General features: G+C 37.7%; 1 pseudogene; it reads left to right on the forward strand.

Annotated features, from left to right (window-relative positions):
* The first annotated feature begins 9,645 nt into the window (after nucleotides 1-9,645).
* Nucleotides 9,646-34,956, forward strand: LOC140531355 (prostaglandin-E(2) 9-reductase-like; annotated as a pseudogene).
* The last annotated feature ends 37,133 nt before the right edge of the window (nucleotides 34,957-72,089 follow it).

Raw genomic sequence — 72,089 nt, forward strand, 5'->3', positions numbered from 1 at the left:
CCATTTTGGGAGTTTTTTTGGTGGAGATACTAGAGTGGTTTGCATTTCTTTCTGTTGCTCATTTTATAGATGAGGAACTGAGGCAAAGAGGATTAAGTGACTTGCCCAGGGTCACACAGCTAGTAAGTGCCTGAGGATGGATTTGAACTCAGGAATATGAATCTTCCTGATTCTAACCCCAGGATTTGTCCATGAACCACTTAGCTGCCATAGGGGACATACATATATAAGAGATATTTTGAAGGTAGAAACAATAAGATCTGACAACAGATTGGAAATGTGGAGAGAATGGTGAATCAAGTGATTGTGGAGTCAAGGATGACACTGAAGGTGAGAGCTGGAGAGACCAAGAGGATGGTAGTGTCCTTGAAAGTAATGGGAAAGTTTGGATGGGAAGAGGGATTGGGAGAAATAAAAATAAGATATTAATAATAAGATAATAACAAGATTAATGATAAGATAATAACATACTTCTCAATGATCACATAGTGGCTATTTTCACTATGCTTCATTTTCATGTAGTCCCTTTTTCTTATCCTTAGTCCAGTGCCACTGGTACGGTTTCAGACTCAAAGTAAGGTTGTGACTTGCTCTGTACTCCCAAGACTAGCACTCGTGCCTGTATTAAGCTCCTAAATTTGTTGTCTGTCCCTTCTCTCCTCTCAAACAGAGCCTCCCTTACACCAGGTGCTCAATCACTCCTCTGATGCTGCTGTTCATTTCCAACTGGAGAATTCTGTCCAATAGACTAATCAGGTTATCTGGATCATCATGTCTTATGTGCTCAGTTACCTGGGAGTTCATCATTCATTGCCTCTCATTTTCAGAATATGTACCAAGACTGATTTTTTTCAGCCTAAAATGTATTGCACATGTCTCCAGGGATCTGATACCTAAGCATCATGTGTCCTGTGACAACATCAAAATACCTCCCAAAAATCTGTTTCTGAATGTTGACAGTCCTCTAATAATGGACTCTCCTCCTCCAATAAAGAAGCTGTACAACCCAGTGCAACAGCCTTGAGTTTGCCTATGACTACGGCTACTCTAGCCCATTCAGAACTGTCCAGAATTTCCTTTTTATCCTTAAGCAACTTGCATTTATCATAGGGTTTAAAGTCTTTGCATAATCAACATACGAACCAGATAGGCAGTGTGTTACATTGAGGTGACCAGCAACCACACCAAGTTCTCTCTTTCCTCTGTCATTCAACAAGCATTTACTAAAAGCTTACAGTTTGCCAGATACTATACTCAGTGCCAGGCATACAAATACAAGCAAAAATGTAACCTGTTCCCTCAAGGAGCTAACAATCTCCTGGGGGAAGAAAACACATGAAAGAGGAGTGGAAAGGGAGAACGGAAGTAGGTACTTGCATATGGGCAAGGTGGCTAAGCCCAGAGAATGAAACCTGGTCTTTCTTCAAGATGGAAGTTTTGGGAAGAACTCATCAGTGAGAGAAGGGGATCATTTTTCCTTTCTATCTCATTCCAAATTTCAAGGTAATCAAGAAGTACATGCAGATATTTCCTCATAAATTACAATATAAGATCTCTTCCATCATTTAATCAATACTATGTAGTGTTTTCCACTGGCCCAGCACTATGCAAAGCAATATGACTGAAAACTTAAATACTCAAAGAAACTTGGACAAGACTAATGTAAGTTGAGGAAAGCTGTCTAGAAATGTTCATGAAAATTAGAAATATGACTTTCCAATGATGGCTATCAAACACATTATTTCTCTAATATCCTTGGAGTAAAACAGCTTGGAGAAGTTCTTGTGTGCTATTTGCCTTATGAGCATTTCATAGAAAGAAGGTTATTGACTTGAATTATTTAATTAAACATGAAAATATATATGGTCAATTCTTATATATCTGTGGTCAGTGATGTATTTTGTAAATTATGCAAATATTTAATCCTGGATTAATTTCCACTAATGATCCTATGTTTTTCTCCAAACCTGTGCTCTCTTCCATAAATTAATGCATGTAGAGGAAATACAAACTAATTAAAATATCAGCAGAACAAACTTAGGAAGGAAAATTCCCAGCCTCCCCAATTCATATAATGTGGTCTAGGACCAAGGAAAAATGAAATGAGTTATTCATTGTATGGATACTGCTATGAATAATTGGATGCAGTTGTGGCTAAAGATTTATCACTGACAACAAGGAAGAGTAATTAGTCAATAAGAATTTATTATGCACCTATTTTCCAGGAACTGAGGTAGGTTCTGGGGATACAGAGACAAGAAGTGAAATAATCCCTGATCTCCAGGAGTTTATAATCAATTACTTAACAAATTCATGCCATTTTGTCTTACATTGTAAAGGGTAATTATTTGTTAGTTTAAATGAGCCCCCTTGACTAATTTACTGGCATAAACATTATCAGTTTGTTCATTCAATCTTCTTTCAAATGAAAGATTGAATTATAAAATTAGAATTTACTTGAGAAAATTTAAACCTACTTTAGTTTGCTTAAGGATCTCTGATGCCTTCAATGAAATGAGATGACTTAATAAAACTGACCCTATTTAGCATATGTACCAGATTTTCTTTACTGACAGATATCAGTTGGTATTGCATTTATATGTCAGATACTACCAATTTTATTTGTGTAATAACCCTTGAGGTATCTCTAATTCTCAGGACTGGTTCCCTAGAGTATCAGTAATCAAAGCTCAAGGTACTCTTGAGTACCTTGAATGAAGCATGACTCTATAGATTTAAGTACTAAAGAAATTAGGTCATTTATAACTTAAATTGAGTCTAATGTAAAGTAGAGCCTCACTGTGACTGCTGCCCACTCCTCTTTTCTAGGTCTGGAAGGGAGGTTCAAGTTTCCCTACAATTCTCCAGCATTCTCTTTTCTTAGTCTGATTTAAGATAAGAGGTTTAACAGGGTGATATGGGCTGTTAGCAATCCACATAATGAGATACTCTTGACTCTGGGCCAGGGAGTGGGGAAGGCAGAGGGGTTTATTTAATTGTCCAAAGCTAGGGAGTTCTTTCCTATGGTCTTAAAATGATTAATTTCCAAACTCCTTAATGATTAATCTTCAAACCTCCATAATCTGCTAAGATGTTGTTTAGAGTATCTAAAACTTTGCTTATCTAACTTTATTTCTCCAATTCCAAGTTGGCCAGTGTTGGGATAGAAAAAAAAAAAGTTGTATCAACTTTTCTGCTTTTTCTTAGAATCTAATCTCCCACAGAAAGCCTAAGGAGGAAGTTAGTAAAGTTATAAATCCTTCCCAGTGTTTCCCGTTTACAGTACAAACATGACACATGCATTTTATAATTGCAGACACACAGACACAGACAAAATGACAACACAAATATGCACAAATCTAATTTTCCTTGGAGATTCAATGAGTATGATCTAGGTATACTATCTTTCCCAAGTAAGACCAGAAAGGTATTGGTTGGAGGTCTTGGATGAGGCACTAGCCTGGGTTACCAGCTTTCCTAACAGGGAAGATGGGAGTGTTGCAAGGAGAGGTACAGGGGACAACTAATCCCCTTGAAATGTAACTCTGGAGTAGGGTCATACCATCTCTAACAGCAGCACAGGGAAGCAGGTTCTGGGTGAGACATGGGAAAGGGTGCAAGAGGCAACTTGCACTTCTCTGGGAACAGTGGCAGAGATGCATCCAATGTCTATATGGTCCATAACCCATAACTGGGGCAAGACCCTGGCTAGGGGCAGTGTTTCCTGAAGGGTCCCAGGTGCCTTGGATCAAGGCAGGAAAGATAGGGCTACTAGCCAGGGTGAAACTGAGCATAGCAGAGATGGCAGAATATCCAACCAAAAAGGTGACAAGGGGCCTCATGGATGAGGAAGAAGGTGTCTTGGACATGGTCCTGTCTGAGAAGGACAGGAAGAGGGGAGGTCCAGAAAACTCAGAGGGGTTTGTTAGAGAACTCTAACATGAATAGTCCATCATTACTCAGAGAAAGGGGACAGCAGGGAATTTGTAAGGATCCAAGAGTGACAGGGTGGCCCTTCTATCCACCAAGGCAAAGAAACGTGTGACTCTGTAGCACCATGGACACCTCTCCTAGTTGAGTGAGGGAAAAAGAGAGGCAGATGGAAGCTGGGCTCTGTAAACTTTCCTGGGAGCAACTCTAAGTTTGTGGGAGAGGGTTTTGGTGCTCCTGGTAGCCCTTATTCTTCATAATCATGAGGTGGATCCTACATTCAGATTCAAAGGGGTGGGACCCAATGGGATTAAGTTCATGGATCTGGTAGTAGGTAGGGTAGAGTTGCCTCCATTAAGGAGAATCCTCAAAGGGAGAGGAGAGGGAGGAAGTGATGAATAGGGTGGATGGGCAGTGGTAGGAGGGGAAAGGCAGGCTGGGTAGGATAAAGGGAGCAGTAGAGGATATCAAAGGGGATACAGAGGGGGTTCTGGGGCTGAGGTGTTTCACAAGCTTTAAGGGAAGAAGCTTCCATCTTATGTTTGCTCCACCATTTCAGCAAACCAGGGGTAGAAACACTCCCACCCTAATCTAGATTAGGACTTCTTAAACTTTTTTCTCTCTCAACTACTTCAGTGCTTCTTAAACTGTGATTCACACAGTTTATGAAACACCAGTCTAGATGTCTTTGTATATATGCATATATATACATATTGCATATATCTATATATTCATATTGACTTTCTCTAATAAAATCTAAGTTTCTTGTGGGTATGAACTGTTTTATTTTTTTTCCTTTGAACTTAACCCCTAATAATGGGTGGACATTCAATAAACATTTATTTGACTTAATGAATCACTACATTGAACAAGTTAAATTAGAGATGTACCTCTTCATAAAATCAGATTTGTTTTATATGCCAGTTTTGAAAAACCCTTTTATATGAGTATAGGTCAGACTTTTATCCCTTTGGGGATTAATATTGTGCAACTTAAGAAAGACTGAGGCAGAGCTCTGATACAACATCAGTTTATTAAAGGTTTCATGGTCCCCTTTAATGAAGTGGACCTCAGATGTTCCTCACAATCTAAGATGTCCCATCTATTCAAGGCCCTCTTTTTATAGGGTTAGATATCTAGACATTCAAGAATAGCTATAACAAATACAAAATAATTCCATTGATTGACATGTGATACAAAGGCAAACAACATACCAACAGGGTCACAGGTTGGGCAAGGCAAAGAATATCTCAGCTGACTAGGAGGTCATAATATGGTCCAAAAATGATGTATTAGCGGTGGGGGGGGGTCACATATTGGGTGAAGGATGGGGCATATCCACTGATTAGGTGGTGATAAGATGTCATAACATAGTCACCTGCTCATGTTGGACAATAGAGAAAGGTTTGGAGGCACAAAAATAACTTAGGGAATTTTCCATGTAGTTAGGTCACTTCTGTCATACTGAGCTTGGTCACCATGACAAGGAAAAGCAAAGGGGGAGACCCTCTACTTGACTTCCTACGATTAAGCAACTGAATTTACAATCTCCGGCTCACAATTCTGGAGCCAAATACAAAAAAAAATACTTCCGTGTAATTATATCAAATTGATTGATACTGCTTGGAATAGAGTAGGGGGGTTCTCAATTAATTAGCTTTCTCATCCGTTTGACCTTGACCAGTATCATTGTACTGGGTTTTGAGTATTAATTTTATCTTTCTTCCCTGTTTGATTATTAACTTCCTTTAATCCCTTTGGATGATAGACCTTACCTTTAACCAGGACAACCTATATTCTGATCATTATTAACATGATTGTATAAAGGTGGTATTTTTGTTATCCCTTTCTGTAGCTCTAAAATTCATTCCATGAGAATGACTTTGTGAAACAGGCTTCCCAAAATAGCCTGGAAGATTTAAGTGCTGGACTACCTGGACCTTTTGTCTTTATATTTGTAACACCTAGAATACTGGCTTGCACATGGTAGGCACTAAATATATATTTGTTGAATTGAACTAAATTGAGTGGGAAAACCTAAGGCTTATTCCCAGTTTGGTCACCAATTAACTATGTGCCCTCATAGAGATCTTTTAATCTCTCTGTGTATCAGTTTCCCCATGTGAGGAAGGGAAAGGTTTAGATTAGATGATCACAAAATCTCTTCCACCTCTAACATTCCATAATTTTTGTCCTGTAAGATGCACATTTCTATCAAAAACCTGTCTAAAGTTTAGATTCTTTTTAAAGCTTATGTGGTTAGAAACTAATGATAGGCAGTAGAAAGAAATATATCCCCACTGGGATTAGCTATTGCTGCTACAACCCATTTCTCTGTTTTCTTATTTACTTTCCCTGCTTTGTTTTCTTTGTAGTATCACATTTGGAGCTTTGAAATATATCTTGAGGTTGTTGGGGCAGAATCTCAGATAGCTGCTATCAGAGATAATAGCCTAATGTGAATCAGAAAGTCCTTCTCTGTTCCCAAATGCTGAACACACAGCTATTAGCAAGGGACCAAGAATAACCACAGCACCACACTTACCTAGGGAGAAGGTCAAAGTAAACACAATCATGGTCCCCATGTCTGCCTACCACACAAGGCAGCCCATGTCAGGGAATCTAAATAACACAGCTATATGCTTTCTACTTCACAAACATTTATTGGGTCTGTATGATTTACTTTTTCCAACAATCAAAAATCTTCTTGGCTGCAACCAAGGTAATAACTATTTACAGTGTGCTCTTTTCTTCCTTGTTCAAATATGTTGAATCATTTTTGCAATGTAGATTTACTGCTAATAATGGTGATGTTGTGGAAAACCTCTTTGCATAATTTCTAATGGAGTTTTGGATACAGAGAACATGAAATCAGCCAAACTAAAATGGGATCTTAATACCAAGTATGTAGCATATTGCAATAAAACAAAGGAATATTTTGATTGACTTTTAAAATCTTCAAGTAAAGAAAAATGATGTTTTGAGAAATTTGTTACTGTCAATGAAAAGTATTTACTTGTATATTATGAAACTTCTTATTTAATTACAAAAACTAAAAAGCCCTATGTGATAGAAGAAGATCTCCTGTTACCTGCTGCTATCAAAATGTCATAAATAGTTGATGGGGAAAAGTATGGAGATGAAATTTGTAAAGTTCCATTATTGAATGACACTGTTTCAAAAAGAATTTCTGAAATTAGTAATGACTAATTCCAGAAGCTTATTACTGGGCTTCAAACAACCCTGTTGTGGTACAGGGGAGCTAGGAACCCTGAATTGCTAGGGTAGAGAGGGTCACCCTTGAAAGAATTCAACCACTCAAGCCTTTTCTCAGTCCAAGTAGTGAGTTTATTATGACACCAGTTGGGTTGGCAAGAATCCTAGTGAGTCTGCTGGATTTGTGATACCAGTAGCAGGCGGGTAGATTCTAAGAATCTGTGCAATATAATAGGGGTAAGATTAGTACATTTATACAGAAAAAGACTGTGAGAAGATGTAGATGGGATCTGGAAGTGGCAAATAGCCTGAGGTGGGCCAGGTGCAGACCATGGCAGGAGTTAAGTGGTAGGACCACAATGAAAGGACAGTTGATAGAATTATTTGACTGGGATGGGTCAGATGCCTCAGGAAAATGCCAGGGACTGGGTTCCTGAAATTTGTGGGGTCCTTTTAGGGGTCCAGTTCCCATTCCCCCACAACTCCCCCCTCAAACAAATGGGACCCAAAATCATTTAAGGTAAGGGGCAAAGGTCTCTGCTTCTGACACTGCTTCCTGCTGGCAAGGGGGATAGAGCTATCCTTACCTCAAGAGGGTACCAGAGAAGAGTTTGACTGGAAGCACACACAGGCTGCATCCAAGGGATGATGGGGGGACATGAGTTGGTATCCACTGTTTGCTACCAGCTGTAGGTGAATGGCCTGTAATCTGGAAGACACAAATTTGACAAGCAAGTCTGACATGCATGTTCAATATGTAAGACCCAAAAGTAGGGAGAAGTACAAGTGATGTCAGAATAAGGGGAAACAAAGAAAGAAAGCAAGAGTCTAACTAGAATTATTTATATTTGACACCCTGGATTATCTGATCTTGTTAGCTCCCCAAATTTCCACTGGAATTGCAATTCCTTTAGGAGGATCAGACACTATTGAGAAGTAACAACACTTTTGTTGGTAGAAGTTTTCTGTCCTTGGATTCAATAATTACACAAATGAATTTGTCAGAGACTGACTTTTACTCCAATTATAATAAAAGACTTGGGAGAATACTTGAGTAATGATTAGACCAAATAGGTTATCTCCCTAAAAAAAAAAGTGATTACACTGAAATTCTCTTCCTCAAACCAAACTGAAGATGTTTCTGATTTAATTTCAGTGATGTGGGATATGGAATGGGATGTGGAATGACTATACATTCAAGTCAAAACAGCAAGACCTCACACACTTGCATTGTGGTTACATATTTTATTGACCATTTGCTCTGATTATACATATGAAAGTAAACTAAGTCAGCAAATTCAGAAGCTAGAGGATTTCTGAGACCCACATTGAAAGGGGTGGGGGGCACATAATGGAGTCAGGGGCCACTCAAGTGAATGGATCTCTCCTAAGGAGAAACTAACAGGCTTTAACCAGTAAACTACCCTATAGTCTCTGACCCAGGATTGTGATTGTACTAGGATCAGAATCCTGAGGAGGAGAGCAGATGGGGTAAAGACTGGGGAGCTCCCACTAGTGCTAAGAAACTGCAAGGCTCGGTGAGGAGGAGGATGGTTGTGGAAGTTCAAGCTGAAACCTGAGCAATCTCTGGAAGAATGGTTCCCAGGGGCATGATCCTGAGGAGCCATGCTAAAAGGCTCTCAGTGCAGGGCTTCCATAGCCCAAGGCCTCTCTGAGGAAAAACATTTACAGAGCCAACTATATTAGAGCTTCCAGAAGGTGAATAGTTTTTGTTCCTTTTTAGGTGGCTGAGATGGGGAGCTATTTAGACCTGGTCTTGTAAAGATGAATTCCCTGTTCTGGATGGATGAGAGTAAAGATCCTAAAGGAAGTGGATTTGAAAGCTTGAATTCATGCCCCAATCCCCTTCCCTCCCCCCAGCTTGCCACACACATCTCATGCCCAGTCTATCTTAGGAAAAATTGGATTCTGCTTTCTCCAAAGGTTCAGACTTAAGCTATGGCTCTCCCAAACTGCATAAGACTAGAGATGTGGGCTGATCAATTGGTGAAATATGAGCAGGAGGTTGGGACAGTTGTGGCTTGAGCAAATATGCCCAAATCAGCTCACTTAAGTAGCTTTTCTTTTCCTTCCCCCTGCCATCACTTCACTCCCTCTCTGTGAGGTCTCCCTCCCCAACTGATTCTTCCCTGTTCTAGCCTTCTCTCTCCAGGGTTCCCCCTCTGACCCCATCACTCTTTAAGAATAATTACAAAAAAAGAGAATAGCAATCAAATTTAGGTCAAATCGAGACTTTCTTTACTTATTTTAACATTTCAATGCGGCTAAGTTTCTAGGGAAGCTGTAGAGAGGTGATTCACGTCTTGCTGTTCCCTCCACCTCACCCTGTGCAATTTTAAATCTATGCCACTCCCTCTGAGTTCCATAGGGCAATAAAATATAAATAAGAACCACCAGGGCTTTATGCAATTAGTCTTTGCCAGCTTGTGGGAGTTTTATGCCTGCTGAGAACTGACTTGACCTGTGAGGTGAAAAGAAATGGCTCTTTCCAGATGTCCTACAGTAACAATGAATGACGGGAATACCATCCCGACTCTGGGACTTGGTACTTATGGAAATATAGGTGTGAGTAAAGAGTGGAGGGGGTTTGTGGGTGAGGGTGAGGAGAACACTGGAAGGGCAGATGGAATGAGTTATCCTAATTCTCTTCTCATCCCATTCCACCCAGTATGGTGCTAGAGACTCTTTGGGGTAGAAGTACACAATTACATGTCAAATGCAGGATAGTGAACTTCTGTATAAACCTGACTTTGTGGTAAATGTATCATGTCTCAAATTTAACCACCACCAGCTGACCACAGAGACTCTGGCAGTTGTAGTTCTTTCCAGGGTGGGAAAAGAAACTTAAGGTGAGATCAGCCCTCAGATGGGAGAGAGGAAGGGTTTTCATTAAGCCCAGAGTTTGAAAAAGCTTTTGAGAGTGTATGAGGAGAGGAGAGGAGTATCTGTGACAGACAGTGTCCACTGCATCTGCTTTTCCCATAGTTGAGACCATGAGAGATCATATTTAAATGGATGAACAGAGAGATGTGGGGCTGTGTTATTATGCACACTCTATTCAGGAGGCAGTAGAGAAAAACAGAGGTCCTGCCCTCTGCCTTACTTCTGTTTAGTCGTGTTTTTAAAAAAGTTTATTGAATATTTGCCAGATTTAATAGGATTTTAATTATATTTCTAAATTATTATATAAAATGTAATCCTTTCATAAATTTTCATTTAATTTAAATTTAATTATATCATTTTGAATATTATTTTCATCTGTGGTTGACTTGGTTCTTAACATTGCCCGGTATTCCTTTGATTTAGGCTTGAGGGTGAAATGGGAACCACACTGGAGAGAAGGAGCTTATCTAGGGAAAGTCAAGGAGCTTTTTTTTTTTTTGCTCTGAAGGCATATGCACATAATCACAAGCATTTCATATTTACACATCAAGCTGCAAAATTACTATGAACATACTCCGTATTTGAAATAAATCTACCACTGTAGAGGGCCTCATAAGAATATCCAGTTGTATTCTATACACTTTATTGAACCTTTGCACCTCAGAGTATTAGAAGATGGGTGGATGGATTCCCATGACTTCCCTGGGGGTGAGGAGAAGGGAGTCTGTTTTATTTCAAATTGAGATGCAGGAAATGCCAAACCAGCATGAAGGTGCCTGGATATTGATGTAGTCTGAGAATTGGAGCAAAAAAGAGTGAATAGCAAGCAAAACTGTATTTGAGGAATATTTGTGCTGCCATATGAATATTTCAGGTAGTGAAAGGGAAAGAGACAAGAAAGGGAATAGTAGGGAAAGGGAGGATACATTTTGCTCAACATCTGAACACAGAAGGGGGCCAGATAAGAGAAAGAGCTTTCTTCCAGCCCCTTCCCTCCCTGCTTCCACATAGTGGTCTTCAGAAAGCAGGCAGTTTATTTTTTCCTTCATTCAGAATGGTAGGGCTCTTAGAGTTTGGGGTTTGTAGGGAAATAGCCCAGCTGAGACCAACAGCCACAGCTCTAAACCCATTCTCTCCCTAGTTGTCACTGTCTAACTATCAGACATGTATTGTCTGCCTCTTCCATTTTCTGAGGTGAAATGGGGACTTTTGGAAATAGGGTTGTGAGGATGAAAAAGGGAATTTCTGTGGTTGTATAGTACAGTTATCTACCTAGAAATTTGTGATTTTTGAGGTTACATAGGGTGAATGTCTGGGCATCTTGATTAACTGGGGAAGAGCACAAGCCCAAGCAGCACTACCCTGACAAGAAAACAGAACTTGGTATTTGGGGACCTTCAAGCTTGGGAGTAAAAAATGGAATCACTTTAATACTTTCTGGTCTGTTAGTTAAGACACTGCCCCTAATTTTTAAATTTCTAACCTAAAGGAGAAAGAAGACACAAATGCAGAAAACAATAAATATTATTATATGGTATTTGCATTAAAGAGTTATACCATGAAGAATTATGAGAAGTTTGAAATAGAGGCTAATAACCAAGTGGGAAGAAGGAAAGATAGAATCAGGGAAAGCTTTCTGGACAAAATGATATTTAAATTGACCTTTTTGTTATGGTTGGGAATGCTGGCAGTTCTGCATTGCTCTTGTGTATAATCCTTCTCCTTGGGTAGTTGTATGGCTCAGTGGATTGAGCTTGGAGTCAGGAAGATTTGAGTGAAAATCTGGCTTTAAACACTAAGGATATATCCTGGATCCTTTAAATTGTTTTCCTCAACTATAAAATGGGGTTAATAATAGCACCTACCTTCAAACATCCTTAGAACAGGAAGTGCACAAAGTAGCGGTATATTAAAGTTCAAAATATGAGAAAGGACTCATCATTGAAAAGTCCTTTTTATCTATGATTTTTACATGAGCCTGGTGACAGACTTTGATTCTCCTATCCTAGGACCTGGAGATATCAACAAATGGTTGACAACCAGGTGATGAATACTTTTTCTTCATAGAACTTCATGAAGCATTTTTTGCTAAGTAGTTCACGGATTGTTATCTGCATTATGCCCTGCCATAACTCCAAGCCAGAGGTTCTCAGTGTTTTAACAAAAACAAAGAATTTTATTTTGCCAGGGTAATTTAATAATCTATCCATAGTAACCTTTTAGATTTATTCAATAAATGTATACAATAATAATAATTTTCCCTCCTAAACCTCTAAAATATAACTTGCATTTTATACTTATACTTTTAAAATATGACACTTTAATCTACTGACAATTATGAAAACAAAAAATAAAACTCTACACACAAACTCGTTATTAATATTTTGTATTTTATATGGGCCATCTGTAAGAAATAATCTAGGAAGATTCATTTTCTTCTTATTATTTATAAAACTTCATGTTACATTTTTTATTTTGTAAATCTTGTTGAATATAAATAACATTATAATAAAATAACTTACGACTTGAAAGATGCTTAATAAGATAATCAGATATAAACAATAAAAGATAAATCTTTTAGTAGCTCTGTCAAATCTTTTCATCCTTTTTCAAATCTCTTAGGATTCTTTCTCACCCACCCTCTCAGTTGAGAGCTTTGCCTCCTGTTTGGCTGAAAAAATTGAGGCCGATTCCCAAGAGCTGCCTCTGAGAGACCTTCTGCCATTATTTCTTCCTTTACCCCTCTCTCACAAGGAGAGGTTGCTTTTTTCCTTCCCAAACCAAAGCCCTCTGTGATTCCATTCCATCTTTCTCTCACTTATCTTCAGTCTCTCCTTGTCTACTCACTGTTTTCTTACTGCCTGTAAACATACTTCAAAAAAAAGTCTCACTTGTTCTTTCCATCCCTGTGAATTATTCTCCTCTCTATCCATAATGGATGTCTATACTTTTCTTCTCAATCTCTTTTTAGTCTTCTACAACTTGACTTTCTGCTCCATCTTTGAACTGAAATCCTTCTCTCCTAAATCACCATTGATCTCTTAATTGCCAAATCTAATTGTCTTTTCTCAGCTCTCATTCTTCTTGACATCTCCAGTCTTTGACACTGTCACTCCCTGTTTTCTCAGTGATACCTTCTGCTCTCTCAGTTTCCATGACACTGCTGTCTCCAGGCTTTCTTCCTACCTGTCTGACCTCTCCTCAGTCTCATTTACCAATCTTCATCTAGGTCATGACACCCACCAACTATGCATGTCCCCCAGATCTGTATCCTGGGTCCTCTTCTCTTCTCCCTCTATACTATTTCACTTGGTGATCCTATCAGTTACCATGGTTTCAATGATTATCTCTATGCTGATGATTCTCAGATCTACTTATCCAGCCTAATCTCTCAGCTGACCTTCAGTTAGACCTAACTGCACATCAGTCACTTCCAAATGGATATTCTATAGATATCTTAAACTTAACTTCTTCAAAACTGAACTAATTTTCTTTTTCCCTAAAAATTCTCCCCTTCTAACCTTTTCTATTATTGTTGAGTGCACTACCATCCTTTCTGTCACCCAGACTTATAACCCAGGTGTCATCCTTGACTCCTCACTACGTCCTGCTCACCATTTCCAATCTGTGGCCAAGGCCTGTTGATTTTACCTTCATAATATTTTTCATATGACCTCATCTCTTCTCTGACACTGTCACCACCCTGCTGAAGGCCTTCATCACTTCCTATCTGAACTGTTGTTTGTACTATTTTCTGCTGAATAATCTCCTGACCTCAATTGTCTTTTTACTCTAGTCTATCTTTTACTCAGCAGTCAAATAAATTTTCCTGAAGCATCAATCTGACCACATCACACCACTATTTAGTCCACTCTGGTGGCTCCATATTACCTCCAGGATCAAATATAAAATTCTGTGAATGGCATTAAAGCCACTTATAACTATCCCCTCCTATATAAAGTATACATCCTATACTTTATTCCCTCTTGATGTTCCATGGAGGAAACCAGTGTGCTCTTTCCACTGGAACATAAGTCCTGAAAGTAGTCCTGGTGGCATTCTAGATTGCCATGTAGAAAAGCTCAACTTGTTTCATCTTCTTCAGATTCTTGGTCCATGCTACACCTGTATCATTTCACCATTGGAGAAAGATCTCTGGCTGGAACATATTAATGGGACCTTCCCTATTCCTTTTATTTTCCAATGCTCCTATTTCTTTGGGAGTCTGATCACTTCTTACTGTCTTCTTAACCCCTCTTGTCTTTCAGTCTAATTATTCCAGTGATGCTGCTCTGTCTAAAGTTATCAATGATCTCTTACTTGCTAAAGCCATTTTCCTTTATTTTTGACACTGTAGTTCCCTTCCTTGATACTCTTTGCTCTCTAGGTTTTGAAGACATCACTCTCTCCTGGTTGCCTTAGCTCTACTTGTCTCTATATCTCACCCCCCATATCTTTTCCCAAGACCTGTTGATTTTACCTTCACAACATCTCTCATATATGCCTCCTTCTCTCCTCTGACTCTACCATTACTCTAGTGAAGGCTCTCGCTTCTCACCTAAACAATCGCAATGTCCTGCTGATGGATCTGTGGGCCACAAGTCTTTATTCATTGCAATTTGTCCTTCATTCAACCACTAAAGTGAGTTTCCTAAAGCTCTGGTCCAACCATATCACTCCCCTGCTCTATAAACCCTAACTGCTACTTTGTATACAAAATAAGTTTGGTATTTAAAGCCCTTCGTGATCTACGCCTCTTGTATCTTTCCAGCCTTCCAACACCTTACACTGCTCACCTACATGTAACTTTTGATTCCAAGATCTAGGCTAGTTTCAGGGAAAAAACCCTCCTTCTCTGAGTCCTGAACATATTTTCTGATTATCCCACATGATTGCAATTCTCTCCCTCTTTGCCTCCATCTACTAACCTGTAAGCTAAAATTCCAACTTTTGATGGAAGCCTTCCCTAACCCCTTTTAATTCCAGTGCCTTTCCCTCTCTTCAATTATATCTGTATATTTCTTGCTTGGCATATATTTGTTTGCATATTGTCACCTTCTTTAGGTTCTAGGCTCTTTGAGGGCAGGGACTATCTTTTGCCTCTTTTAGTATAGGTACATGGCAGGTCCTTAACAAATGTTTATTGACTGAAAATGCTCAGGAGTCTTGTTCTGAAGTGTGCGTATGAGGTGAGGTGGTGGTGTAAGGTTTAATTTGAGATCTGGCTCTGCTAGGCCCCCTGCCCCATTAATTCACATTCCTTTTCATTATTTCTCCTTTTATTTTTGACTGATTTCCCTCCATATGAATTTTGTTACATTTTTTCTACTTTTATAAAGCAATTAATTCTTTGGTAGTTTGAAAAGTATGACTGAATAAGTAAAACAATTTTGGTAGTATTTTCATTTTTATTATATTGCTTCATCCTACCCACCAGCAATGAATGTTTTTCGAATTATTTAGGGTAGGCTTTATTCCCTTAAACAGTTTTTTGATATTTTATTAAGATCATTCTTTTGAAAGTAGAGTCCAAAATATCTTATTTACATTTTGACAGTAATTTTAAGTGTATTTTTCCCCCATCACTACCTGCTGGATTTATTAGTATTATATAGCAAAACCAATGATTTCTCTGGATATATTTTATATCCTGTAAGTTTGATGAATTTACCATTTCAATTAATTGTAGTTCTTTAGGGTTAAGTACATGTATAATATTATCTGTAAAAATTTTAATTTTGTTTCTTGTTATATTTATTCCCTTAGCTTCTTTTTCTTGTCTTAATGCTGTTATAGGCAGCATTTCTATCACTATATCAAATGCAATTGGTCACAATGGATATTTGTATTTACAGAAAAGAATTCTAGTTTATCTCCTTTACAAATAATGCTACCTCTTGATATTAGATATAAAATATTTATAGTTTTATAATATGTAACAGACCAACACTCACTTTGTCATTCTTTGGGCCCTGACCAGCTTAGACTGAATATAAAAAGCAATTTTTTCTTTCTTGGACAGATACCCTGAGGGTCTTTCTCTTTTAGACTGATTTTTTTTAAAATAGGTAAAAAGGTCATTCTCTGCCTCATTTCTTACCTAGCCTGAAATCACTGAGTGAGCATTGCCTCAGTCGAGCTCAAATGTTAAAGACCTTAGCTTAAAAAGGTTATGGTCTCCCACTCATTCTGGGCTATCCCTAGTCATCCTGATCTATATCTTGCCACTGGACTCAAATGGCTCTGGAGGAGACCGTGAGGCTGGTGAGTTTGCACAGCCCTCCATCACTGAATTCTAATTCACTTGCATGTCATGGCATCATCTCCCTGATGTCATGGTCCTCTTACAGAATGAAGGACCAAGAACAACAACAAAAATTTATCATTTTATTAATAGGTCTGTTTGTTCCTGTGTTTCCTACTGTATTGTTGCTGTTTAACAAAAAAGTATATTCTATTTTATCAAAAAAAATTTTTCTCTTTTTTGGATCATCCCACAGTGGGAGAATGCCTTTCTCCCCTGCCCCACCTTAACTCCCTAGTTAACTCCCCCACACTTCCAACCATGAGCTTCAGTGACATTACTATTTGAGGCACATGGCAAGCTTGGTGGGCCCAGTGGGAGTTACACAGAATGAGTTCTCCCCTTAATGGGGGGGGGGGTGTTTAAAGGAGAATATTTAGGGAGGAGGCTCTGCAGTGATTGATATGAAAAACATGGACAACACCTCAGAATCTGACTTTGAAGATGGGGACACTTCACCAGCGTTTCCATGAAAATGTGGATGCCGATGCAGTTGCTGCTGAGCAGGAGGATGGAGAATTCTTGAGAATGAAGGGTTCAAGGGGCAGCTGAGTTGACTGGCGGTTGATCAAATGTGGCACCTGGGGAAGAGACAGGCCTCCAAGGCCTTCAGACTCTATGCTAATATTGGCATCTTTGTACCTTACTTTGATGTGGAGCCTACCCAAGCTTGAAACCAGCTCCTGGAGTCCATGATCATTGTCTAGATGTTCAACTTTCCCCAGAAAATTGCTGGAGGACTTGATTGTCCTTTTCACCCACAATCTTTTTTTTCTTTATTTTTCTATTCTCCCTTAAAAATGTAGTAATAATGCCTATAGTCTGTGGGAAAAGCTGCTGAACCTGGTACATTATTCCCTGTAACCCAAAATTTTATTTCCTGAAAATTATTTTGAGATATATAACTTTCACCCTAATGATACATGTGATATTTGTTGCTGTTCAGTTGTGTCTGACTCTGTGACCCCATTTCACAACAGCCCCTTCACTGTCTCTCAGTCTGTCCAAGTTCATGTTCATTGTTTCCACTATACTATCTATCCATCTAATCCTTTGCTGTCCCCCTTCCCTTTTGTCTTTAATCATTCTCAACATCAGGGCTTTCCCATTGCATCTCATCTTTTCATTATGTGGTGAAAGTATTTAAGATTTCATTAAGATATTTGACCTTCCCGTGAAAAGTGGGAATTAATTTCTTGAACTATCTCATTAGATGTCTCTCTTTTCTGTCTAAGGGACTCTCAAAAGTCTTCTCTAGCACCAGAATTTCAAAGCATCAATTCTGTGATGCTCAGCTTTCCTTATGGTACAACTCTCACAGCTATTCATAACTACAGTATACATAAAATACACATATTACACTTCAAAGCACCACTTACAACCTGCTTTAAATCAGGCAAACTCAAGCAATGGTCAAAAAAAATTCATAATAACAACATACAATATTATATATACATTATATATACATGTCAAAAAATACAAAACAGTGTTATATATAATTCAAAAATAAGTTACACTGAGCTGGGTAAGTGGCCAGCTTTTTAATTGAATGGTTCTAATTCTTTTATGACTAATTGATCTTGTATAACTGTACTTAAAGCGGTTGTTGGCAAAATCTCACTATTTCTTCTCCAATATTTCTGAACTCTATGCTTTTGTCCTCTTATCCTTATCAATCTGATAGCTGAGGTTACAGGGATAGTCTTCCTAACAGTAATTCTAAACTGTCTGTCTTGACCTTTTAGGTCATTCAAGAATTTTAGTTTAAATGAATGGTCGTGGATAGTAGATATCAAGATAATTTTTTAATGAATCCATGATTGGTAGTAATTTTCTTAAGTTTATCTTTTTTTCATTCCACCCCACTCCCAATGCACTAAAAGCCTTCTCCCAAACTTTTCATAGTTGAAAGCTTTCCTCCTTCTCCTTTAAATGGGCTTTGTAATGTGAATTAGTATTGCTCAGTTTTGTGCTATCCTGTACTCTGTCTGGTACTGTGCTGTCTTAAAGTAGCCTATAACTCAATATACTTAAAACAAAACATTTAATTATACATGACTGTGGGAGGAGGAAAGGCATGAAATGTAGCATCGGATCCTAAAACCAAAACCTAAAGACTAAATCTAAGCCAAAGAGTTCAGCTAACTTGGGCAGATGTCTATCTGGCAAAATGTCTAATTCTCTCTGTTACCTAATAGCCCCATACTTCCTAGAATGACTGAATGGAAAAATAAACAAACATCAGGATCTAAAGAAAACAAATGACAAAATGCAGCTGTGCATGGAAGAACTTAAGTAGTACTTGACTAAGAAGGAAAAACAGTATTTTTTGTCCTTTGGGACCAAAGTGTCCACTGGGCTAAGGTGTCTTTATCCAGGTTGAAATTCTCTCCCTTTGAATCCGCAGACTCCCAAAAGTGAAAGTGAGATGGCCACAAAGGTGGCTATTGAAGTGGGCTTCCACCATATTGATGGGGCTTTTGTATATGAAAATGAAAAAGAAGTTGGACAGGCAATCCAAGCAAAGATTGCAGATGGGATAGTGACCAGAAAGGACACATTCTACACAGGCAAGGTATACAAAAAACTAATTGAATTTTGTGGGGTGTTTTTCATGTTAAAAATATGTGACAAACTAAGGACAATATCTTATGTGGAGCAAGAAAGAATCCTCTCAACCAAGGAAACAATAAAAATGAATTTTTCTGCATAAAGGAAAAGAGGAAGGCTAGCTAGTGTTGATAAGAAACAATGGAATTAAACTCCCTGTCATTTAATTTCAAAAGTAGAGTAGTCTTTCAGTTAATAAGCAAGATGCACCTTTGCATAGGGACACTCATTAAAGAACACATGCTGTCTTTGTTCTACAGGAGTTTGCATTCCTATAAGGCAGTATAAAATAGCTAGATATTTAATTTTCCCAAATAAATAATTAAGAAATCAAGTCAGGGACAATGGGTGAAATGAGCACCTCCACAAAAAACTATCAAGGAGGTATGGGGACCATATTTTCTGAATGAACAGTTATGAGAGTGTTCTCTTATTATGACATGTCAAATGTAAGATTTTTGGTATTAAGTGAATTCATATTCTGAACTGATAATTTCATAATTGTGTTAGCAGTTTGTATTTGGTCCTAAAGACTCTAAATTATTCCTACTTTTAATCAGGATGCAAGGTCCTTGACCAAACTTGGAAAAGAAAATGAAATGATCAGTTAGTGGATTTATTTTTTTAGACTTAGATCAAAAGTAGAGTTAATATGTAGGAAAATAATATTCTTACTGTGGAATTTAGTCTTTGACAAACCTGTATTTTTTTCTAAGTTGGAAATAAATTTTCTGACAGGAAGTTCAATTCCAGATTTATTGCAAAGGATACAAATCATATATATGCAGACTTATTGTTCATTCTTTAAAAACACCTTATCATTGGGAAAACAAAGAATACCTTTAAGTCAAAAATGAGAAGAAGTACACTGTAACTTCCTTTCAAGGAAGGTTACATGGGTTTAACTGCTGAACAGCAGTAATGTACACTCAAATTTGTTAGAAATTCAGCAACATACTACTTGATTTTAAAATCTCCTAGGCTTAATTTATAGGCTTTCTCATAGTCTTGTTTTGATATCCATATTTAACTGGATTTAGACAAGAAAGGGATTAAAACACACTTTATCATTTTTTTCTAGTTAATTTTTATTCTTTTCCTTTGATCTCCAATCTCCAATTCTGAAATTTGCAGATGTTAGTCAGTACATTAATTTGTTGGGGGCAAGGGTTTGAATTAGAATAATCTAAACCTTTTGTACAATTAATTAAATTGTATTAAAGATTTCTAAAGTAAAATAGAAAGAAAAGTAACTAGCAAGGAATTAAAGTAATAGCAATGCTGATTTCCATTTCCTAAAATCTCCTCCCAAACTCTAGGAACAGAAAGTTGCAAGTCTAGCCTGTTGTCTATTGTGTGCTACTAAAACACCTTTATGTTCAATCTTAGGAAACAATGTAGGAAAAAATAGGCAGTTACCCAACAGATAAGGTGAAGATGAAAATGAAGGAGCTGCCCTGAAAAGCCTACTTCCCTATCATCTCTTTTGATATTTGATTCTGTAGCTGCTGCTTCCTTGCATAGGTGGAAGAAAATCTCAATTCATTTCCAAAACACAGTTTCATGAATATTCAAAATTCTGGCATTAACTGAAGTTGGAGGAAACCTCATTGTTCACTGGGTCCTCTACTTTTGGCTCAGAAAAAGCACCTCATTCCATGATTACTTCTCCTAACCTTTCTAGGGCCAGGCTTCTCAATACTTTTAAAACCTCCTGATTCAGAGATGTCTCCATACTGTGTGTACATTCACTCAGAACCTCCTTCAACAGGAAGTTCAAGACCCTTGCCAAGCTCTAATGGGTAAATTTCTCTAATTCCAAAAGAAGTCCATTTTGCAGTTTGCAAAACATGTGGCATCTCTTGTGAATGTAAGAAGTCTTGGAGGTAGATAGAATTTACTTATTATCCCTCATTTTAGAAAGAAGCAGGCACAGAGAGATTAAGTGACAAGGATGAACTTCGACTCTATTCACTATTTTTTTTCTGTAAATTGGCCATTCTGGGAATGTTTTCTGCTATGCTAGCATTGCCCCAATTTGTCCCACCTCTTAAAATTTCTTTGATGAAGAATACTCAATGTTACTGTAAATATTCCTTCAATCCCTCTAGCTTTGGAATACATGTCACCACCCAGAATTGGTCAGGCCTGCCTTGGAAAATTCCCTGAAGGATCTTCAGCTTGATTACCTTGACCTTTATATTATGCATTTTCCTGTCTCTTTTGAAGTAAGTACTAGAACCCCCTCTAGATACAAAGACTCTTTGACCACATTTCTCTCTTTTTTGCCTTAGCAGTTTTCACCCTTATTTCTCTAAGGAATGAAGGAATGTTTTATTCTTATTTCTGTGTTATATAGAGGAATACAGATTAAAGTTTGGATGGGGGAAAAAAACTGTTGTTGATAGGATTGGGTGTCATTTACCTAATGTTTAAATTAAGTGCCTACAAGTAAATATGTCCAAGGATATGCTGATTTAATGTTAAGAGATGAACCTGGACATGGTGGTGAATGCCTGTAGTCCCTGTGTTGGGGAATTCTCTTGACTTCGTAGGAGAAGAATATACTCAACAAGGTCCAATGACTGTGAGTCAAAGATGGGAGAAAAACCTTAGAGATTTATGAGAGTGCTAAGGAATCTGCTCTTGCTGATAGCAAACTCCTATTTTTGATTTAGAATAGTTTTGGTTTTTATAACCTTCAGATTACTTAGAGTACAAAGCCAATCAGCAGCACAGTGTAGCAACCTAGGATAGAAAAAACAGCATTTCACAGGATAGACTAGGGATTGGTAAAAGGAGAAAAAGGGAGTATTTGGAACACAAACAATAGGATTTACCATCAGAATAAAAAAAAAAAAAAGATGTTCAAGAGCAGATGATAAGGGGAAGAGAGCACAATTTTCCAATTAGTCTTTGATAATTGTGAAAGCTGTCCTTTTAGAAAAAAATTCAATATCTCTTATTCAAGGACAGGAGGAAGCTACAACAGTGGGTTACGTCCATTATCAAGCTCATACTCTCATTGCATGGGGGTGAGGGACTTTTTAATGTTGGACCACCAAGAAGTTTGGGGGATTTCTACATTTTTTAGTCCATCAAGATATCTCATAATATTTGTGTTGCCTATTTTTTTCTCCACACCTGCTTCTGGGGAGGCTAAGGCTGGTGGATTACTTGAGTTAGAAAGTTCTGAGCTATAGAAGTGCTACTGCCTATCCATTGTTTCTGCCAAGGTCAGCACAGGTCTGGTGAGTCCCCCAGGTTGCCTTATGAGGAGCAAACCTGCCTAGATTAGAAACAGAGTAAGAAAGTCTAATTCATCTATGATGTAGTCTTTTACATATAGGCTACACACATATTTGGAGCTTATGTTTGCATAAGATATGAGGTATTGATCTAAATCTAATTTGTTCCATACTGCCATCCAAATTTTCTACCAGTTTTTGTTATAGTGAGTACCTATTCCAGTAATTGGGGTCTTCTTTTTGTTGAATAGCAGTGTATTAAATATATTTTCGTTACTATGTTGTATATTTAATCTGTTACACTGTTAAATCTATTTTTTAGTTCAATTTACAACTCTTTAAAATTCTTATTTTGGGTGTTTGATTTATTCATCTGTGGATTCAGTTTCTTGAATGGGGCTTTGTTCCTGTGCTACCCAAGGGCCCTTGCTCAGCCTTTGGGTGAAGTGGTGTGCTGTGTTTAGTCTTGGTCTGGGTTCCTTGGATTCTTGCACTGGTCTCCATCTCCTAGAGTTTGGCTGCCAATGTTCTTTGATGTCCAGAGTGGGATTTTCAGGGCCATCTTTGACATATCAGAACAGAGTGTCCAGATACCCTTGACTTTGACTTTGGCTGTTCTGACCTCAGAAGTTCAGTAGCAGGTCAGTAGTTTTTCCACTGGACCCTCCCAGATTTTCAAGGTCTGTATGCTGGGGATTTCTCAGGTCAGTCCTCCATTCTTGCAGAATCTAGACACAGAGCTTTCATTGTAAAGTACAAATGCCACATCTCTCTGGGTAGCTTTGCTTGGGAGGAGGGAAAGGGTGTACTTTTCTTGTCTGTGAGCTCCTGGATGACTTTTGTGCAGTTCTGAAGTAGAAGAGTTCACTTACTATAGTTTCTTATAAATTTCTTGATCATTATTCAATGTGACATGAAGTTCATTTCTGCTTAAGTAGGTATGTGGGAGCTGGGCGGTCTGCCTTGACTTCTGGCGGCTGTCATCTTTAATAGTCTTTGAAATGCAAGGTGCAGTAGCAGGTAGGTGTCACCATGGATAGAGCACCAGTCCTCGAGTAAGGAAGACATGAGTTCAAATAAGGTCTCACATATTTACTAGATGTAAGATCCTGGGCAAGCCATTTAACTCCAATTGCCTCCAAAAAAAATACAAGGGACAAAAGTCAACAAGTCCAAGTATCCTTAAGAATCTAAGTGATGGTCTAGTTCTTCTTACATGCTAGAAATAGGAACCCAGCGTTGTCTGTTGGTCATTGAGCAGGAAAGATAAAATGTGAATATGGGTGCTTAAAAGAAATACCATATAGGAAGAGAGGATTGAGGGATGAAGGGATATATGGACCATTCTATTATCTTTACTGAAAAAAGAGAAGAATAAGAAAAAAGATGAAATAGACAGGGCATTTGATTGCACTAAAGAGGGACAACAGGGGAGTGAGAGAGGGAAGAGGAATGATTGTGTTAGGAGAGGGTAGGATTAAATCAAGTGAAAAATATACAACTAACAAAGATTGATTAACCAGCAAATAAATAAGAAATGAATCAAAGATTTAGCTGTTTGATTCCAGGCCATTGGGAACAAAACAGGAATTACTAAAGCTATCCAGTAATGAACTGTTTCCTTTTGGGAAACCAAGAGCCTAAGTCAGTATATCAGAGGTGCTTATTAAATGCTTTTTGGGTGAGTGACTGATTGCATGTACATGACTACAATTATATAAAATGTTCTAGACTATTCAAATTAAAAGAAACGTTTTCTTTTTAAACATCAGTAGACTACCAAGTTATAAAGTGGCACATTTTATCAATCAGAACAATGTAGTTAAGTTTGGTGGTTTTGCTTAATTGTTTCAGGAAATATGCTTCTACATGGAATTTAATTCAATATTTGTTGAGAATCATTTTGTGTTCCAAATTGTCAATAAAAGTTTAAATATATAATAAAAAGAGAGAGTTTGATTAGATGATTTGTAAGATTTTTTTCCAGGTCTACATCTCTGGTCCTGTAGACTTTTGTTACAATTATCTATATTCTTCATTCCTACTAGTAGAAGGTAAGCTCCTACAAGGAAAGAAGTACATTGCCATTACATGTTTTATCTGTGGCATCTGGCACAGTGCCTTATGCATCGTAAACAGTAGGTTGAATAGAATAGCATCATTCACTTGCTTGAGTATCTCAAATAGACAAGTTTCCCTTCTTTAATTGCAGCCTGGAAAAGAGAACATGCCAATGGATGAAAATAACAAAATTATTGGTGACTTTGTAGATGTGCGTAATACTTAGGAGGCAAGTGATTGTGGAAGCAGAGGACAAAAAACAGACTATAGCTTTGAGGTAAAGTTAGCCCTGCCTAAAAGCTATTGTGACTGGAGAAGAAGATTCTCAGGTAGCTGGCAGTGAATTTCATCAAATGAAAAGATGCAAGGCAGTCTTTTAAATTGGAATATGTGCAGGGATAAGAACCTAGACCTCTAATTTCTGCTCTGACACTTATTTGTTGATGTTGTATGAGTCATCTCTATTATCATTTGAAGAAAAACAGCATCTGGACTAAAAGAGAGTGAAGTCAAGTAACCCTAACGATTTGGTTTTTTATTCTATACTAATATAAAAATCATATAAATGAGGATTGAATTGGTATTGACTGACTAATCAGAAAATTCAGGGTATTATGTGTTTTAAGATACTGTTGAAGCAGCCTCTTTTGGTGGCAGTGGGATCTTGGGTGCTCTGTGGTGGGTTATCGAATGGAGAGTCCTGGAGAAGAGTTATGTTCCCAGAATTTCACTAAACTCCAAGAAATTTAGACATCTTGTCAGATTCAGATCAAGGGGAAAGAATCCAGGAAAAAATTGAATGGAGATGGCAGGAGAGAGAGTAATTGATGTGATAGAAAATAACAAAATGGAAAGATAAGGAAAAGTAGGTAGAAGCTGAGGACTGGGGGGGGGGGGGTGTTGGTTTTCTGGTAGTTGTTGCCATTTCTGTTTCTTGGTAGTATAGATTTTGTCACCCATTTGAAAGAATGAAAGCCTAATTTGATATTTCTAAGTATCTTGGCTTTGGCTCCTATGATTTTAAATTTCATTTACTGAAATAAGCACTTAACTTCCACTTAACTCTTCATGCTTTGATTGAAAAGGTATATGGGAGCGAGTGTCATGTAGATGAGATTGAGTCACTATGTTTCTTTTAAAAGTAGTAATATACCTGATGAAGAGCCATTCTCTGAACCAGCATAGTTAAAAAGGTCGGGAGATCTGAATTCAAGTCATGGTTTGTTTGCTTCCTACCTCGCATTTGGTAATAACTTCTCTAGAGGCTAATTTCCTTGACCAAAAGAGAAAAAAATGAGGAGGTTGGACTAAATTGTATCTAAAGCCTCTTCCAGGTTTTCATTCTGTGACATTCCCTCTCCTTGAGTTCTTTTTTCAAATCAGAGGAGAGGAAGTAAAAAGACCAAGGATAGCTGATGAATGGGGGATTCTACTTCACATGTTCTCTAAGATTCCATAGTGGTTCACAATCCCTCTCTACTCAGGCCATGGAGAAATGTAAGGATGCAAGCCTTGTGAAGTCCATTGGAGTGTCCAACTTCAACTGCAGGCAATTGGAGATGATCCTGAATAAAACTGGGCTTAAATATAAGCCTGTCTGCAACCAGGTAAAATAATTCCTTTTCTAGTGCAACTTCTTTCCTATCCTTTCTCTTCTTGACAAATGAATGGAGCAACCATAGCTCCCTGGAATTCTTATCTTCATCATGGTCCTACATCTCATTTATTGCTCTTGAAATTTCTTCCTTCTCACATTTTCCTGGTTTTTAATAAATAAAATTTATTTATTTGATCCTTAAAACAATAAAACTTTTCACAGAAGTTCAGTATTTCATCCTATATAATGCAGAAAGTGATTTGAGTCTATTTTTGTTACACAATTTATTTTCTATTCAAAACTGCTCAAATAATTAATACCTGAAAGCTATATTTCCTCAAACATATTTAAGCAATTTTTATTAAACCAAAGTACTTTTACTACATTTTTCAGGCAGCAAAGTATTAATCAATGGATGTATCTGAATCTTATTTATTTATTGATTTCAAGCTTTCCCTTAACTCAAAAATACTTTTTCTGTCCCTTTCAGCACTAATGGTTCTATATGAAAAGAGACTGAAATAGACATATGTTCTGCTAACATTCTGTGGTTCCAGGTGTAACTAGATAATTCTCAAGTCCTTTAACTATTAAAATGCTTACTATTGTCCTTCTGTCATCATAAATCTTATTTTTATAAGCTACAGTTTTAGTTTTTATTGTACTGCAGGTGGAATGCCATCCTTACCTGAACCAGAGCAAATTGTTGGAGTTCTGCAAGTCAAAGGACATTGTGTTGGTAGCATACAGTGCTTTAGGATCCCATAGAGAGCCTGGAATGTAAGAAATGGGGTCTGGAATGGATTCCTCAATCACTAATAAAGTTGACTACCAAATTTTGTATACTCATAAATTATGCAACATTGAGTAGTGGAAACAGCATTGAATGTGGGGCTATAATTAACTGTATTTGACATCCAGCTCTACCATTTTACTAGCTGCATGATATAGAAGAATTCATTTAACCTCATTTCATTATATGTAAAGAAAATATTACAACATTTACTTTGCCCAGTTCATGGTATTGTTATGAGGTTCAAAGGAGGTATTGTATGGAAATACGTTGAAAAATGTAAAAGGGTACCAAAAATTATTTTATACAGGTAGAAAAAATAACATCAAAATTCAGCTGGAAGAACAAAAGATTCTGAATATCAAGAGAATTAATGAAAAGAAATGCTAGGGAAGGAAGCTTAGTCATGTCAGATCTTAAATTGTACTATAAAGCAGCACTCATCAAAACTATTTGGTACACACAATAGAGAGGTAGATCAGTGGAGTAGTTTAGATACATAGGATCCAGTAGTCTATGATTATATCAGTCTACTGCTTGATAAACCCAAAGACCCCACCTTCTCGGATAAGAACTCACTTTTTTACAAAAACTCCTAGGAAATCTGGAAAATAGTGAGGTAGAATTTGTGCATACAGCAACACCTGACATCATATACCAGAATAAAGTCCAACTGGTTACATGATCTAGGTATAAAAGCTCTTACTATAAAGAAATTGAGGGAAGAAGGAATATCATATCTGCCAGATTTATGGAGAAACTAGGAATTTATGACCAAAGAAGAGAAAGAGCACATTATGAAGTACAATATGGATAAGTTTGATTACATTAAATTGAAAAGGATTTGCACAAATAAAGCCAATGCAACCAAGATTAGGAGGGAAGCAGAAAACTGGGAAAGAATTTTTACAATTAGTGTCTGTGATAAAGTCCTCATTTTAAAAATTAATAGAGATCAGAGTCACATTTATAAGAATACATGTCATTCACCATTTGATAAATGGTCAAAGGATATGAACAGGCAGTTTTCACAGAAAGCAATTAAAATTATCAATAGTTGAATGAAAAAAATCTCTAAATCAGTTTTGATTAGAGAGATGCAAATCCAAACAACTCTGAGGTATCACATCGCACCTGTCAGCTTGGTTAACATGACAAAACAGGAAAATGATATGTATTGGAGAAGAAGTGGGAGAGTTGGAACACTAATACATTGTTGGTGGCACTGTGAGATAATCCAACCATTCTGCAGAGCAGTTCAGAACTATGCCCAAATATATAAATGTGCAAGTCCTTTGGGCCAGCAATACTGCTTCCAAATAGACCATAAAAATGGAAAGAGGACTCACATGAACAAAAATATGTATAGCAGCTCTTTTTCTGATGGTGAAGAACTGGACTTCAAGGGGATGCCCATCAACTGGAGAATGCCTGAACAAGTTGTGGAATGCTATTGTGCTGTAAGAAATGATGAACAAGCAGACTTCAGAAAAACCTTGAAAGTTTTATATGAACCATTGCTAAGTGAAGTGAGCACTACCAGGAGGACATTATACACAGTAATAGCCACAGTGTATGAGGACTGATTTTGATAGACTTAGCCCTTCTCAGCAATGCCTAAAACATTTCTAATGTACTCATGATGCAAAATGCCATCCATGTCTGACTCTATAGAGTCAAAACCCAGAATGAAGCACAATATTTTCTCTTTTGTTATGACTTGTTTCATTTTTCTCATGGTTTTTCCCATTCGTTATAATTCTTCTATGCAAACATGACTAAGGTGAAAATGTATTTCATAGAAATGTATGTTTAGAGTCCATATAAGATCGCATGGCATCTTGAGGGGGGAAAAGAGAGGGAAGGGGAGAAAATTTAAAACTTATGGAAGTGAATGTTGAAAACTGAAAATAAATAAATTATTAAATTTGGGGAAAAAAAGGAAGGAGTAGGGAGATGGAATACTGTGAGTAAAATGAAATATGATGGTCAATGTCAACAAAAGAAAGAAAATTGTAAAATGCTAGAGCAATGTAAAGTAAGTTTACTGTGTAAATGGCCATCTCCCTGACCACAGATCTCGAAATGTTTGTTTTTTCTTGCAGAGTAGATGAAAAGTCTCCCTTTCTCCTAGAAGACCCAGTCCTGGGATCCATTGCCAAGAAGCACAATCGAACACCAGCCCAGGTTGCTCTCCAATACCAGATTCAGCGAGGGGTGGTCGTCTTGGCAAAAAGCTTCAATGCAAAACGACTCAAAGAGAACTTTGAGGCAAAGAGGCATGGGCAGATGTTGGTTTAAGCAGCTGTACAAACTTGGTTCTTGGTGAATGAAATATTGGAGGAAATGATGAAAAATAGAGAAGTCTGAAAGTTGGACATTAGGGAGGTGATGCCTGAAGAGTCTAGTGGACTTCAGTGATTCAGTTGGGTGGATACAAATGTGACCATGCACATTCTCTACTATTCTCAAAAGATCTCCAAGAAACTACTTGTTCACTTCTATTTTCTGAGGAGACAATGTGTGTGACATTTATGTAATACACATTTTGGAATAACTGCTTTGTATTTATTCAAATTATATCATGCACATATATAATATAAAAGAGAATACATACAAAATAGTAAAATATATAGTAGTTTGGAAGCAAGAGCATTAGCAGTTAAAGGAATCAGGAAGGAGTCAAAGAGTAATTGGTACTTTAGTTATGCCAAAGAAAGAAAGGGATTTTGTGAGGTAGAGGTGAAGAGAGAGTGTATTTCAGGCATAGAAGATGGCCAGTACAAAGGGAAGAAGACAAGAGATGCAATGCTTTGTGTGAGGAACCAAGAGAAAGATAGTTGGGGCCAGATTGTAGAGGAGTTCATATTTTAACCTCAAGGCGATAAAAAATGTTATTTAATAAACGAATAACACAGTGAGATCTGTATCTAAAGTTAATGACTTTGTCGGCAATGAGGAGAATGGACTAAATTGGGGAGTGATTTAAAGGAAAGTGATCAATAATGCAATTAAGAAGTGATGATGACAGCTGTCTGAGCAGAGAGAGGGAATGAGATATAACAGATGTTGAGGTGGAAACAGCAATATTTGGAAACTAATTGTAATTTGGGGCTGAGGGAAAGTGAGGAATTGAGAATAACACAGAGATTATGAACCTGAGATACTGAAAACTAGTGGTTCCTTATACAGAACTTTGGGTGGTTTGAAATCATTGTTGTTTCAGGGTAAATGATAATGATTTCTGCTTTGGACATATTAAATTTAAGATTTCTCATATCTTTAGTTTGCAGTACCTCCTTGGGATATCTGATCAAAGTAATCTCTATATATCATTCCCATCCCTCCTATCATTCTCCCCACCCTTCTGGCTGCCTGAGAGGGTGTAACACCAATGCAATACCCATAGCAGCTGCTATTAGTATGTATACCTATTACCAGGGTTGGTTAGTAAGATATAATAAACTCTTTTTCTCAAAGGCAAAACCAAAATATTTATTTAGAACATTATTATTAGAATACCAGGAGGTAAGATTTAGCAAGGTACACATCATCAATCCAGAGAGTGCCAACATCTTAAGCATTTTTTTCTGTTAGACCTCCCCACAGAGAAGTTCCTCTGGGCAGAATTCCTCCCTCATCCCGCTCATGCAGGCTTCTCTCTCACCGACTTTCTATTTCAGTTAAAATTCCATTCAAAAAACTCCTCCCACAATGGATTCATTGTGATTCAGGCTCACAAGAAGTTGGAACTCAAAGTTTTAGGAACAACTGTCGAGTACTGTTCTTGCCACTAGGAAATAAGAAATACAGGTAAAGGGGTATAGAAAGTTATTTGGCCCTACAGGACAAAAGAGAAGATGGAGACGAGGGTAGAGAGGGATAATAGAAGAGAGAGCAGATTGGTGATAGGGGCAGTTAGAATGCTTGGTGTTTTGGGGTGGGGGGAGGGGACAAAAGGGGAGAAAATTTGGAACCCAAAATTTTGTGAAAATGAATGTTAAAAGTTAAAGGAAGGAAGGAAGGAAGGAAGGAAAGAAGGAAGGAAGGAAGGAAGGAAGGAAGGAAGGAAGGAAGGAAGGAAGGAAGGAAGGAAGGAAGGAAGGAAGGAAAGAAGGAAGGAAGGAAGGAAGGAAGGAAGGAAGGAAGGAAGGAAGGAAGGAAGGAAGGAAAGAAGGAAAGAAGGAAAGAAAGGAAAAAAAAGAATTACAAGTATCATCTTCCCATGTAAGGATGAAACCAGTTTAACCTCATTGAATCCCTTACATTTTTTCTTCTTTCTTGTTTGCCTTTTTATGCTCCTCTTGAGTTTTGCATTTGAGAATCACGTTTTCTGTTAAGCTCTCATCTTTTTATTAAAACTGCTTGGAAGTCTTTTCTTTCATTAAATGTCAATTTTTCCCTTTGAGGGTTATATATATATTCAGTTTTGCTAGATAGATGATTCTTGGTTGTGATGCTAGCTCCTTTGCCCTCTGGAATATCATATTCAAAGCCCTCCAGTTCTTTGATGTAGAAGCTACTAAATCCTTTATAATTCTGACTATGGCTGTACAATATTTCAGTTTTTTCTTTCTGGCTGACTGAAGTATTATTTCCTTGACCTGGAAGTTCTGTAATGTGGCTATAATATTCCTAGGCATTTCCTTTGGAGATCTCTGAGGAGGTAACTGGTGGTTTCTTTCAATTTCTGTTTTAATTTCTGGTTCTAGGATATCAGGACAGTATTACTCAATAATTTCTTGAAATATAATGTCCATACTCTGTTTTGAAATTTCAGTTTCAGTTGTTTTCAATTCTCTGTCTTGGATCTATTTTCCAGTTCAGGTGTTTTTCCAATGATACATTTCACATTTTCTTCTGTTTTTTCATTATTTTGTTTGATAGACTCCTGATGTTTCATGGAGTCATTAGCTTCCACTTTCCCAATGCTAATTTTTAAGCAATCACCTTCTTCAGTTAGCTTTTATACCTCCTTTTCCATTTGATCAATTCTTTTTATAGAGTTATTTTCTTCAGTGAATTGATGTACAACTTTCTCTAGTTTTGGTGCTTCCTCTAACAAGTTGTTGACTTTTTTTCATGATTCTTTTGCATCACTCTCCATTATTTTCCAGTGTTTTCTTCTGCCCTTCCTAGTTAACATGTAAAATCCTTTTAAAGTTCTTCAGGAGTTCTTTTGATTTGGTAGGAGTTCTTTTTGGGCTTGAGACCAATTTCAGATTTTTTTCTTTGAGTCTTTGCATGTAGATATTTTAATATTGCTGTCTTTTTCTGAGTTTGTATTTTCATCTTCCCTGTCACCATAGTATGTTTCTGTGGTCAGCTTTTTTTTGTTTGTTTGTTACTCATTTCCCAGTATATTTGGTGACTCTTCAGAGATTATTTTGTGACTATTTTGTTGGACTGTTCCTAAGGTGGAGGGGGCACTATCCCAAGCTTCTTGTGCTAGGAGAGAGGGACCTTATCACTGGTCTGATTTTCTGGAGGTGTGAGGTCTCTGAACTGCTGCTCAGGGACTGTTTGTCCTGGCCTGTGCCTGGGCTCTGGGTCTTACTACTGGTTTGTCTGGCCTTTGCTCTCCCTTTACCTGTGAGACAGACCTTTCCTGCTGATTTTCTGCGTTATCTTAGGCTGGAGAATTTTTTTCACCCTACCCTTTTGTTGGTTCTGATGCTTTAGAATTCATTTGGGGTATTATTTTATTATTGTTTAGAGGTGAATTTGGGAGAGTGCCAGCCTTACTCTACCATCTACTGTTTAAATTAGTAATGAGGCTAACTTAGATAAAATGATAGTTCCTAATTGTTGTTGATTCTTTGTTAAATTATTTGTCTTTAGGGTGTACAAAGAGGAACAGGGCTTTGAGGTTGTTACATGATGAAGAAGGAACTGGGTAGAGGGCATAGGGCCTTTCAGCTTGAATTTTAATAGAGAGAGCTCTTTGGGGAGCATGGTAGCTATATGAGAGGGAATCATGATGATTTTCAAAGTATTTTATAAATTTCTTAAGTTGGGTAACTACCCTCATGAATAAAGATAGCATGTTCCACCCTCCTAACACTCTTAAAACCAGAACAAAGGAGTTAAAGTATTAGCATTAGGGAAAAGAGAATTAATATGTACAAGGATACTTCAGGGATATTTACTTCTTACATTGTGGAAGTGTTGAGTAAGGCAGTGGTTTCCAATTTTTTTGTTCCGCAAATTCTTTCCAACAGCAACATACAACATATTGTGAGCCACCAGGGTAATTTAATGTTCTGTTCATAATATTGTTTTAGATGTATTTGTTAAATACTTAAAATAACAATGATAAGTTTTACTCAAAAAACTCCAAATTGCAATTTTCATTATGTAATAATAAAACATAAATTTTACTCTACCCATCATTATGAAAATTCTAAATACAAAATAAACTCGGTGTAATTATGAATTGTATGTGGGATATTGACTATGATTTTTAAAAAGTGTTCCACTAAAACCTCACATCCTACAACTATCTACAAGACTTCTTATTAAATTTCTTTTACCAACTTTCTTGAATATGAATAGCACGTGAAATGTGTTACAACTTGGAATGTGTTTTAACTAACAGAATTCACCTTTATAATATTGGACTCAACAAAAGTTAAACAGTCTTAAAGCTATTTCCACATCAAGTTTATTTCTGTATTTTAACTTAAAATAAGTGTTAAGAGAAAATGCTTCTTCCAATAATACTGTGGCAAAAAATGGTAAAAGAATTTTACAACATATATCTCTTGTAAGATTGAAGTTCATTTAAAATTTTTAGCCACCTAACAATTTGATAAAATTAAATATCTAGCTATTATAGAAAAGACTTACTTTTCTACTGGCTAATAACAAGCACTTTATTAAATATTAAATAAATGTACTTAAGGTACAGTATTTTGCTTCATTTTTAACAACGTTTACATTTACAATAATTTTTGTTAGGAGAGGGTCTCTCTAGATACAACTTCATTTTTATCTACCACTGGCATACTGGCTACAGCCTCAAAGAAATTCTGCTGCAACACTGACCAGTTTTGACAACCACTTTACTTGAAAATCCACCGACTTGAAGTATAGTATCACAAGTGGAAGATATATTTAAGAGATGAAATATCCTCGATATTGCAATGACAGGCAGTATAAGGTTTCTTTCTGCTGAATGCTTATGAGAGTCCATGACAGTTTCAAGACAGCTTGTAAGGTGTCATGTTTTTCAAACAGCTTGACATTTATTTGAACTGCAAGAGTGCAAATATCCATAGTATCATGATCATGTGATTATACTAGTGATGAGATAGAATTATATGGTAACAGAAGAGAATGAAGGAGGTCTCTTATGTGTATAGAATGCAAATGAGAGTATACCCATGCATCTGGTCACATACTGGGAATCTGTTTGCATTCACACTTTTCACTCCTGTGGCCATTGCTATTTGGGAACAATTTGATGAGAGACGTGTAGGATGAGAAATTTGACTGTTGAACTAAGTCAGAAGTGGTGAGTTTGCTGTAACAGCCACACAGACACAGAAATCACTGTGTGCATTTGAATTTTGAATTTTTTCAGATGTAAACCTATATGACTTCAAACATTCACATGCTTGTTGTCACAAGGGAAGGCATATTTTCAAGAAATTTGTGGCTACATTAAGCAGGATAAAAAGATTTTCTTAACGTGAACCTGTTGGACCAAAATCCTGAATCCTCAAGGGGTTCATGAAATGGAAACTTCTAGATTAAGTTGGAAAGGCTACAACTCTAAAAGGAGAAGTTAGGGAAGGGTGATTCCACCGATAGGAAGATGGAGGTTATCAAGTGGGATTCACTAATTTTTAGTTACCTAATCTCCTTCAATACCAGAACAAGAGTCTTAGTGGAGAGTGTGACTGATTCAATTTAATTTGCCTATTCCATTCTAAGGTGCAATAAGCAGGTCCTACTTATTATGACACCCTGTCTTCCCCCTGCAGACCTTAGATTTCCAGTTGATTCCAGAAGACATGAAAGTTATTGATGGCCTTAACAGAAACTTTCACTATTCAGAATTTGAGGGGTAAGTATTTATTTTTAGCATCTTACTTTCTTTCTTAGAGGTCTGTGACTGCATGGACATGGGGCAGCATTTTAGAGGAAGGAGCACTTTTTGAAGTCCTTCACAGAGAAGTTATAAATCTACCAAGTATAATGTTTTATAATGGTCAGCCAATCTCCTCTTCCTTTTATCTGAAACATCACTCTGAACCTCTCCTATGCACTTATTCTGGGTCATCCTTGATTCCTCATGATCTCTCACACTACCCCTGTTCCTGTTCAATCTGTTGTCAAGGCCTGTTGATTTCATCTTTGCAATATCTTTTGAATATGCTGCCTTCTCTCCTCTCATACTGCCACCTCTGTGGTGCAGGCCCTCTTCACCTCATACCAGAACCATTGCAATAGGTTTTTGGTTGAGTCAGCTTGCCTTAAATCTCTCCCCATTCTCATCCATTCTCCATTAAGCCATCTAACAAAAGCCACCTAACAATCCTCATGGCTCCCTATCCTCTCCAGAGAGAAATACACAATTCTCTGTTTGGCATTTAAAGTCCTGCATAACCTCCTTTCCCCCACCTTGCCATTCTTCTCACACTTTATTCCTTGCCGTGTACTCTTCAGTCTGGTGACACTTGTCTCCTTGCTTTTTTACGAACAAGGCATGCCATCTTACCACTCTGGATGGTTTCTCTGACTCTCTTCCATTGTCTCCCTCTCACTTCTGTGTCCTGGCTTCATGGACTTCTTCAAGTGCCAAGTAGAATTCTACCTTCTCCAAGAAGCCTCTCCCAATCCCTCTGAATTCTAATGCCTTCCCTCTTGCGATTATTTTATGTATATAGTTTGTTTTACGCATTACTTTACTTGCAGTCTCACCCATTAGATTGTATGCTCTTCAAGGGCAGAGACTGTCCTTTGCATTTCTTTGAATCCCCATTGCTTAGCTCAGTGCCTCACATATTGTAGGAATAGAAAATATTCATTGACCGACTGACTTGCTGCATAGTGCAATACTTACTATGCTATTGATTTGCCTTTGGAATATCTCCTTTTTCTGGTGCTATACAAACAATCAGAATTTAATGGGGTTCATAGCCTGGCCAAAGTCCACAACAATACTTTTTCTGCTCTTAATTCCCTCCATACTCTGGGAACAAAGGCTGCTTTGTTGATTGATGTGGATAAAGGTACACCATGGTATATGGAGGCAGTGTGAGAATTCTCATGGTAAAGGCACTGAATTTCAAGTTGCAGTTTCAGCTTTGACTCCTTTCTCTGCTGCTTCCCAACAATTTGACTGAGAGGAGGTCACTTCCCCTCTCTTGGCTTCAGTTTCCTAAATCCAACCCTTCCAAATATCCCTTGTCATATGGCCCTTCTTAATAATAACTGTTGACATCTATGTAATCATTTATGATTTCAAAGTCCTTTGTACCCTTAGTCTTAAGTGAACCTTGCAATTATTCTGTTAAACAAGTAGTCTAAAATATATTATTCTCCATTTTAAAGTGAGGAAATTGAGCTTCTGAGACATTATGGTGATATGCCCATAATCACACAGTTGCAGATCTTGAACTTGGATCTAACTTTTTTGATTCCAGAGCCAGGATCGTTTACGTTTTATTGTTCAGTCTGTTCAGTCATTTCTGAACCTTTGTGATCCCATTTGACCTTTTCTTGCCAAAAAAAACTGCAGTGATTTTTCATTTCCTTTGCCAGGTCCATTACACCACCCACTAATTTGCCTTGTGTCTCAGAAATGTTTTTTGTTTAAGCAAACTGAACAAATCATGCTTGAGCCCAAGGCAAGAAGGATCTATAGTGGGGGGGGGGGGGGGGCGGACCCAAGATGGTGGAGTAGAAAGACGCACATACACATAGCTCCGAACCCACAGCCCATAGAACATCTGTGAAAAAGAACTCCCGGCTAATTCTGGAACAGCAGAGGCCACAGAACGGTGGAGTGGAGGAGATTTCTGTTCCAGAGAGCCCTGCAAACCTCTCACAAAAGGTCCCTCACGCTGCAGATGCAGAGCCAAGCCCAGCCCTGCCGTGGCCACGTGGCACCAAGAAGAGCAGATCCGAGTGGGCTTCGGGGAAAGAATCTCCAGCAGCCATGAGGGTCCCTCCACCCACAGGTGACAGGGGTTGGTGAGAGGGTCTCTTTGGCAGGTCGAGAGGGGAGTGGGGTGCTCCCACAACTCAGGCCCCCTCAGGAGGCAACAGCGGAGGGGGGAGCAGACAAGGGCTCCCCAAGCAGGCAGGAGCCTGGATCCATTGTTGAAGGTCTCTGCATAAACCCCCTGAGGGAACTGAGCCTGAGAGGCGGCCCAGCCCACAACTGAGCACCTGAACTTAATCTCACACTGAATAGCAGCCCCACCCCCGCCCAAAGCCCTGAGGCTGGGGAGCAGCATTTGAATCTCAGACCCCAAGCACTGGCTGGGAGGATCTGGAGGTGAAGTGGGTGTGAAGAGAATATTCAGAAGCCAAGTCACTGGCTGGGAAAATGCCCAGAAAGGGAAAAAAAATAAGACTATAGAAGGTTACTTTCTTGGTGAACAGGCATTTCCTTCCTTCCTTTCTGATGAGGAAGAACAATGCTTACCATCAGAGAAAGACACAGAAGTCAAGGCTTTTGTATCCCAGCCCACTCAATGGGCTCAGGCCATGGAAGAGCTCAAAAAGAATTTTGAAATCAAGTTAGAGAAGTGGAACAAAAACTGGGAAGAGAAATGAGAGACATGCAGGTAAAGCATGAACGGCAGGTCAGCACCCTGCTAAAGGAGACCCAAAAAAATGTTGAAGAAAATAACACCTTGAAAAATAGGCTAACTCAATTGGCAAAAAAGGTTCAAAAAGCCAATGAGGAGAAGAATGCTTTCAAAAGCAGAATTAGCCAAATGGAAAAAGAGGTTCAAAAGCTCACTCAAGAAAATAATTCTTTCAAAATAAGAATGGAACAGATGGAGGCTAATGACTTTATGAGAAACCAAGAAATCACAAAACAAAACCAAAAGAATGAAAAAATGGAAGATAATGTGAAATATCTCATTGGAAAAACAACTGACCTGGAAAATAGATCCAGGAGAGACAATTTAAAAATTATGGGACTACCTGAAACCCATGATCAAAAAAAGAGCCTAGACATCATCCTTCATGAAATTATCAAGGAAAACTGCCCTGAGATTCTAGAACCAGAGGGCAAAATAAGTATTCAAGGAATCCACCCATCACCACCTGAAAGAGATCCAAAAAGAGAAACTCCTAGGAACATTGTGGCCAAATTCCAGAGTTCCCTGGTCAAGGAGAAAATATTGCAAGTAGCTAGAAAGAAACAATTCCAGTATTGTGGAAATGCAATCAGGATAACACAAGATCTAGCAGCTTCTACATTAAGGGATTGAAGGGCATGGAATATGATATTCCAGAAGTCAAAGGAACCAGAACTAAAACCAAGAATCACCTACCTAGGAAAACTGAGTATAATACTTCAGGGGAAAAATTGGTCTTTCAATGAAATAGAGGACTTTCAAGCATTCTTGATGAAAAGACCAGAGTTGAAAAGAAAATTTGACTTTCACACAAGAATGAAGAGAAGCATGGAAAGGTAAACAGCAAAAAGAAGTCATAAGGGACTTACTAAAGTTGAACTTTTTACATTCCTACATGGAAAGACAATATTTGTAACTCTAGAAACTTTTAAGTATTTGGGTAGTTGGTGGGATTACACACACACACAGACACACACACATACACATACACATACATACATAACCGCACACACAGAAACAAAGAGCACAGAGTGAATTGAATAGGATGGGATCATATCCTTAAAAAATGAAATTAAGCGGTGAGAGAGAAATATATTGGGAGGGGAAAGGGAGAAATGGAATGGCGCAAATTATCTCTCATAAAAGAGGCAAGCACAAGACTTTTTAGTGGAGGGGAAAAGAGGGGAGATGAGAGAAAAATGTGAAGTTTACTCTCATCACATTCCACTAAAGGAAGGAATAAAATGCACACTCATTTTGATATGAAAACCTATCTTACAATACAGGAAAGTGGAGGAGAAGGGGATAAGCAGGGTGGGGGGGGATGATGAAAGGGAGGGCAATGGGAGGAGAGAGCAATTTGAAGTCAACACTCTTGGGGAGGGACAGGATCAAAAGAGAGAATAGAAGCAATGGGGGACAGGATAGGATGGGGGGAAATATAGTTAGTCTTACACAACATGACTATTATGGAAGTCATTTGCAAAACTACACATCTATAGCCTATACTGAATTGCTTGCCTTCCCAGTGGGGATGGGTGGGGAGGGAGGGATGAAGAGAAGTTGGAACTCAAAGTTTTAGGAACTGTCGGGTACTCTTCTTGCTACTAGGAAATAAGAAATATAGGTAATGGGGTATAGAAAGTTATCTGGCCCTACAGGACCAAAGAGAAGATGGGGATAAGGGAAGGGAGGGATGTTAGAAGAGAGGGCAGATTGGTGACAGGGGCAATCAGAATGCTCTGTGTTTGGGATGGGGGAGGGGACAAATGGGGAGAAAACTTGGAACCCAAAATTTTGTGGAAATGAATGTTAAAAGTTAAATAAATAAATTTAAAATTTTAAAAAAAAATTTAAAAAATTGAACGCCTAAATAAATAAATAAATGAATAAATGGAAGGAATCTTAAAATAAAAAAATTTAAAAAAATAAAAAAACAAAAGCTTTACTATGGATGACTCCCTTACCAGAGGGAGGATGGAGAGCATAGGGAGAAATTTATGTGATGGAAACCAAATATATTAATGCAAATTTATTTTTTAAAAACTTAACAAACATATCAATAAGATTTGATGTTATATGTAGTTTACCTCACTGCTAATCTCCCACCTCTCCAAAGAAGCAGGGAAAAGAGCCATCTCATGTTTTTGGGGGGGGCCAAGTTTCATCATTATAATTTGGCAACACTCAGTTTTGATTATTTCACAATTGTTCTTTCCATTTACATTGTTGTAGCTGTTGTACAGTACTCAAATGTTTTAATGGATCTGTGATTTCATTGTTGTAACATTCCTGGCATCTCTGCAGGTGCTTTCCCATCTTGTGTAGTGCGAGTTGATGTCTTCCCATAAATCCAATCTGAAGATCCACTCAGTGGGCCAGAAATGTCCCTCATTTTTACTTTTTGGATTTCTTTTTTTAAAAATTGGCACAATTTTTCAAATTGCATGTATAAATAATATTTAACATTAGATTTAAAAAATTTTAGTTGCAAATTCTCTCCCTCTCTCCCTCCCCCCTCATTGAGAAGGCAAGTAATTCATGCAAAACATATTTCCATTTTAGTCGTGTTGTAAGAGAAAACACAGACCTCCCTCCCCTCAAAGATAAAAAAAAAAAAGTTTAAAAACTATGCTTCTAATCTGCATTTAGATTCCATAAGTTCTTTCTCTGTGAGGGCGGTAGCATTTTCTATCATTAGTCCTCTGGAATTGTCTTGTATCACTGTACTTCTGACAATAGCTAAGTCATTCAGAGCTGATCATATTGCTGTTATTGTATACAATGTTCTCCTGATTTTGCTCACTTCTATTTGCATCAGTTTACGTAAGTCTTTGTAGATCTTTCTGAATCAATTGTTCATCATTTCTTATTTAACAATACTACTCAACATTACCCAGTTCATGGGTATCCCCTCAATTTCTAATTTTTTACCACCATAAAAAGAGATGCTACAAATATGTTCATACATATAGAACTTTTTCCCTTTTTTATCTTTTCTTGGGCAGAAACCTTTAGTGGTGTTGCTGGGTCATGGAGTACACACCATTTTATAATTATTTGAGCATAATTCCAACTTGCTCTTCAGAATTATTGAGTCAGTTCACAATTCCATCAAAAATGTATCAGTACTTCAATTTTTTCACATTTCCTGCAACTTTAGTCTTTTCTGAGAGATGTGAAGTGGTACCTTATCTCATTATTTTGTTCTGCATTTCTCTAATCAATAGTGATTTAGTGTAGTTTTTCAAGATTGTAGATAGCTTTGATTTTTAATCTGTAAACTTTCTCTTCAGGTACTTTGACCGTTTTTCAATTGAGGAATTACTTATATTATAAATTTGTCTCTGTTCTTTATATATTTGAGAAATAATGCCTTTATCATAGCAGCTTGCTTTAAAATACTTTTCACAGGTATAATTACTGTGTATTTCCCTGCATGCTATCTTTCTCCTCTTTATACTCTTCTCTTTCCTTTCATCCTGTCCCTCCTCAGAAGTATTTTGCTTCTGACCTCCACTTCTACTCCACCCTCCTTCCTATCAGTCATCCAATGTACCTTCTCTCTTCTCCTTCCCTTCCAACTTCCATGTAGGGTAAGATAGTTTCTATACTCAGCTGAGCATGTTTGTAATTCCCTCTTTGAGCCAATTCTGATAAGAATAAGGCCCATGTCATCTGCTGTCCACTCTGCTGTCTTCTACTACACTGTAAAATCTTTTTCTCATCTGTCCTATGTGAGACAATTTCCATTACTTTTTCTTTTTGTCTTTTCCACTTAATAGTATATGAATTTTTTCATTTACATGTAAAGATAGTTTTAAACGTTCACTTCTCTAAGATTTTGAGTTCCAATTTTTCTTCTCCCTCCTTCCCTCCTCTCCTTCCTCCCCAATTTGGCATGCAATCTGGTAAGAGCTATATATGTATGATCATATCAAACATATTTTCATATTAGTCATGTTGTGAAAGAAGAATCAGAAGAAAAGGGAAAAACTATGAGACTGGAAAAAAAAGTGAAAATAGCATGCTTTGATCTACATTCAGATTCCATAATTCGTTCTCTGAATGTAGATAGCATTTTACATCTGAAGTTTTTTGGAACTGTCTTAGATCATTATATTACTGAGAAGAACTAAGTCTAAGATGGTCATCAGATAATGTTACTGTTACTGTGCACAATGTTCTCCTAGTTCTGCTCACTTCATTCAGCATCAGTTCATGTAAGTCTTTACAGGTTTTTCTGAAGTCCACTGGCTTATCATTTCTTATACCACAATAGTATTCCATTACATTCATTCATATCCCACAACTTGTTAAACCAATCTACAATTGATGGGTATGCCATCAATTTCCAATTCTTGGCCATCACAAAAGGAACTGCTATAAATATTTTTGTACATGTAGGTGCTTTTCCCTTTGTGGTGGTCTCCTTGGTATACAGACCGTGCAGTGGTGTCACTGCATCAAAAGGTATGTGAATATCATAACCCTTTGAGCATAGTTATAAATTGCTCTCCAGAATGGCTGGATTAGTTCACAACTCCACCAACAATGCATTAGTGTTCCAATTTTCCTCACATCTACTCTAACGTTTATTATTTTCCTTCTTTATCAATTTGATAGGTATGAGGTGGTATCTCAGAGTTTTTTAATTTGCATTTCTGTAAATCAATAGTGATTTAGAACATTTTTTTCATATACCTATCAATAGCTTAAATTTATTCATCTAGAAGGGGGTGGAGCCAAGATGGCAGAGTAGAAAAACACATATATTCTAGTGCTTCCCCCACAGCCCACAAAATACCTGTAAAAACTGACTCTCAACAAATTCTAGAGCAGCAGAAGTCACCGAGCAACAGAGTGAAAGAGTTTTCCAGTCAAAGGTAATTTGAAAGGCTGATAGGAAAGGTCTATCTCACAGGATGCTAAGCAGAGCAGAGCCCAGCCCTGGCCATGTGGCACTGGGAGGAACAGGGACCTGAACAGACCTCCAGGGCAGAGTTCCCAGCAGGGAGGGTCCTAGATCCCCCAACTCACAAGCAACAAAGAAAACTCCAAAGGTCAGTGTGGGAGGCCAGCAGAGGCAGCAGAAGCTGCAGGGAAGCAGCCTGGGTCCATTGTCCAGGCACCTCAGCTTAAAGCCTCTGGGGGAATTGAGCAGTTGATCTGAACCTCAGCCTTGAGCACAGAACTGGGGGAAGGAGAAGCACTAGGACCCTCCTATTGAAAAAGTATTCAGAAGTCAACTAACTGGCTGGGAAAATGCCCAAAAAAAGGGGAAAAAATAAGACCATAGAAGGTTACTTTCTTGGTGAACAGGTGTCTCCTTCCATCCTTTGGATCCAAGGCATACTATCAGAGGAAGTCAAGGCTTCTGACTCCAGTACCTCCAAAATGAATATGAAATGGGTTCAAGCCATAGAAGAACTTGAAAAGTGAGTCAACAGCTTGCTAAAGAAGAACTAAAAAATGCTGAAGAAAATAACACCTTTAAAAATAGGCTAACTCAATTGGAAAAAGAGTTCCAAAAAGCCAATGAGGAGAAGGAGGCTTTAAAAAGTAGAATGAGCCAAATGGAAAAGAAGGTTCAAAAGCTCACTAAACAAAATAGCTCTTTAAAAGAGAGACTGTAGTTCAGGAAAGCTAATGACTATGAGATAAACCAAGAAGTTAAAAAACAAAACAAAAACAAAAAAAAAGTTTAAAAAAATAGAAGATAATATGAAACATCTCATTGGAAAAACAACTGACCTAGAAAATAGATCCAGGAGAGATAATTTAAAAATTATGGGACTACCTGAAAGCCATGATCAAAAACAGAGCCTAGACATTATCTTTCATGAAATTATCAAGGAAAACTGCCCTGAGATTCTAGAACCAGAGGGCAAAATAAATATTGAAAGAATTCACCAATTACCTCCTGAAAGAGACTGGAAAAGAGAAACTCCTAGGAATATTGTGGCCGAATTTCAGAGTTCCCAGGTCAAGGAGAAAATATTGCAGGCACCTAGAAAGAAACAATTTGGATATCATGGAAACACAATCAGGATAACTCAGGATCTGACAGCTTCTAAATTAAGGGATCAAAGGATTTGGAAGAGGATATTCCAGAAGTCAAAGGAACTGGGATTAAAACCAAGAATCACCTACCCAGCAAAACTGAGTATGATACTTCAAGGGAATAAATGGTTATTCCTTGATATAGAGGATTTTCAAGCATTCATGATAAAAAGGCCAGAACTGAAGAGAAAATTTGATTTTCAAACATAAGAATCAAGAGAAGCATGAAAAGGTTAACAGAAAAGAGAAATCATAAAGGACTTTCTAAGGCTGAACTGTTTACATTCCTACATGAAAAGATAATATTTATGACTCTTGAGACTTTTCTCAGTATTTGGGAAGGTGAAGGGATTATACACACACACACACACACACACACACACACAGAGAGAAAGAGAGAGAGAGAGAGAGAGTACAGGTTGAGTTGAATCAGAAGAGATGATATTTGTAAAAGAGGAAAATATTGGGAGGAGAAAGGAAGAAATGGAATGGGGCAAGCTATCACTCATAAAAGGGATAAGAAAAATCTTGTTCAATAGAGGAGAAAAGGGAGGAGATGAGAAGGGAAAAGCTTACTCTCTTCACATATGGCTTAAGAAGGGGATAACATGCTCACTAAATTTGGTATGAAAATCTACCTTACACTACAAGAAAGTAGAGGAGAAGGGGACAAGTGGGGTGAGGGGGATGATAGAAGGGAAAGCAAATGGGAGATGGAAATAATTGAAGTAAACACTTTTGGGAAGGAACAAGGTCAAATGAGATAATAGAAAAAAGGAGGGGTACAGGGTAAGATGGAGGGCAATATAGTTAGTCTTATACAACATGACTATTATGGAAGTGTTTTGCAAAACTACACATATATAGCCTATATTGAATTGCTTGCCTTCTCAGTGGGGATGGGTAGGGAGGGAGGGAGAAAGAAAAGTTGTAATTCTAAGTATTAGAAATGAACGTTGAGAATTATTATTGCATATAACTGGGAAATTAAAAATACAGGTAATGGAATATGGAAATTTATCTTGCCCTACAAGAAAAGAGAGAAGCTGGGGATAAAGCAAGGGTGGGGTGTGATAGAAGGGAGGATACACTGAGGGAAGGTGTAATCAGAATGCAAGTTTTTATGGGGTAAGGGAGGGGAAAATGGGAAAAAAATTGGAAAGCAAAATTTTGTGGAAATGAATGTCAAAATCTATAAATAAATAAATAAAAATTTCTTCATCTAAGAACTCCCTGTACATATCCTTTGCCCATTTACCAATTGAAGAATGACTTGTATTCTTACAAATTTTAATCGATTCTCTATATTTTTGAGAAATCAAGGATTTATCAGGGACACTTATGTAATATCCTCCCATGTGTCCTATATGAGGGGTCTACCCAAATTGCTGAAGGCCTTTCCATGGATATCTTGACATTATATGCATGCCAGTGGAGCACATATACTGTCCATCCCTTCTTACTCTCCCTGTTTAAAACTGGCTCACCTCCTTTTGCATTCATGCATCTCTTTGATGGTATGTTTAATGTCACTTCTGGTGTGAAAGTGGTAATTCAGTAGTAGTATTCTATGTGGTTTAGTGATCCCATACATCTCTTCATTATCTTTTGGGCGACCAATTACTTTAATTCTTTGGAGACTGGAAGAATATTGGTGTTGAAAAGATAAGCTTCTCTTTCAAAGAGAAGTTTGAGGGTCATTACCAGCTATGTACAATTTCTCCAGTGAAATCTATTCTGCTTTTCCCCTTTCTCTTCAGTACTGAGTCTAATTTATTTTGCATATTCAAGTTCAGTCCAAAACATGTGTACTAGCAAAATCTGTGGGGTGACTATCCGTCAGTCATAGGCTGGACAATAGGCATTCTTTATTGACTTGGTTTTTCCTAAGTGTCTAGATAGAGTTTTTTAATTAAAGTGATTTTAGGTTTCATTTCATGGCAAATTTCTGAGACTTGATGCAATCTGCAAGATGTCATTCACAAATATGAACATGTGAATACTTTGTCATTTATAGGGAATCTCTCTTTGAGTCAAACTTTGCTGATCATCCTCCATGTCCCTCCATCTGAGCATAGGACCTTTTTACCAAGCTTGCATATCACCATTTTATACCTCAATTGATATTACTAAGCAGGAGGTACAGCTAGGTGGTGCGGTGGATAGAGCATTGGGCCTGGAGTCTGAAAGCCCTGGGTTCAAATCCAACCTCAGATACTTACTAGCTGTATGATCTATGGCAAGTCACTTAACCCTGGTTGCCTCAGTTTACTCATCTGTAAAATGAGCTGGAGAAGAAAATGCAAACCACTCAGGTATCATTGCCAAGAAAACCCAGAATAGGGTCACAAAGTGTTGGACATGATTGGAACAACTCAAGAACAACAACCACAGTTCAGAAGAGAGCTCACTGTTGACTATTGGTGAAGGAAAGCTTTCAGGAAGAGGTGGGCCATAAACTGGAACTGGAAGGAAGGACAGAACTCACAAAGGCAGAGAAGAGACAGAGGATACTCTCAGCAGTGGGGAAATCAGGAGCAAAGCAGTGCAGGTAGGAATAAACCATATGTTTTCCAGGGACAGTGGTAAGGATGGAGCTTCCTGACTCCAGGCATCGCTCTCCATCCACTGCACCACCTCACTGCTCCACTCTTCTGAACATCAGATTCTATGTGATTCATCTCAGAAGTCTGCACTGTTTTACAAGATTGCAAACTCCTTGAGGTATGGGGCCCTGACTTTTATATCTGTCTCAGAGGGTCTCTCTCTTCCTTGAAGATGCAGCTCAAATACCATCTTTTGCCAGGAGTCTTTCCTGATTCCCTTCAACTGCTAGTGCCTTTCCTCCCAAACCACCTTGTTTTGTATATGTGTGTATGTAAAACTTTATATTTCTGCTGTAAATATTTTTATGTGTACATGTTGCAAACCCCCTGGGAGGACAGATTATTTTGTACTTTATGTTTGAATCCACAGTGTCCATAGTATATGCTACATTTAATAAATATTTGTTTATTTTAATTCATTGTATTTTCCTTAACTGAGTCTTATTGATATACCTATAGATTTGATTTTTCACCTGCTCACTAATTTCTAGAACCACAGCTAAAAGGGCATACATAACACTGGTAGGTATCTCATGAATACAGTGGAATTATTTTTGATTTTCCTCATGCTGCAGTCTTCTTAACATCAAGTGATTGAAGCAATAAAGTCTGCCATAGACCTGGGTTACCACCTCTTTGACTGTGCCTTTTTGTATCACAGTGAAGAGGAGGTGGGAAAAGGCATCCAGCAAAAGATCAAGGAAGGCATTGTGAAGCGGGAAGACCTTTTCATTGTCTCCAAGGTATGTCTTCTCTGCTGGGAAAATAACCCATGGACTCACAATGGATAGAACTGGCAGAAGGATTTTTAAGAGGCCAGAAGGATGTGTTGAATGATTGATCGTTTGTTGCTCAGGGACTTCTTTTCCATAGTGTGTTCAACTGGCCCAACACTATTCAAAGTAACATGGCCAAAGACTTAAGTACTAAAAGAAATTAGGGCAAGATTAATGTAATTGAGGAAAGCTGTTTGAAAATTTGCATGAAAATTAGAAATATGACTTTCCAATGATGGCTATCAAACACACTACTTCTCTAATGTGCTGAGAGTAAAATAACCTGTAATGTACTATTTACTTTATAAGCATTTCATAGAAGGATATTGACTTGAATTATTGAATTAAATATGCAAATGTATATATGATCATTTCTTATTTGTTTGTAGACAGATGATATATTTTGTAGAGTATGCAAAATATTTAATGCTGGATTAGCTTCCACCATGATCTCATATTTCTCTCCAGAACTGTGCTTTCTTCCATCAATTAGTGTATGTAGAGGAAATGCAAACTAATTTAAATATCAGCAGAACAAACTTAGGAAGGAAAATTCCCAGCTCTTGCCTCCCTAGATCATATAATGTGGTCTAGGACCAGGTAGAAACAACATGAGTTATCCACTGTGTGGATACTGCTGTGAATAAATGGATGCAATTGTGACGAAAGGCTCATCACTTACAACAAGGAAGAACAATCAAACAACCACCATTTATTAAGTAACTACCTGTCTGCCATCCTTCAGTCCTTCCCTCTGTGTCCTTAAGATTATTTCTAGAATTTCTTCCTCTCCATTTAGGCTCTATGTCCTCAGAGCAGATGTTGGGAGGATAGGGCAGGGACTTCCCCACTCCCCACCTCAGTGACTTCATATTTTCCAGAGAACATATAAGAAGCTGACAAAGAAATCCAACCACTCTATCTTTTCTTTAAAAATAAAATTTGGAGACCAGTGACCACTGTGTGCTTCCCACTCCCTACCTAATAGTATTTTTTTCTAATTGAATGTACTGATAGTTTTCAACATTCATTTTTATTAGATTCTGAGGTGCAATTTTTTTCTCCTTCCTACTCTCTTTTCCTCCCGCCCTAAGATGGCAAGCAATCTGGTATAAGCTATACATATACAATCGTATTAAACATATTTCCACATTAGTCATGTTATGAAGGAAGAATCAGAGCAAAAGGGAAAAATCACAAGACAGAAAAAGTAAATGGAAATTAGTGTGCTTTGAACTGCATTCAGACTCCATAATTCTTTCTCTGGATTTGGACAACATTTTTCAACCTGAGTCCTTTGGAATTGTTTTAGATCATTGCGTTACTGAGAAGAGCTAAGTCTTTCAAAGTTGGTCATCACACCATATTGCTTTTACGGTGTACTATGTTCCCCTGGTTCTGCCCACTTTACTCAATATCAGATCATGTAAAAGTCTCTCCAGGTTTTCCTAAAATCCACCTGCTCATCATTTTTTATAGAACAATAGTATTCCATTACATACCTATATCACAACTTGTTCAGTCATTACCCAATTGATGGGAATCCCCTTAATTTCCAATTCTTTGCCACCATTAAAAGAGCTGCTAGAAATAACTTTTTACATGTGGGTCCTTTTCCCTGTTTTATGATCTCTTTGTGATACAGACCTAGTGATATTGCTAGATCAAAGGGTATTTATAGCCCTTTGGACAGAGTTTCTAAGTTTTTCTTCAGAACACAAAGGAGCCACAATATGTAATGTCTATGAAATTGGACTGGGGACAGATTTTGGCCACTGAGCACTTTGTATTTTATCCTAGATGCATGAGAAAGCTTCAATTTGGCAACTTTGTGTGAGATGAATTGGGAAGAGGATCATTGTGATACAAGGAAATCAATTAGGAGAGTAATGAAATAGTCCAAGCAAGAGATGTTAATGACACAAGCAAAGGTGGTAATTACATGAGTGAAGAAAAGGAGACAGATGGTGGAGATAGAGTGGATGTGAAATTGAAAAGATTGGCCACTGATTGGATTTGAGGTGTGACCAACAGTGAAGACTCAGATGACTCTGTGTCAGTTATTTGGACTATGTGTGACACTTGAAAAATTATGTATGGATTCTGCAAAACAAACAGTCTAGATCAGCTTTTCTAAGTTTAAGGAAAAGTAATAAGGCATCATGATAATTACCTTACATCAAGGGATTGTGATATAGAATATGTCCACCAGGTGGTAGCCCATGCAAGGCACAGATCCATGTGGTTGAGTAGTTTAAAATCCCTGCTGACCAGGTTCTGAAATTTAAGTGGAAGATGATATTAAATGTTACCTCTCTGCTCCTTCCCAAAACATTCCTCTACATTCACAGAACACAGGCTATTAACATACCCCAGTCACATTAAAAAAAATAAATGTTGTGCCCATGTCTGTTTTGCCTACAGTTTATTTTAAAGAAAATCAATTTGAAAAGAAAAAAAAGACCTGGAAGAAATTTTCAGAGCTTCACAAGGCATTATCACAACTCTTTGAGGTTCTGCTAACAATTAAAGTTATTGTCTCATGCCCTAAAAAACCATGAGAACCCTTCAAAAGATACTGTTTGGTGAGAAGGTAGGGAACCAAATAGCTTCTCTGAGTTAGAGACATGATAGATCTTTTCATATTTATTTTTACTTAAACTAGCCTTCAAAGTAGATGATTTAACAGCCTAAGTTCAACAAGAATCCTTTTCAGGTGACTTGATCAATGAATCAATGTGGGTTACTAGAGAAACAAAAGATTTTGCTTCCCTTGGAACAATGCATACAAGAATTATCTGAATGCTATCACCATGAAAATAACCTAGGGATAAAAACTGCACAATAGTAATAAATGTACCTATGTTTTCTGAGGCCTCCATTTTTTTCAATTGGTGTAACATGGTATTTTGAGCATTTGCAATTTGTCTAACAGATAGGTAGGGTAGTCACCTTTGATTGGTGACATGAATCCTTGAAACTGGTGAGAACAAGGTGGTCTCTCTCTTTCTAGCATTTTTTTGGCTATACCTCCCCACCTGCAATCCTCCTAGGTCATCCTGATTCAAACTCCTAGATATGGCCATTTCCCAGTATCTGAAACTGAGAACAAATAATAGAAAACAGAAACAAACACCCCCAGTGTCATTTCTTGGAGATGCAGCAAAAGAGAGGTAAGCAGGGAAAGGGAAGACAAGTCCCTCCCCTCTCACCAGTTCAGTACTTGGCATTCATACTGAGCACAGCAAATAAGAGTTACAGAAAGAGAGCCTGGCCAAAAAAATATGGTGCAAAGAGAAGAACCAGTTTTGTCTCACAGATTTAAAGACTCAGGAATCCAATCAAAGGAGGCTACCCCACCATGTGGCAGCAGATGCAGGGTCCTTCCTCTTAACCATACTGGGTATACTCAAAAAGAGCAGATTACATGAGATAAAACAAAAATGAAAGAAAAATTGCTCAGCACAAATAGATGAGAAGCACTCTCCCTCATATTTTAATACATTACATTTGCATATAATTACATAAGCTATTCTTTGGGTTCATTGAGATGATTTTTCAAATTTATTCATTTCCAGATTATGGAGCAGGAATAAAGGGAAAGAGGTATGTATTTTCAACACTTCAACTTTCAATCTTGGAACCATTAAAAATAGAAATCAGAAATATACAGGGGAAATAGAGCCATCTTTCCTTCTAAGTCATTAATTAATGGGGATATTTATTAATTGCCCATCCCTGACAACCTAGACCTGTTCTTACTGTGCTGGATTTGTTCCATCTGAATCTTCAAACATTGTGGATTTGGAGAATACCAACTTGTGTGTTTGCATCCTCCTCAAATAGAGTGATAAACCATATTATCATTTGCTTTTGTTAAATCATTATAATCATAACTATTCTAAACTCAGTTTAAAAATGATAATTCAAAAAGACAAGAAGGCATGTCATGGGTATAGGTGAAGGAACTGGTTAAGCACAGGTTGTGAAACTGGGAGGCTAGAATAATATTGATGTCCTTGACCTTGACAGAAGCAAGGAAGTTAAATGGGGCAGACAGGAAACTTTTTGTTCTGCAGTAAGATCAAAATCAAAGATGCCCTATTAGAATAGGGATACTCACACAGAGATATTCATGGTAGCCTCAACAGCTAAATGATGCATTATTTCATAGGTGTCCCATAGCCCCATGGAGATGCACACAGTCTGGACACTGATGGAGCAACTTGTATCAGGTAAGGTATTATCAAGTTTGGGAAATCATTGGATGTTTCATGAAAAGTTTTTTAAAAATATGTTCCTATCACTTCTCCCTGAGCTAAGTTTGATCATTTGGCTGTGGTTATAGTTTCCATTGGAGTCAGATACCTAATTTTTAGTTTGGATGCATCCTTAGAACCATAAATAAATTTAATGTTAAGAGTATGGAGTTATATAATGGAGTCATCAAAGAAGTATCTTTAAGAAAACCCTATACATGCTGTCTACAATAGGGAGGTTTGGGGGGAAAACAATGAGTACAGTTTTGGATATATTGAGTTGGAAATGCCTATGAAACACACATTTGAGTTGAGGATGAAACTTAGAAGGGAGACTAGGCCTGAACAAATAGATATGGGATTTTTTGCATAGAGATAATAATTTAATTAATGGAAGCTGAGAAAATGTCTGAGATAAAACCAACAGAGAGATGTTCTACAACAGAGCCTTGTGGTATAACTGCAGTTTGGGGGTGGGATATGATCTAGCAAGGGGATGATCAAGCAAGGAGGACTGAAAGGGCACAAACAAACAAGAAGGTGGAAAAGCTCAGAGAACAGAGAGTCTCCCTAAAGAGAATGTGGTCAACAGTGTCAAATGTTGTAGGGGAGACAAGAAGGATGAAGACTGAGGAAAGCATTGCATTTGGCAACTGAGATCATTTTTGACCATGGAGGTAATAGCTTTGGTCTAGTGGTCAAGTTGAAGACCAGATTGTAAGATGTTGATAAATGAAAGAGGGATAAAAAAGTGGAAGCAAAAAGCTTTTTTAGGAGTTTGGCTGAAAAGAAGGAAGAGATGTACTGTAAGGGGGAGGTGGGATTGTCAAATGAAGATGTTTTAAGGATGAGAATGACCTGAGCATGTTTGTATCTGGAAGGAACCAGTATATATCAAAACATTGCCCTTGCCCATGGTACCTCTTGACCCTTTGATACCTCAGTGAAGATTTTTAATTGGGTCATAGTTTAACTGATCTCTTGGACTCAGGTCTACAAAAGGAGAAGACAGATGTGCCTTAGGGATGAGAGAAGAAGAGCTGAGCCATTGACCAGAGCTAAACCCCTACAAATAACTGTAGGAAATGACCCTAAACAAATTCTGGAGTTGCAGAACCCACCGAATGATGTAGTGAAACAAATCTCCAGCCCAAGACAGCCTGGAAGGTCAACAGGAAGTGTCTATCACACTGGACTAGAAGCAGAGCACAGTCCAGTGTGGGTTGCTCAAGCACAGATAGGTCCAGAGCAGGCCTCAAGGGACTGAATGTGTCAGTTTCCAGACTTCTCAACTAACAAACACCAAAGACAGAAGAGAAGGTCAGTGGGAAAACTCTGTAGGGCCTGAATGGAGGAGGGATGTGGTCTGGCTGGGGTATGTCTCCAGCCCTGGGGCAGAAGAAGAAGCAATGCCTACAGCAGTGGCAGCAGAGCTGGTAGCAGCAGTAGCATCAGCCACTTCTGGAGCTCTGGGCCCACAGATGGGGAATTGAGTAGGTGATACAAAACACTTGAACAGTACAGTACATCCACCCCTACCTCCATCCCCACTCCCACTGGAAGCAAAGTCTTAACTTGACAAAGACTTAGAAAATCAAGTATTTGGCTGGGAACATGAACAAACAGAGAAAGAAGTCAGACTATAGAATCTTACTTTGGTGACAAAGAAGATCAAAACATACAACCAGAAGAAAACAAAGCCAAAGCTCCAACATCAAAGGCCTCCAAGAAAATATGAATTGGTTGCAGTTCTTGTAAGAGCTCAAAAAAGGATTTTGAAAATCATGTAAGAGAAGTAGAGGAAAAATTAGGAAGAGAAATGAGAGTGATCCAAGAAAATCATGAAAAATGAATTGATAGTTTGCTAAAGGAGACCTAAAAAATACTGAAGAAAATAACACCTTAAAAAATAGATTAACCCAAATGGCAAAAGAGACCCAAAAAGTCAACGAGGAGAAGAATGCCTTAAAAAGCAGGATTGGCCAAATGGAAAAAGGAGGTTCAAAAGCTCACTGAAGAAAATAATTCCTTCAAAATTAGAATAGAGGAAATAGAAGCTAATGATGCAATAAAGAAAAAATCAAGAAATTATAAAACAAATTTAAAAAATGAAAAAATAGAAGACAAGGTGAAACATCTCATTGGAAAAACAACTGACTTGGAAAATAGATCCAGGAGAGATAATTTAAAAATTATTGGACTACCTGAAAATCATGATCAACAGAAGAGGCTAGACATCATCTTTCATGAAATTATCAAGGATATTCTGGAACCACAGGGTAAAATGGAAATTGAAAGAATCCACCAATCACCTCCTAAAAGAGATCCCAAAAGGAAAACTCCTAGGAATATTGTAGCCTAATTCCAGAGTTCCCATGAAAAACTCCTAGGAATGTTGTAGCCAAATTCCAGAATTCCCAGGTCAAGGAGAAAATATTGTAAGCAGCCAGAAAGAAACAACTCAAGTGTTGTGGAAATACAATCAGGATAACACAAGATCTAGCAGCTTCTACATTAAGGGACTGAAGGGCTTGAAATATGATATTCTGGAGGTCAGAGGACCTAGAATTAAAACCAAGAATCACCTACTCAGCAAAACTGAATATAATACTTCAGGGGGGGAAATGGAATTTCAATGAAATAGAGGACTTTCAAGCTTTCTTGCTGAAAAGGCCAGAATAGAAAATTTTACTTTCAGATATAAGAATGAAGAGAAGCATGAAAAGGTAGACAGAAAAGAGAAATCATAAGGGAGTTATTAAAGGTGAACTGTTTGTATTCCTATATGGAAAATTGATATTTCTAACTCATGAGACCTTGCATGGCATTGGGATAGTTGGAGGAAATTAGATAGACAGATAGATAGATAGATAGATAGATAGATAGATAGATAGATAGATAGATAGATAGATAGATAGATGATAGATAGATAGATAGATAGATAGATAGATAGATAGATAGATAGATAGATGGCACAGGATGAGTTGAATATGAAGGGATGATAACTAAAAAATAAAATTAAGAGTGAGAGGAGAATATAATGGAAGAAGGAGAAAGGGAGAGATAGAATGGGCTAAATTTTCTCACATAAAAGAGGCAAGGAAAAGGTTTCACAATGGAGGAGAAGAAGGGGGAGGTGAGAGGGAATGTGTGAACCTTATTCTCATTGAATTTAGCTTAAGGAGGGAATAACATATACACTCAATAGGGTATCTTTCCTACAGGAAAGTAAGGGGGAGGGAGATGAGGAGGTTACAGAAAGAAGGGTACATGGGGTAATGGGATAGTCAGAAGCAAACACTTCTGAAAAGGGACAGAGTCAAAGTTGAAAATAGAATAAGTAGGGGGCAGGATAGGATGGAGGGAGATATAGTTAGTCTTTCATAACATGACTATTATGGAAGTGTTTTGCATAATTGCACATGTATAACCTATATTGAATTACTTTCCTTCTCAATGTGGGTGGGTAGGGAGGGAAGAAGGAAGAGAATTTGAAACTCAAAGTTTTAAAAACAAATGTTAAACATTGTTTTTACATGCAACTGGGAAATAAGATATGTCAGCAATGGGGTATAGAAATCTATCTTGCCCTACAATAAAGTAAGGGGAAAGGGAATAAGGAAGGGGTAGATAGAAGAGAGGGCAGACTGGGGGAAGGGATAATCAGAATGCACAATGTCTTGGGATGGGGGGAGGGGAGAGATGGGGAGAAAATTTGGAACTCAAATTTTGTGGAAATTAATGTTGAAAACTAAAAATAAATTAATTAATTTAAGAGGGGGGAAGAAACAATATAGGTAAAGAGGGAAATGGTAGCATTTTATATTAGTTAGTAATACTTGTCTAAGAAAATCCAAAAATGGGGGTTAGAGGAAACATGATAGATAGTATTAGAGTAAAGGTCAAAGGGGGAAGTTGTAGTGATATCATTGGAGTGTCCCATAGACCACCTAGTCAGGGGTGAGAAATATATGGCCTCAAAGCCTCCTGTGGCCTTCTAAGTCCTTGGGTACAGCCTTTTGTCTGAGTCCAAGTTTTAAAGAACAAATTCCTTTATTAAGGGGATTTGTTCTATGAAGTTAGGATTCAGTCAAAGGGCCACACTTGAGGACCTAGAGGCTGACATGTGGCCTTGAGGTAGCACCCACCCCTGAAGACAAAAAAGGGGAAATAGGTGAGTAGTTCGGGAAACATCACAATCCTGGCACAATCATGATTTAGTGGACTTCAATTACCCAGACATCTACATCTGACTGCTCTCTAGAGAAGAGTAATGAAGAACCATGACCATGATTTTTGAGGATTAGTTGAAGACATTTAGGTTTTTTGGCCAGAAGAAGAGAGGAAACACATAGACGTTTTAAAGTATTTGAAAAGCAGTCATGTGTAGGAGGTGTTTGTCCCCAAAAGGATGAAATAGGAGCAATGGGCTGCAATGTGACAAATTTAGGTTTGAAAGCAAAGTAAACTTACTATTAAAATCTTCCAAAAGTGGCAGCAGCTGCTTGAGAGGTGATGAATTTTCCCCTCCTCAGAAGTCTTCCAGCAGAGACTTAAAGCTGGTCTGAGGTTGAAGAGCAAAGGATTAAAGTTAGACCATCTCCAAGATACTCCTTTTTCTGTTAGAACCAAGAGAATTGAGAAAACAATAACTGTGATTCTTTCAGTGAGATCAGAGTGACCAAGAAATTAGAAAACCATTCTAGAATGGGAATAATGAAGGAAAAACTGAGCATTTAGGCATATATCCATTAAAATCTTTCAATATGACTTTGTGGGAGCAAGAGTAAAGACTCTGATTTGGGCCCTGGAAAATGGGAATAGATAAGCAATAAATCAGTCAATTAACAATCATTTATTGAGCACCTGTAGCCAAAGGACCCAGGTTCTGATTGTAAGAGCAATTAGGATAATAATACAATAATGTGGTAGTAAAATAAACTTTTCACTGAATTTATATAAGCTCACATTTCCAACAGCAGAGAGGAAAATCCAGTAAAGACCCTGCAAATCAGTCCTGGAGGGGAACCTCAAGGCTTCAATAAATCTAACTGGGATGGTCTCTTTAATGCAAACATCCCCTCAGAACGCAATCTAGAGACTTATATAGATCTCTAAGCTGTTATGGATAAGGGATTTCAACTGGATAGATTTATTCTGCTACCTGTGTTATTTATGATTCCTTTGGCTGAGGGTTGAAGATAAGGTTGTGTCATATAGATAATGACTAAACTGAAACGAAAAGTCTCTTTATTTGGGATTCTTTTCATATGCAATCTTCAGCAAATTCTGTCTCCTAAAGTACCTACTCTACACCAGGTACTGTGGATAGTAAGACAAAAATAGAATAGCCCCTGTTCTTAGAGAGTTAACATTCTATTTGGGGGAGACAGAATGTGCATGGATGTGAATACATCAAATAAATGCAAAATAAATTCTAGGTAGGCTAGGCACTAGTATTTAGGCTTTTCAGGAAAGGCATCAGATAGAAGGTGGTTCTTGAGCTGAATCTTAAAGGGGAATCTACAAAGCTCAAGTGAGGAGGGAGTAAATTCGGGCATTGGGGATAACCAATGCAAAGGCACTGAAATGGGAGATTGAACACTAGAGTAAAGAAAAAGGAGTGCTATACAATGAGGCTGGAGGAAGATTCTGAAGGGTTTTAAAAGCCAAATATATATATATATGTGTGTGTATACATATACATTTTTTCTTTTCCTAGTGACGATAGGAAACCACTAAAGTCTGTTGAGTGGGGAATGTGACATAGTCAGATCTATGCTTAAAGAAATCCTCTTTGATAGTTATGTGGAGGATAGACGGAGTGGGTAGGAGAATTGGAACAAGGGGTGCAATTAGGCAGCCACTGCAGTAATATAGGCTGGAGGTGACAAGAGTCTGAACTAAGTGGCTGTGTGATTTGTGAGAAGGGGATGGATGTTGAACAGATAGATATGGCAAGATTTGGCAACTAATTATATGTGCTGGATTGGGAGGAAAGAGAACAATTAAGGAAGATACTGAAGTTGTGAACCTGAGCCCGAAAAAAAAAATTGGTTTTGCCCTAAATAAGGAAGTTTAGAAAAATTATGAATTTGGAAGGAAAAGATAACAAATTTTATTTTGGGCATACTGAGATGCCTATGGAATAAAGTTTGAAATGTCTAATAGGAAGTTGGTGATGTGGACAGAAGATGAGGGTTGAATATATAGATATGGAAGTCATCTACCAAGATATGAAAATTAAAACCATGGGAGCTGATAAGGTCACCAAACAAGAGGTATAAAGTGAGAAGAGGAGCCAGTACAGAGGTAAGTGTATCCATAGTTAGGGAGAGTATGAATGATGAGCCTGAAAAGAAAACTAAGACAAGTAAGGAGAGGGCCAAAAGAAATAAGTATCATGAAAACCCAAAGAAGAGAGAGTATCTAGGAAAAGAGAATGTTAGACAGAGTCAAATTTTGGGAGACAGGCCAGGAAGGATGAGGCTTGAGAGAAGACCATCATATTCAACAATTAAGAGAGCAATGGAAACTTTGGAGCAAGATTATTCAGTCAAGTGATGAAACAGCAACTCTGAGGAAGAGAGAAGTAGCAGCATATGCAAGTCAAGTCAAACTACCATCTCTATCAGCTTCAATGGAAACAGCCCAGTATCCTGATCCCAAGATCCCTAGGGATAACAATACTCCTCATATTACTGGCCTTGCTTTGTCAGATGTTATTCTGGAAAGCAATCTCTGTATGGAATCTGGCAAATGCTTCTATAGGTGCTCCAGTCCTTGAATCTTTGGTTACTGAAGACTTGGAAAATGAAGTCCACAGCACTGTCAAATGGTTCCTCATCAGAAGTACATATAGTTTTATCAGCGGAATTGGCATTAATTATATGGTTCCCACACAAACACACACCCTGCACCTTTGCCCAGGAATTTGGCGAAGGAAGGAGAGTTATAAGATGATGGGATAGATATCTAGTGAAGTTTTTTTATAGATGGAGAAGATTTGGGCATACTTGTAAAGCAGCATGGAAGGAATGAGTAAATAATGAGAAACTGAAGAGTAGAGAGGAAATAGAGATGATTGAGAAAGTAAATTTTCAAAAACATGAGGAAAGGAATGGGGAAGTGAAAGGGGGTTAGATTGGCCAACTCTTCATCAGATAATGGAGTAAAGAAGTAGGAGTGGAAGATGATGCTGTGGTGTCATGAAATGGAGAAGAAGGGAGAAAATAGAGCACTAAACAGCATCTCTTTTCTCAGTAAAATACAAGGCAGACAAACAGCAGTTTCTCTATCTCTTCCTACCTGCTTAGTGTTTAACAACTCCAATTTCTCTAACTATCCCAGACAGCTTGGTTGCATAAAGATTCCACTGGTGAATCCATTCCAAAATGAGGAGTGAAACACAATTAATTTACCAGCAAGTAGTGGGTTACCGTGCTAAAATGGAAAATCTGACTTGTTATTCAAAGGTGAAAAAGTATCAGTCATATCAGAAGTACAGTGACCCCTCGGTGACCTTTCCCCAGATGATTTATTCCTCATCTCATTTCTCTTTGGTGATTCATTGGGAAAGGGATGATATGATTATAGAAGACTACTGAGTTTTTTGTTTAGTGTATTGTTTACCTAAGAAACTAAAGGACTGGATTTTTCTAGCCATTATTAATTCAGAAAGACATGCTACCATTTGGTTTCTTCTTACTAACAGAGAGAAATGATAGTGAACTCATAGTTGTACTTAAGAATTCTGACTCGAGACTCTGAAGAGAGTCATAAGGATGAAATGTTGTTGTTCTGTCATCTCAGCTGTGTCTGAAGACATGAAGACATGACCCCATTTGGGGCTTGGTTGGCAAAGATACTGGAATACTTTGCCATTTCCTTCTCCAGCTCATTTTTCAGATGAAGAGACTGAGGCAAACAGGGTTAAGTGACTTGCTTAGAGTCTTCATTTGCTAATTATCTGAGACCAGAATTTAACTAGGTCATCCTGACTCTAGACCTGGTGCTCTATCCACTGCCACCACCTAACTGAAATAATTTAGGACTTAATCAACTATCTGCAAGAAGACAGTACCAAGTAAACCAAAGAATATTCCTTCCTACTAGTGATCTGCTTCATCAGACTTATTTTGTTTCCTTCTTCTTTGAAAAGAAAAATCATCTCTTTTTCTTTTAGATTACCTTTTCCTCCAAATAATTCTGTCTTCCTCTCTTTCCCCAGAGAGCCAGCTTTTGTAACAAAGCATGAAAATGAGAGAAAAAAATTCAGTTCAGCAAACTAGTGGACACATCAACTGAGCTGTACTGTATACATTTAGGGTTCTACACTTAAAATCTGTCAAGAAAGGAGGGAGAAATATTTTGTTATCTCTTCAGAGTCAAACTTGTTCACTATAATTATGCAGCATTAATTTTCCTTTCTGTTATTCCCTTTTCCATTTATACCTTTGTAGTCATTGTTTTCTTGGTTCTGTGTATTTCAGTTGATATGCCTTCCCATTCTTCTGTGTAGAGTTCATATCCATTGTTTCTTATAATACAATAATATTTTATTAATGTATTACAATTTGTTCCACAAGTGATGGACCTCTGTAGCGCCAACGTGATACCCATAGTAGCTGCTATGGATATGAATACATACTTCCAGGGTAAATTCACAAAATATAAACTCTCTTTCTCAAAAATGAAACCAAAATATTTATTCAGATCCCACAAAGCCAATTCCACCATGGTAACAATGAAATTCACACAAATTACCAATATAAGGATCACAGTCATCCCCAAGCCTTCCCTGTGTCAGATCTCCCCACAAACAAGCACCCTTAGGCAAAATCACTCCCTTTCTCACTCATACTAGCTGCTCTGCTCTACTCTGCCAGCTCTTTCCCAGCTCTGCCCCCCCGCTCTCTCTCTCTCTCTCTCTCTCTCTCTCTTTCTCTCTCTCTCTCTCTCTCTCTCTCTCTCTCTCTCTCTCTCTCTCTCTCTCTCTCTCTCTCTCTCTTCCTCTCTTTCTGCTGCACCCTTCCCACTCCACTCATTCAGCAAGCTCTTCCCACCATTAAGGGACAGGGAAGATCTCCAAATTCCCTTACCATTACAACCTCTACTTTTTTTCTGATTATTTGTTACTACAAAAAAGCACTTCTATAAGTATTTGGTATGTTTGGAACCTTTCTGTCTTTGGTGATTCCCTGTCTGAAGAAAATGTCTCTCCTTTCCAGTTCTCAGGATATTGATCTCTGGTGGTACTTTGATGAGTAAACTGATTTAGATCTATACAGATAATGATTACTTATACAAATGCCTTATCTGCATTTACTCTAATGCAAAGAAATATACATGGAAGATGAAGTGCCATACATGAGGAACAGTAAGAAGATCAGTTTGACTGAATTATTGGGTACATGGAGGAAAAAAATGTACAATGAGACTGGAAAGATTGAAGCTACTTGAGGATTTTAATTGATTGCATGAGTGAAGTAGTTGACTCTAAGAGTGTGAACTTGTGTAACTTCAGGGGAGGTACCACATCTTATTATCTTTGTGTCCCCTTTTAGGTGTTCTATAATTCTCAAGTGAACAAACTCCTATATTACTGACTTTATTTCAAATCTACTACCTTAGCTCAACCGAAGATGCTTTATCAGGAGTCAGCCTGATAATCTCATCCTAACTCCTGAGATTTTCATTTTCTTGACCCTGACTGTAATTCCAATTAATTATGCCAATATGGCTCAACAAAGCCAGAATTCCTTCCTCTATTTGTCACTGAATCTGTTGATAGTGTTGTATATATGAAAATCACCTCCCTCAGGAGACTGTATTCCAGACTATATTTCAAAGCCAAACAGAAACAATAATTCATATCTCTTCTCCTCTTTGTGTATTGCAAGATATTCATGATAATCAAGCTGACATGTAGCATTTAAGATTTACAAACTGCTTTAAAATATATTATCTCAGGAGGAGCCAAGATGGCAGAGTAGAAAGACAGACCTGTAGAAGCTCCCTCACATAACTCATAAAATACCTATAAAAAATGACTCTAAATAAATTCTAGGGCAGCAGAAGCCAGAAAATGACTGAGTGAAAGAGATTTCCAGCCCAAGACAGCCTGGGAGGCCAACAGGAAAGATCTATTGTACCAGGAGTATAGTGGAACACAACCCAATGAGGGCCATGGGTGTGGCAGGGACAGGACCAGGACCAGGCTTGAGGGAACTACCAGCAGCCCCAGTTCCTAGATTGCTCAATCCACAAATGCCAAAGACAGCTTCAAAAGTCAATGAGAAAACTCCTTCACCCAGGAGAAGGGAACACGGTCTGAACCACCACCAGCAGCCTCTGCAGCAGCAGCATTAATTTTAGGAACCCTCCACCTAAAACCCCTGGGGGAACTGAGAAACTGATCCGAAAATCAGTCCTGAGCTCCGTCTTGGAGTGAGGAGGAGTGCTGGCATTGTAGAGCTGGAGACAATTGTGGAGAGGGAATTCTACTCATAGATCATGGGCAGAAGTTTGTGGTTGCTCCCAGACCAGAGGGCAGGGCAGAAGAAGAGGATACTCCTCTCTCTTGATAGTGCCACCTTGGAGGAATTGAGAACTTACAAGTCCCCAGAGTATATCCTCCTCCTGACAAAGGACTCAAAAGTCAGGTAACTGGCTGAGAAAATGCCAAAAAAAAGGGGGGGGGGGAATAAGACTATAGAAAGCTACTTTCTTCGTGAACAGGTATTTTCTTCCATCCTTTCAGAAGAGGAAGAACAGTGCATACTGTCAGAGGAAGTCAAGGCTTCTACATCCAAAACATCCAAAATAAATATGCAATGGTCTCAGGCCATAGAAGAGCTCAAAAAGGATTTTGAAAATCAAGTAAGAAAGGTGGAGGAAAAATTGGGAAGAGAAATGAGAGTAATGAAAGAAAACCATGAAAAGCAAGTCAACAGCTTGCTAAAGGAGACCCAAAAAAATGCTGAAGAAAATAACACCTTGAAAAATAGGGTAACTCAATTGGCAAAAGAGGTCCAAAAAGTCAATGAGGAGAAGAATGCTTCAAAAAGCGGAATTAACCAAATGAAAAAGGAGGTTCAAAAACTCATTCAAGAAAATAGCTCTTTAAAAATTAGAATGGAATAGATGGAAGCTAACGACTTTATGAGAAACCAAGGAATTACAAAACAAAACCAAAAGAATGAAAAAATAGAAGATAATGTGAAATATCTCATTGGAAAAACAACTGACCTGGAAAATAGATCCAGGAGAGACAATTTAAAAATTATGGGACTACCTGAAAGCCATGATCAAAAAAAGAGCCTAGACAACATCTTTCATGAAATTACCAAGGAAAACTGCCCTGATATTCTAGAACCAGAGGGCAAAATAAATATTGAAAGAATCCACAGATCACCTCCTTAAAGACATCTGAAGAGAGAAACTCCTAGGAATATTGTAGCCAAATTCCAGAGTTCCCAGGTCAAGCAGAAAATATTGCAAGCAGCCAGAAAGAAACAGTTTGAATATTGTGGAAATGTAATCAGGATAACACAACATCTAGGAGTTTCTCCATTAAGAGATCAAAGGTTTTGGAATATGATATTCCAGAAGTCAAAAGAACTAGGATTAAAACCAAGAATCATCTACCTGGCAAAACTGAGTATAATACTTTGGGGGGGAAATGGTTATTCAATGAAACAGAGGACTTTCAAGCATTCTTGATGAAAAGACCTGAACTGAATAGAAAAATCTGACTTTCAAACACAAGAATCAAGAGAAGTATAAAAAGTTAAACAAGAAAGAGAAATCATAAGGGACTTTCTAAAGTTGAACTGTTTGCATTCCTACATGGAAAGATAATATTTTTAACTCTTGAGACTTTTCTTAGTATTTGGGTAATTGGAGGGATTATACACACACACACACACACACACACATACACATACATACACACACATATATAGACAGAAAGCACAGAGTGAATTGAATAAGAAGGGATGATATCTAAAACAATAAAAGTGACAAGTGAGAGAAGAATATATTGGGAGGAGAAAGGGAGAAATAGAATGGGACAAATTATCTCTCATAAAAGAGGCAAGAAAAAGCTTTTTCAACGGAGGAGAAAAGGGAGAAGGTGAGAGGGGAAAAAGTGAAGTTTACTCTCTTCACATCTGGCTTAAGGAGGGAATAACATGCACACTCAATTTGGTATGAAATCTATCTTACACTACAGGCAAGTAGAGGAAGGGGACAAGTGGGGTGGGGGAGAATTATAGAAGGGAGGGCAAATGGGAGGAGGGAATAATTAGAAGTAAACACTTTTGGAGAGGGACAAGGTCAAAAGAGAGAATCGAATAAATGGGGGGCAGGATAGGATGGAGGGAAATATAATTAGTCTTATGCAACATGATTATTATGGAAAAACTACAAACATTGCAAAACTACACATATATAGCCTATATTGAATTGCTTGCCTTCCCAGTGGGGATGGATGGGAAGGGAGGAAGGGAGAGAAGTTGGAACTCAAAGTTTTAGGAATGAATATTGAGAATTGTTCTTACATACAACTTGGAAATGAGAAATACAGGTAATGGGGTATAGGAATCTATCTTGCTCTACAAGAAAAGAGAGAAGATGGAGATGAGGGAAGGGAGGGATGTGATAGAAAGGAGGGCATATTGAGGAAAGGGGTTGTCAGAATGCAAGGCATGATGGGGGAGGGGAGAGATGGGGAGAAAATTTGGAACTCAAAATTTTGTGGAAATGAATGTTGTAACCTAAAATTAAATAAATAAATTAAAAAATAAAATACATTACCTCATTTGATTCTTAAAACGACACACACTGCCCCCCCCCCCCAGAAAAAGGCAAGTATTACACATATCAATAGTCCTTTTTTTAAAGATGAGGAAACTGAGACTCAGAGGTGGACAAATGGCTAGAAAGTGTCAAAATAAGGATTTGAATCCCAAAGTTGACTGCGCCTTGAAACCTCTTTTGACGGGATCACTTAGGGAGCCTTTGAATGTGCCAAACTCATCACTCAAAAGTGCTTTAAAATAAATATGCTAATAACATGTTGCAATAGGATGCTCCTGCCCCCAGATTTTGTGGTAATGAGGGAGCAGCTGTGAATCAGCCATAATAAAGGGCAAGGGGAGATTGAGGTCAAAATAAAAATTTACACAAAATCCATCTCTCATTCTAACCATCAACCTACCCACAACTGTCTTTAACTAAGCAAGACATCTCAGAGTAATTAGACGTAATAATAATAGTCTTTCTATTGTGCTGGGAAAAATGCATGGTAGATGAGGAAGTGGTGACCTTGACCTGCTGAGGAAGAGGTCCCATATACTGTACCTGTAGAATGATGAAATCTCAAGAAAGATGTATCTTTGTAAAGGACAGAAGCCACTTTTGATTACAGAAGGTCTGAAGGAGAAAGAAAAGGGATAACACTATTGAAAAGCTGTCATGCTGATAAGAAATAAATGAACCAAATAAAAATGACACTGATGTTCCTCCATCTCCCCTTCTATATCTTTAGATACTTGGTGAGTCACTTTATTGCTTAGTACATCAGTGACATTTGGAAAGTGCATTGCAAACCTTAAGATGCTGCAGAGATGCTAGTTGTTGTTGCTACTATTTTCCTATCTCTAAAACTGGGGTGATTTGCCTATGTAACTTCTAGTCAGTGTTCTTAGTTCTTCACTCTAGGGCCAAACCGAAAAAGTTTAATCACTGTTTCCCATGATAGTCCTTCAAATATTTGAAGACAACTATCATTTCCTTCCTCAGTGTTCTTTTCTCCAGGATATGTAAATGCTCCATTCATCCAACTGATCATCACATAACATGATTTTGAGTCACCTTGCCATCTGTTTACCCTCTTTTGGACATATTTTCAGTCATGTCACATCCTTCATAGTATATGTCATAAAAATTCTTTTCCTCCCATTCCCAGAATCAAAGACCTTAGAAGGCTCCAGCATTGAATTGAACCTAATAAGGTGAAATGCAGTCACAAGAAATCCAAGGTATTAACTTAGTTTTTCAAAAAAATCAACTTCATTAATACAAGATGGGAAAAGATGATTAGTTAGACAGCAATTTTTCCAAAGATCTAAGGGTTTAGTGTATTGAGTTTCCTTTCCCCTACTTAATAGTATTTTATTTTTTCCAGTTACATGTAAAGTTGGTTTTCAACATTCATTTTTACAAGATTTTGAGTTTCAATTTTTTTTCTCCCTCTCTCCCTTTCCCCTTCCCCAAGACAGCATGTAGTCTGATATAGGCTACACATGGAGAATCATGTTAAATATATTTCCACATTAGTCATGTTGTGAAAGAAAAATCAGAACAAAAGGTTAAAACCATAAGAAAGAAAAACAAACAAAAAGTGAAATTATTATTCTTCAATCTGCATTCAGACTCCGTAGTTCTTTCTCTGGATGTGAAGAGCATTTTCCATTTGTTTTAAATTGCTTTAGATCATTGTACTACTAAAAAGAGCCAAGTCCATCAAAGTTGATCATTGCACAATGTTGCTGTTACTGTGTACAGTGTTCTCCTGGTTCACTCAGCCTCAGTTCATCATCAAGTCTTTCCAGGTTTATCTGAAATCAACTTGATCCTCATTTTTTATAGCACAATAATATTATATTACATTCACATAACCACAACTTTTTCAGCCATTCCCCAATTGAGGGGCATCCCCTCAATTTCCAGTTCTTTGCCACTACAAAAAGAGGTGCTATAAATATTTTTGTACACATGGGTTCTTTTCCCTTTTTGATGATCTCTTTGGGACACTGACCCAGTAGTGGTATTGCTGGATCAAAGAGTATACATGGTTTTATAGACTTTTAGGCATAGTTCCAAATTGCTTTCCACAGTGGTTGGATCAGTTCACAATTCCTGGTTTGGGGGTATTGTAAACTTGATAAGAGTCGCATTGTAATGTGACAGTCAAAAATTCTAAAGAGAATAACTAGTTTTTATAGAGCATTTTAAGGTTTGCAAAGCATCCTGCATATGTTATCTCATTTGATCCTTGCAACAATACTGAAAGATAAGCATCGTTATTATTATCATTACCCCCATTTTACAGATGAAGAAATTAAGACAAAGAGAGGTTAAGTGACTTGCCCAAAGTCATATAGTTAGTTAGTGTCTAAGGCAGACTTCAAATTCTAGTCTTTCTGACTCTCACTTCAGTGATCTATCCTAATCTGATCTTCAGCTTCATGAATGGAGGGATAATTTCTCAAAAGAAAATGAGAGCCCTTTTGTATTCTTCCCTGACCAGCCCATATTGGAGCATTGTGTTCAGTTCTGCAAGTCACTTTAAGAAAGAAAGACATTAATCATCTGAAAAGGAGAAAAATCAGGATGATCATAGATTCATATTCATCCCCAACCTGAAGTTTAGTGACTTGCCTGAGACACAGAGGTAATAAGTAACAGAGACAAAGCTAGAATCCAGGGCCTCATCTTTAAAGCTAATATTGTTTTCACTGTGAAAGGCCTTGAGACCATTCGCCATAAAGTCTGTTTGAAAACAACTGGGATAAATTAGCCTGACAAAAAGAAAGTTTCCAGGGAGTCATGCTAGTTGTCTTAAAGGATTTGAAAAAACTGTCCTCTAAAAGAGAAATTAGTTTTATTCTGTTTGGTTTCAGAGGGCAGAGCCAAGAGCACTTAAGTGAAAGTTAAAAAGCTAATGCAGGTTTAATATCAGAAAATAAGTTCATAAAAATTAGATTCCAAAATGGAATGGCCTATTTTGGGATGCCAAAGGAGGACTTCAAAAGGAGAAGCTGAAGGATCACTTGTTAGGTACATTAAGGTAGGGATTCTTTTTAAAGCATAGGTTGGATTAATTAGCCATTGAGGTCCCTTCCACCTCTGACATTCTGTGATTCTATGAACTTTGCTTAAGTCCTCCACTTCTCTGTTTTTTCTCTCCCCTCTATTATGACCAGCCTGCAGCATTATAGGAACACAAGATCCAAACTACAGAGTGTCTTGTTTAGATTGAGTTTGGGAAGAAAAGACAGTTCTCAAAATAGCCAGTAATGGATTTTTTCCTTGCTTACATATTTTTCCTATGTGAAACAGAGGAGTTTTCATAGGAGAGCACTAATCCTTTATTTCAACTTAAAATCATTCAAGAACCAGGGAATATTGAGACAAATGATAATCATTATTGGTTCTTACATTTCTTAACTGTTCCTGACTCAGTCATGACTAGAAGGCAGTTTCCTTCCCCCTTTACAAAATAAGAGGTTTGGATTAGATGACCTTGAAGGCATCTTTCCAACTCTAAATTTACAGTCGTAAATGATGATACTATATGGCATTTAGCCCTAAACTAAAATGTCTCAGGCCAACCATATCAAGGAGCAGGTTAGTTTCAAATCATTTTATTTCTCCCAGAAATTCTACCAAGAATCATTTTAATGTTATAACATTAAGAGAGGATGTATGAAAGATTTATGTTAGCTATGAATAATTTGTCTAGAAGTATGAGTAATAAATGAAAGGACAGTGGTCTTTTAAGATAGAAATTCTCATTTTCTTGGCAGAACTTACAAGCATAGGAAAGAATCATATGAACTCTCTTCCTGTAATTATCTATAAAGTAAACCTCATGTGTGATGAGGGCTGTTCCCTGATTGCTGTGTGGCTCAAAGGGCCAGCCTCTTCTCCCCCATCCTTCTCTGAGGGAAACTCTAATTCCCAACAGAAGGGGAAACGAGAGACTGAAGCTGAGGGCCACTTTGCTCTCCTCAGAGAAAAGGGATATCTGGTTAGGATTATAGCTCTCTGCTCAGTTAAATGTTGTTAGTCTAGAGGATATGATCAAGTTCAATCTAACTTCTGATTGCTTTGTCATTATTAAGAGAAAGCAGGACCCCAACCTCCATACAAATCTTGATCTCTTTACCACCAAATACCAGTTCCATGACAAACAAGCATAGCAAATAGCAAAGTAACCCACTTATTAAAATTGTAGCAAACAGAAATCAGAGAAAATTTATAGTGCAATATATACCAGAAAACATAGAGTAAAGGAGCCCTTGCACTGGGATTGAGTTAATTCAGTTTAACTAAGAGAGAATTATCATCCAGAATGTCTAGGGAATTGATAAAAAGAAATGCTAGGGAAGGTGGCCTATCTATACCAGATCTTAAATTGTATCATAAAGCAGCAACATCAAAACTTTTTGATATTGGCTAAGAAATAGAGGGGTAGATCAGTGGAATAGTTTAGGTACACAAGATACGGTAGTCAATGATTATAGCAATCTACTGTTTGATAAGCCCAAAGACCCCAGTTTCTGGGATAAGAACTCACTATTTGGCAAAAACTGCTGAGAAAACTGAAAAATAGTATGGCAGAAATTGGTCGTAGACTGATGACTGACACCATATACCAAAATAAAGTTCAAATGGGTACATGATGTAAATATAAAGACTTATACCATAAACAAATTAGGGGAGCAAGGAATAGTTTATCTGTCAGATTTATGGAGAATGGAGAAATTTATGACCAAACCTGAGATAGAGAACATTATGAAATGCAAGATGGATAATTTTGATTATATTAAATTGAAAAGTTTTTGCACAAGCAAAGCCAATGCACCCAAGATTAGGAGGGAAACAGAAGACTGGGAAAGAATTTTTACATCTAGTGTTTCTGATAAAGGTCTCATTTCTAAAATATATAGAGAACTGAGTCAAATTTACAAGAATACAAGTCATTCCCCAATTGATAAATGGCCAAAGGATATGAACAGGCAGTTTTCAGAAGAAGAAATTAAAGCTATCTGTATTCATATGATAAAATGCTCTAAATCACTATTGATTAGAGAGATGCAAATCAAAACAACTCTGATGTACTGCATCACACCTATCAGAATGGCTAACATGACAAAACAGGAAAATGATAAATGTTGGAGAAAATGTGGGAAAGTTGGAACACTAATTCATTGTTAGTGGAGCTATGAGCTGATCCAACCATTCTAGAGAGCAATTTGAAACTATGCCCAAAGGGCTATAAAAAGTTGTGTAACCTTTGACCCAGAAATATCAGTTCTAGGGTTGTATCCCAAAGAGATCAGAAAAATTGAGAAATGACTCACATGTACAAAAGTATTTGTAGCAGCTCTTTTTGTGGTAACTAAGAACTGGAAATCAAGGGTATGCGAATCTACTGAGACATGACCAAACAAGTTGTGGTATATGAATGTAATGGAATATTATTGTGCTATAAAAAATGATGAACAGGTGGACTTCAGAAAATCCTGGAAAGACTTACATGAACTGATGCTGAGTAAAGTGAGCAGAACCAGGAGAATATTGTTCCTAGAAACAACCACAGTATATGAGGACTGATTCTGACAGACTTAGCCCTTCTCAGAAATGCAAGGACCTAAAACAATTCCAAAGGACTTGGGTTGCAAAATACCATCCACATCCAGAGAAAGAACTATGGAGTTGGAGTACACCGTGAAGCAGACTATTTTCTTTTTTGTTCTATTTTGTTTTGTGTTTTCCTCATGGTTTCTACACTTTGCTATAAGTCTTCTATGCAACACAACTAATGTGAAAATCTGTTTAATAGGAATGTATGTGTAGATTATCAGATTGCATACTGTCTTGGGGAGAGACGGGGGAAGCAAGGGGAGAAAAGTCAAAACTTATAGAAGTAAATGTTGAAAACTAAAGATAAATAAAATGGAAAAAAAATAAATGCTAGCTAACTGACTGACAACCTTTCAAATACTTAAGGCCAGCTGTCATATTCCCCTATTTGCTCTTCTCTAGGCTAAAAATCCCCACTGCCTTCAGGTTATTCTCGCATGGTATGATGCCAAGTTTCTTCCCCATATGGGTTGCCTGCTTCTACCCTCTAGAATCTAGATGTCCTTCACCTTATCAACGTCTTTCCTAAAATGTCACACTCAGATTTAAACACAATCAATCTTCCAGATCAAATCTTACAGGGTCAATGGACAGCAGGACTATCACCTTCCTTATTCTGGATTCAGTTACTGTCTCAATGCAACCCAAAATCATACAGGCATTGTTGGCAGTCATGTTGCACTCATACCGAGGTTACATTCCTGATATTATTTTACTGTTGCCATCTTAGTCGGTATTAGTTGATACTTATTTGAAAACAATAATAATGTCTGATTTGATAGAGACAACAGTCAGGAACACTGGAAGACAAAAGAAGTAGGCAGAGTTGGACAGGAAATTTCAAGGAGCTGAATCTATCTTCAGACTTGCCATTGCATCTCTCAGGGATTTGGAAGGAAGAGCTCCATCTTCACTATGACAGCTTCAATTTTGAAACCTTCCTATAAGCATTCAGATAGATCTTCCTTCAAATCCACTAAAATGCTATTTCCTTCCCCACTGACAGTGATGGAAATGAACACTGGGGCCTGTGACTTAAATGAATTTCTCTATTCCACTAGGATTTGATTTGGCTTCCATTTTATTTCTAAAGATAGAGGATAGAGATCATTCTGACACATGTAATACAATTGAAGTGCTTACCTCTTGGCCACACTCTACCAAGGGAGGAAGTGAGACTAGAAATCCCTCAAGAGAAAAGTAATCTTCACCTGTTAGCCTGTGCAGTTATTATGGATTTCAAGCCTAGGTCCAAATCTTGAGTAGCCTTTCTTTCTTCCTACTCTCCACTTCTGCCAAGGGTTCTCATTTATTTCCATATCCAAGGCACAGGTTTGCCTTATCTAGGATTAGTGTGTGCATTGATAGGAAGCTTTCTCTTACTGAAACATGGCTCTAAGATTTTTTCTTCTGGAAAACTCTCTTGTCTCAAAAAATCTAAACTTTTAAAAAAAAAAAAAACTTCTTTTCAGAGGGTGGAGATTGTCATTATATCAACAGGAATTTTTGAGTGACTAACCAGATCTGGTAATTCACAAAATACCAGTTGAGTAATTTCCCCTGATCTGCTAATTAATTACTTTACATTTCTCCAGGTTTTTGTTTCAGATCTTTTAAGCAATTATATAATGTTGGGTTTTTTCCACACTCAAGCCTACTATTTGACTCTTTCTCTTCTTGTTGGGTATAAAATCAATCAAGGAGTATGGTTTTTATACTTTCTAATAAATTATTACAATTATAGAATCTCTCATAAATCATTTATCTTTGAACTCCATCACAGTTAATTTAAACAATTTACTCTTGTCTCATTTTCTTCTCTCTTTGACTTTAAAGCATAAGAATTTTTTAAGTTGCATCTTGAAAGTTGAGTGGGGAAATGAACTTTGGTTCTCATGCATATGGCTACCTCTATGCCTCTGGTGTTCATCCTCTTCTGGTCTTAGATGAATGAGTAGTTGTTCCAAAAAGTTTGAAAGTCTTGGGAGGCCTATAAAGCGGAGGTTGTAGCTTCAGAAGGTCAACTATCAAAAGGAAGATAAAGCTTGGCTATTTGATAGGACAGTGTCCAGAGCTGAGATGAAATGTGAAATACAAAAATATTTTATATTATGATGAGGCTTAAGATACCAGCTTTCCCACTACAACCTACCTAACAAATGGTCCCTCATTCTTCTTTGGAAAATCTCTGATGATGTGATCATTTTACTGTTGGACAGTTCTAATTATTAAGAATGTTTTTCCCTTACACGAAACTTAAATTTCCCCTTTACAGCTTCAACCCATCCTTCTACATGGCAGTTCTTCATATCCTTGAAAAAAATAATGTCTCCCTCCTGTCCTAAGTTTTCTCTTCTTCTCCAGACTAAAAATCACCAGTTTCTACAACCACTACTGGGCAACTAGGTGGTGCAGTGGTTAGAATGTGGGGCCTAGAGTCAGGAAGACTCATCTTTGT

This window comes from Notamacropus eugenii, chromosome 3 (genome assembly GCF_028372415.1).
Source record: "Notamacropus eugenii isolate mMacEug1 chromosome 3, mMacEug1.pri_v2, whole genome shotgun sequence".
NCBI lineage: Eukaryota > Metazoa > Chordata > Mammalia > Diprotodontia > Macropodidae > Notamacropus > Notamacropus eugenii.